The sequence below is a fragment of the Triticum aestivum genome, chromosome 5B (genome assembly GCF_018294505.1).
Source record: "Triticum aestivum cultivar Chinese Spring chromosome 5B, IWGSC CS RefSeq v2.1, whole genome shotgun sequence".
NCBI classification, from domain to species: Eukaryota; Viridiplantae; Streptophyta; class Magnoliopsida; order Poales; family Poaceae; genus Triticum; species Triticum aestivum.
In genome coordinates this window covers 585,159,053-585,231,141 of record NC_057807.1, presented here as the reverse complement: position 1 = coordinate 585,231,141, position 72,089 = coordinate 585,159,053, and the positions used below count along the sequence as shown (strand labels likewise).

General features: G+C 45.0%; 1 long non-coding RNA gene across 1 annotated transcript; it reads right to left on the bottom strand.

Moving 5' to 3' along the window:
- Nucleotides 1–32,064: 32,064 nt before the first annotated feature.
- Nucleotides 32,065–37,036, bottom strand: LOC123117026 (uncharacterized). The gene is made up of 11 exons (XR_006457259.1): nt 36,479–37,036; nt 36,323–36,341; nt 35,104–36,217; nt 34,911–35,023; nt 34,764–34,822; nt 34,547–34,639; nt 34,229–34,351; nt 34,037–34,127; nt 33,644–33,936; nt 32,746–32,959; nt 32,065–32,549 (listed from the first exon to the last, which is right to left on the bottom strand). It is a non-coding gene; the product is annotated as an uncharacterized lncRNA (long non-coding RNA).
- Between the last annotated feature and the right edge of the window lie 35,053 nt (nt 37,037–72,089).

Sequence of the window (72,089 nt, the reverse complement as noted above, 5' to 3'; positions counted from 1 at the left end):
GCGCGCCCCTTGAGCTTGTGGGCCCCTCAAGCATCATCTCACGTTGATTCCGCTTCCCAAAAATCACATATATTCCAAAATAATTCTACGTAAAAATTTATCGCGTTTGGACTTTGTTTGATATGGATTTTCTGCGAAAGAAAAAATATGCAACAAACAGGAACTGGCACTGGGCACTGGATCAATATGTTAGTCCCAAAAATAATATAAAACATTGCTAGAAGTATATGAAAGTTGTAGAATATTGGCATGAAACAATCAAAAATTATAGATACGACGGAGATGTATCAACATCCCGAAGCATAATTCCTGCTCGCCCTCGAGTAGGTAAAGGATAAAAACGATAATTTTTTATGCGGAATGCTACCTAGCATAATCTTCATTACATAATCTAATCATGGCATCAATATTAAGACATGAGTGATTCAAAGAAATAGTCTATAATTTGACATAAAGACATCAATACTCAGGCATCCCAACAAACAATCACGCCTTTCAAAATACCAATGCTAAAGAACGTTATCCCTACAAAATCATATATCCTTGTCATGCTCCATCTTCTTAATACAAAGTATTTATCATGCACAACCCCAATGACAGGCCGAGCAATTCGTTCATACTTTTAACGCGCTCTAGCTCTTTCAACCCCCACGCAATACATGAGTGCAAGCAATGTATATAGCACTATGAGTGGAATAGAATATGATGTTGGAGGTTGTGTGGAGAAGAAAAAAAGGAGAAAGGCTTACATCAATGCGGCTAATCAACGGGCTATGGAGATGCCCATCAATTGATGTCAATGCAAGGAGTAGGGTGTCGTGGTGATCTCATGACAGATGCCATTGGATGGCTAAAAGTGGGGGGTACGTGAGGACGCCAGTGATTTCAGAGGCAAGGTTGGTACACGCTGGTGTGTGACACAAGATGTACCCAGGTTCAGGGCCCTCCGTGGGAGGTAACACCCCTAGTCCTGCCGAATGGATGATATGCGATAGGTTAAAAAGTTACTCCTGGAGCTACATGGGTGGAGGAGGGAGAGGGAACTGGTCCTCTGCCCTACCTCGTATATCTGGGTGTGTGTTCTACTGATAGGGCGACCAAGGGAATATGAACCCCTTGCATGGAGGGGCACCGGGGGGATCATATAGGCCGCCCCCGGGGTTACAATGGTAAACTTACATGGGCGCGGGACACTGGTGTCATTCTCTGGGAGCCAGCAGTGGGGTCGCCGGGCCTATCGGGTCTGCCGGACGCGGGTCTCGCTGGGTGTGCCGGGTGCGGGCCATACCAGGGCCGCTGGGCGTGGGTAAGGCCTGTTGCTTGATACTATGGCATGCTCCACCAGGTGTCATGGGTCGGTCAGCGCCGCCCTGCTATAGGGTTGCGTCGCCTGGACACTGACCGCCCCGGGTGGGGGCATGGGGTGCACTGTTGTCGCGCCCGCTAGGGCCGGTGTAAAGGAAGGCGCACTATAGCCAGACCCGCTTGTCGTTGAGGGTTCTCTTATTGTGGCCAGCCGGCATGTTGTTGGGGAACGTTGCATGTGAAACAAAAAGTTTCCTACGCTCACCAAGATACATCTATGAGAGGAGAGATTGCATCTACATACCCTTTTAGATCGCTAAGAGGAAGCATTAAGAAACACGGTTGATGTAGTCGAACTTCTTCGTGGTCCAATCACGATCCGCCCCTCGAACTACCGATCCAAGTGCCGAACGGATGGCACCTCCACGTTCAACACACATATGGCTTGATAATGCCTTCACCTCCTCGATCAAGTGAGCGATGGTTAAGTAGTAGCTCGAGTCCTCCGGTAGCATGACAATGTGATGGCGGTGGTGGTGGAGAAATCTCAGCATGGCTTCGCCAAGCCTCACGGAAAAGAAGAAGGACTATGAGGGAGAGGGAGGGCAGCACCGTGGCATAGGTGGGTGCGGCTGCCCTTCCTCTACCCCTCTATATATAGGGGGAAGGGAGGAGGAGGGGCACCCTAGGGTTCCCTGGGGGGGCATCCACCAGGGGGAAACCGTAGATGGGTATTGGTGCGCCTCCCAACCGGAAGCCTTGACCCCCAAGGCAAAGGGGGTGGCTGCCCTAGGGGGGGGAGGTCCTAGTCAGCGCCTTAAGCGGGGAGGTCCTAGTCGGCGCCTTAAGCGCCCCCGAAGCTAACCGACGCTCACAAGAGAACCTTAGTGGGCCGGTCCATGAACACGTCGCTTACTATAAAACTGTAGCGCAAAAATCCCACCGAAAAAATCATGCATCGTGGGGAATCCAACTCCCCACGCAACTTTTCTACAATAGACCTGCTACCAATATGCTATCCGGTTGCAAGTGATTGAATACAACACGCAATTTGTAAGAACTATTCTGGCCACGCTATTTGAACTAAAATGAATTCACTAACTTGAGGAAAAAAGTTCACCAATTGACCGGTCTGACCAGTTGACTGTTCAAAAAAATATGTGTATGTCTTCTAAAAAATTAGGAATTAAAAATCGTTCACAAAAAAATGTTCACTCGTTAAAAAAAGGTTGACAAATTTAAAACAAAAATTCACAATAAACGATTTTGGAAAATGTTCATTCGATTTGAAAAAAGTTCACTGATTTTGGAAAAAGTTCATTCGATTTGAAAAAGTTCATCGATTTTGGAAACAAGTTCATCAATTTTGAAAAAAGTTCATCGATTTGAAAAAAGTTCATCAATTTTGCAAAAGGGTTCATCGATTTTGAGAAAAAGTTCATTGACTTTGGGAAAAGTTCATCGAATTTGAAAACAAATCACTGAATTTGGAAAAAGTTCATCAAATTTGGGAAAAAAGTTCGTGAGTTAAGAAAAAAGATTCACGGATTTTTATAAAAAACGCGCATTAGAATGAAACAAAAAAGGATGAGAAAAAGGAAAAGAAAAAATAAACCGAACTGGAAAAAGTATTAAAACAGAGAAAATGAAGAATTTGTTATCCAGCTGGGTGATGGTCTAGTGGTTAGAGCTGTGCGCTAGCAACGAAGAAGTCGCATGTTCGAAACCCGGCCTCGCGTATCTTTTTTGGTGTTCCTAAAAGCAGGGGAAAAAGAGGATCGGCCGACCCAGTTTGGACTGCTACAGGCGCCCGTTTGCAAATTCCACTGTAACAGGTGCCTGCAGCGCCAAATAGGAAATGCCCCTTAAGCGCCCCCGAAGCTAACCGACGCTCACAAGAGAACCTTAGTGGGCCGATCCATGAACACTACCATAAAATTGTAGGGCAAAAATCCCACCAAAAAATGGTGCGTCGTGGGGAATCGAACTCACGCCGAAACTATACTTTAATAGGCTTGCTGCCACTATGCCATCAGACTGCCAGTGATTGAACACAGTGTGCACCTTTTAAGATCTATGATAGCCACGCTATTTGAACTAAAACGAATTCACTAATTTGAGGAAAAAAGTTCACCAATTGACCGGTCTGGCCAGCTGACCGTTGACTGTTCAAAAAAATATGTGTATGTTTTATGAAAAATCAGGAATTAGAAAATCATTCACGGGTTAAAAAAAGGTTGATGAACTAAAAATACTCACAAAAATGGGAAAAGTTCATCGATCTTAAAAGATAGTTCATCAATTTTGGAAAAAGTTCATTTGATTTGAATAAAGTTCATCCATTTTGGAAAAAGTTCGTTCGATTTGAAAAAAGTTCATAGATTTTGGAAACAAGTTCATAAATTTTGGAAAAAAACATTGATTTTGAAAAAAGTTCATTCGATTAAAAATTCATCGATTTTGGAAAAGAGTTCATTGAGTTAGAGAAAAAGTTCATCGATTTTGGGAAAAGTTCATTGAATTTGGAAAAGGTCCATCAAATTTGGGAAAACAAAGTTCGTCAAATAAGATAAAATGTTCACGAATTTAATAAAAAAAAGTGCATTAGAATGAAGCAAAAAAGATAAGAAAAAGGAAAAGAAAAAAATAAAATGAACTGAAGAAAGAAATAAAAGAGAGAAAATGAAGTATTTATGCACCAGCGAGGTGATGGTTTCATGGTTAGAGTTGTGCGCTAGAAACAAAGAAGTCGCAGGTTCGAAACCCCGAGCGTGCATCTTTTCTGTTTTTTTTCTAAAAACAAAAAAGAAAGGAGGATGGGTCGGCCCAGTTTGGACTGCTGCAGGCGCGGTTAGCAAAATACCCAATAGCTGGCGCCTATAACTTGCCCGAGATTCGATCGTCGGTATCTCCATACCTAGTTCAATCTCGTTACCAGCAAGTCTCTTTACTCGTTCTGTAATACAAGATCCCGCGACTAACTCCTTAGTCACATTGCTTACAAGTTTCTTGTGATGTTGTATTACCGAGAGGGCCCTGAGATACCTCTCCGTCATACAGAGTGACAAATCCCAGCCTTGATCCATACCAACTCAACAGACACCCTCGGAGATACCTGTAGAGCACCTTGGTAGTCACCCAATTACGTTGCGACGTTTGGTACACACAAGGTATTCATCCGGTGTCAGTGGGTTGCATGATCTCATGGTCATAGGAACATACACTTGACATGTAGAAAACGATAGCGATAAACTTGACACGATCATATGCTACATTTGTAGTTTGGGTCTTGTCCATCACATCATTCTCCTAATGATGTGATCCCGTTATCAAATGACAACTCATGTCTATGGCTAGGAAACCATAGCCATCTTTGATCAACGAGCTAGTATGGTAGAGGCTCACTAGGGACATGTTGTTGTCTATGTATCCATACATGCATTTGAGTTTTCGATCAATACAATTATAGTATGGATAATAAACGATTGTCATGAACAAGGGAATATAATAATAATCACTTTATTATTGCCTCTAGGGCATATTTCCAACACATGCGCTAGCCGGCTGGGCCGGGTGCCCACACCCGTCCGACTCGCACTAGGGAGCCGGCAGATGGGCCAACCGGATTGAGGGGCCTGGCTTGCCCCGATGTTTGAAAAGGGATCCGGGTTCCGTTGCCTGCCCGAGGGTCATCCCGCCGACAATACTCCCCGAAGCTATGAAGGTTCACCGGCTTCAAGCACGGGAGCGTTCGCAGCTTAACCCCCCCCCCCCCCCCCCCCCGAGGAGATGGTTTTGTTGGTGAAGAAGGGCGGCGCGGTCGGGTGGCGACCATTACCCAGGTACTAGTTTCGAGGTTGCAGGCTCCGGCAGCACCCACTGGATGTCGGCTTCTAGAATGTGCACGCACGGTGCCGGGGAGTGGGGATCATGGGCATAATCGATCCCACTTCCCCATGTTTTTACTACGGTTATAAATCTGGGAGGGGGCGCGACGGAGATGCTCTCGCATGCCCCCAGTTCTCCCTTCATCATCCCCTTCTTCTTCTCCTCCAAGCGCCGACGAAACCCTGCCACAGCACCGTGCCGCCACCTGAGCCACCTTAGCACCAAAGAGGAAACCTGCCGCTCTGCGCCCACTGGTGCGCGCCTGGCCTTGGTCGTCATGGCAGGCGTCACCTCAACCTCATGAGGTGAGCGCTTGCATAGGAATCTCATCTCCTCGGGAGGCCACCTGGGGAGGCCACTCCTTCCGGAGGTCTTGGTGTCGTCCGCCTCGCGAGGTTTGGCCCCTCGCGAGGGTCTTGTCTTGTCAATGCCAAAGATGGGTCATACCAGGCTGTTGATGGAGCCACGCCGTGGGCCGTGGGCAAGCAAGTCTGGGTACCCTGGTTCCCAGAACACCGACAGTAGCCCCTGGGCCCAAGGCACGCTCGCACTTGGCTTCAAGGCGAAGCCAAAGGGCAAGTGCGAAGCACCGCAGGCTCCAATCGCCTGCAGACCAAGTCTACACGTGGCGCTTGATGGGACGTGGGCGTCTCCACTTCCCCATGCTGCCTCGGCAACCGTCTGATTCGATGTCAGCCTGCTGCAAAAGCAGTCCTGCCATCATTGCCCGCCGCGCTTGCCCTCTGCTCCCTCTCTCCCCTGTGAGCTTGTGTGCCCTTTTCCAGACGTCGCACCCCTGCCAATCTTCCTCCGCAGCCATGGCTCCAAGGTCGAAGAAGAAGGGGGGAGCCCACGCGCCCGAAGAGCCCTCCCGAGGGTTGCAGCCCGCGCTCGCCCGGTCGATGGTGGTCAACCAGGAAGGGTTGGACAAGGTCCGCCTGGCCCTCGCAGCCGATTCCAATGAGTGGAGGGCGACGAAGATCTGGCCTAGCTCTCGGGCCTTGATCAATATGGGGGCGACCGAAGTTCCTCTTCATCTTTATGCCTTCCTGGCCGACCTGGTCCCTCCTTTCATTGATTTCTTCAATGTTGTGCTTTCGCATTACCAGATCCAAGTGTTGCACTTGGATCCCACCTCCACCGTCCTCCTTTCCACCTTTGCCTTCCTGTGCGAGGCTTTCATGGGTATTACCCCATCCGTGGCCTTGCTCCGCCATTTCTTCTCGCTCCGTCTGGTTGATGGCCGACAATGCTCGAGGTGCGTGTCGTTCCAGGCAGTGGCTGCGATGGATGGCTCTGGCATTGACTTCACGCTCCGCACAGATGCAAGGGGATTCCGGAAGCAGTGGGTGTATGTGGATGCCACCGTGATGAGCCCCCTCCTCCTCCTTCCACGTGCGCCGGCGGTTCCAAGCTCCGGCTGGGGGCATGTGGAGCTAGCTGACCGGTGACTTGTGCGTGTCTGGTCCAGGCTAACCAAGCTGAGGGAGGCAGGGGTGATAGCATCGATGGTGGCGAGAGAGTTCGTACGGTGGCGCATCGCCCTGCTCTAGCACCATTCGCGCCCAATGTGGGCCTTCATGGGCCCCAACGATCCCATGAGGATTTAGGTGCCTTTGCTCCCCCAAGATGCTGAGCACCATGCTCGAGCTCCTGACAAGTGACCCAGCTCCTGCCGCGCTCCCTGCTGAGGAGGGCCTCTTGTATAACTTCTCGAACGGAGAGGCCTTCGCCAGGCAGATGCCGCGCTTTGATGAGTGGGGGCTGCTCCCTGCGGGCCACAGGGGGCCTCACGAGAACCCCGTCGTGGTGGCTCCCATGCTTGCCCTTCCGATGGTAGCGGGAGGGCATGAACCGTCGACTGCTCCTGGGGCGGCCCCTGGAGGATAGGTGCCGCCAGATGCTCCTGAGGCAGCCCCTGGAGGCCAGGTGCCACAAGACGCTCCTCAGCCCCCCCTCCCCCCCTGTGGTCCCGATGGTGGCCTCAGGGGAGCCCCGGCTGCGGCCACGACCGCCGCCCCCGCCACCAAGGCCGGCATGCCCTTCTCCAGCGCGTCTTCTCTAACGCCGGTGTATCCCGCAAGAGGAGGTTCGGGAGTTGCCGCGGTGTCGCCCCGCAGACCCTGAAAGAGAGGAAATGGATAGTCGTTGATGAGTAAATACCTTGCCCCTTTGGACTCTTGTGTGATGTGTTCCCTTCTGGCATTTACCCTTCAGGTCCCTTCTGCCTCGACGATGAGCCCGTCCGTAGCGCATCCTCCTGGGGCTCCAGAGTCGGTCGCGGCCTTAGACTTGCATGTGTAGGGTGTTGCTTGACTTGGTAGAATTGCTAAAGCATGCCTAGAACTAAAATTGGAAAAAAGATAAGATTTTATTTGGTCAAGTAGTCTAATCACATCCCCCTAGACATACTTTCGATCATACAGAAAGCTACAGAGGAATATAAGAGGAAGAACAAGGATAACACAAAGGAACTCCAAGATCTAGATCCACAAGGTTCCCCTCACTAAGAGGAGAGATGGATTGGTGGAGATAGATCTAGATCTCCTCTCTATTTTCCCTCAAAAAGATGCAATAATCATGGGAGGAATAGAGAGAAACCAAGCTCCAAGAGGTCAACAATGGTGGGGGAAAATGTCCTCAAGATTGTTGGCGTCAATGGGGAAGAAGAACCCCTCAAATAGTGCATAGGTGGATCCAACCATTTTGTTCTAGAATTTCTCAAGTGATACTACTGATTAAGGGAGCGGTACTACCTCTAAATATTGGTGGCTAGAAGGAATTCCCATGGTAGTACGAGTGGCTCAACAATAGAAGTACTGCATAAGTAGTACTACCTCTTAAGGGAGTGGTACTACCTCTAATTACTAGAGGGTAATAGAAAACCCCATGGTAGTATGCGCGACACAATAGCGAAAGTACCGCACGAGTGGTACTACCTCTTAATGGAGCGGTAGTACCTCTAAATATTGGTGAGTAGAACAAAACCCCATGCTAGTACATGCGTCACAACAATGGAAGTACCGCACAAGCGGTACTACCTCTTAAGGAAGCGGTACTACCTCTAATTAGATAGCAAAAAGAGCCAAAACAACCATTACTTCTGCAAACAAACTCCGAAATCAGCAAACTTAAGCTTGTTGGTTAGATGACGACAAGTACTATCCAACAACGTCTGGATAGATTAAGAACTAGCAATGGAGAAGAAATGCCAATAGGATAAAGAAGAGAACCTCCCCAAATATGAACCGACAAAATCTCCAACACCAAAAATGCAAAGATGATGCTTACGAACTCCGTTTTCGATGAACTTGAGTTTGACAAGAAGATGAACACAAACTTGAAAACCTCACATAGAGAAAAGCCAAATAAGAACCAAGAACGATGATGCCAAGGATGCAATGGTTTGAGATCTCTACGAACGATATGATCAAGCTACTCACTCGTGAGCCCCCTTGACAATACGACAATCAATCATATAACCCGATCTCCCAACTAACACCATGAGATCGGTAAAATAGAAAAGCTATCAAGGTCAAACCTTTTCTTTGCACATAATCCACTTGAGCGAGATGATGATGATCATGCCTGCCTCAAGTTGGAACACCTTTCTTGTTAGTGCACGCTTGGTGAAGACTCGCAATTTGCTTCCCCGTACTCCATTATGAGAGACCCACTCTTAGGCACATCTTCACGAGACCATTATCACCAAATGCTCAACAAGCTTTAAGAATATGATCTCTTTGTGATGCTCCTCTTGAACTTGCACACAATAACATTGATTACTATCACCATTTGATGCCATCCTCTCTTGGGCTATATGAAATCTTTCTTTTTATGCAAGCCCATGGAAAGATACCTAACCCCGCATGGAAACACCAAACACATAGATCATAGGTTAGTTCACAAAGTGCAATGGACACTACTTACCATATCGTGAGATCACATGATACCACTTGGTACATATGTACTATGATTTGTGTTTTGATCAACTTGAATCCACTCTTAGCACTTTGTATTGAACAACCTTGTGTCTTTCCTACTCTCTTTATAAAGGTGATGTCTTGAAGGTAAACATGAATGTTCATACAATCTTCTTCTTCAAGACATGCTTGCAATAAGCGCAACTCTCACATGACCAATCTTTGGTTAACACCTTGAATAGCACCTTGGTCAACACATAATCTCCTTCTTATAACCTTGAAACCAACATATAGTCTTCAAGCAATGCCCATGGATAACCCTTCAAGTATAACTCAAAGCAAACATTCGTCCATAAGGATTGTCATTAATTACCAAATCCAAACATGGGGACACGGGAAATGGCGACTCCCACCCTCCCACCCTCCCAAGGCGATTCCCATGGCGATGGCGACTCCCTACCCTAGTCACCCGCCCTGGTGTCAATAATGGACGACCTCCTCCATTGGGATTTCTCCCCCAGCCTCAAGGTCGAGGGCCAGGTGCGTGCTCGCTTTGGATCTACGGTTCACTTCGTCCCCAACCCCCACTCCAAGGAGTTATTCCTTGAAGTTTCTTTCTCCTCGACCTCTTTTCCTCTCTCAGTGGAATCTGTGGGATTGGCTCTTCAGTCTTGCATCGGTGGCATCAGTGATGGTTTCAATGTGTTGCGTCTGCGGGATCGTCGTTTCCGGTTTTCGGTGGCATCTAATCGGGTTGGGCATTTTATTTATGGCCTCCATGACCGCATTTGGCCGGACTTCATATGCCATTTCCATCTACATCGAGGTGCTCGGGCTCATGTTCAATCATGTGGATGGAATGCCGATTCTGAGTTAAATGATCTAGCCTCTTCACCTGGCCTGACTATCAAGTCTAAATGGCTAGCGTCAAAATCTGTGGCAATTTCTGATCCGGTCTCTCTGGCAGTGTTTGATAAGTTTGGGCTCACCATCACGCTGACGGCGAGACATTCCGGCGACGGTGACGCAACGGATCTCAATATTGGCAGGTTATCTTTTTCGATTTTTCGGGATTCTGATCAATGTTTTTGTCTCGGATCTGTTAACTTGCCTATCCGGCCGGCTTCCTCTGATCAGTTACCATCCTTTCAGGGCAATCGGTATACGCAGGATTTATGGGATTCCATTCCAACTGATAAGCTATTTCATATCTTAGATGGATGGCAGGCTGGCTACGACAATGATAGTGTACGTATAATGGTTGATATTCGTTCTGTGACAACTAAGGATTATATTTATAATCGGCTTCAACATTGCCCATAGTGTGATCGTTTTGGTCACTTGGAGTCGTTGTGCACGGTTTTTTTTTGCCAGCGTTGCGGTGACACTACTGGAAACTGTCCTTGCTTAACACCAAGGATTGGTAGTGCGGTGCAAGAGTCCCCACGTCATGTGCCATGCACTCTGGGCTGGTCTAACAAGTTCAATTGCTCTGCTTGCCTGGCCTTGGGCCACCGTTCAGTGAACTATCCTGGGCTTACTAGATGTCCGTTTTGTATGCATATAGGCCACAGGACCCACAAGCCTACTATGTGTTCTAAGCTTCCCAAACTTTTCTGGGCACCGACCATACCCCACGAGTCCATATCTAATGGCATCTTACCCAACAGTGCTTCAGGATTTTCTATGGTAGGTAATCATATGGTGGTTCATGCTACACGCAGAAAACGGGACCCGAAGGCACACCTTGTTTGGATACGGAAGCAAAAGATCCCGCTCCCTTCGGACGTGGCACCTCCTCATTGCTCGATGATACGCCTCCCTTATGCAGGTGTAGTCACGTCCGCCTGCCAAAACCCCCAATCAGGTGTTGAGTCGTCCACCTCGAGTTTGACAACCCCACAACACTTGCCCATGCACAAAACCACCGTTTGCTCCTCCTCACCGGCCGCCCCAATTCCAATCTACAGTTCCTCCCGAGCAGCGGCCATGGCGAACTTTGCGGTGCACCCCTTCGCTTTTGCTCCTGATGGATCGACGTTTGACCGAGGTCCTGCTCATCGCATCCAGCGCCAGGTTATGGTGGTCGACGATCCTCCGCGCAACCATGATAGGTATGCCATCGTCACCATTGACCCCCCAGTTCCTGATCATTTGAAGGAGTATTGGCTTGCTGAGGTCTGTCGCATCATCACTGTCGATCTGGAATATGAGCTGCTAGATGATTTTATTTATCCTCTGGGCATTGGATGCATAGTCTTCTCCGACATGGAAAGCAGGGATAATGCGATTAGAGAGGGTCCCCATGCTCTGACTGATGATTCTCACTTCTCTCTGATTCCGCATGACGAAGGCCCAAACATGCGCATGCCTGCTTTTGAGTATGAAGTTTGGATTATGATGCTTGCCTTTCCTATGGATTATCAGACTGAACATTATGTCCACAAGGCAGTTTCCAACTTTGGGAAGCTTCTGGTGTGGCCCCGCCCGAATCAGAACAAGGCTAGAGTTCTTGTCAAATGTCATATTAAGGATGTTGCCGAGGTTCCGCACAATCTGCTCGTTACCAGGGTAGGTTTACTGCCTGGGTTAGGTCGTTCATGGTCCATACCTGTGTATGTTCTTAATGGTCGGAACACTATTCCTGGTCTGATGGGCACTGAGGACCCACCACCGCTTCTGAATGCTTCGCCTCACCCTTATCAGCTACCATTCTACACTATCATGCAGCAGGCTCACTTGGATGATCTGGCTGCCCAACAGGCTCAGAACGAAGAGGCTTGGAATGCCCCTGCACCTACACAAGAGCAAATTCAGGAAAATGGTTGGAGGGCTTGGCCTGTGGTGCCCCCACCATACACTGGTTTCAGCTTCAGGTCCTTCTTTCAGTATGATGGCCCATCTTTGGTGGATGGAGTGGTCCTGAGCAAAATGTGCATGACAATCTATCTGACGTTTGGGCATCTGAAGATGAAGTTGCTGTAGTGGAGAGCCTGGTGGATGGCTTTATAAATGGAAATTTGGTTGCAAGGGAGGCTTTTACTCATGCTGGGGGTGACTCTGTTTATGTCACCATTACGCTGGATCATGAGCTGCTGCTGTAGATGGGCTCGATGCTTAAACGCATCTACACGCGAGCCATCACCAATGGACACACCGGGTATGTTATGCTTCCTCTTAACCCTTTCCATCTGATTCAGAAACACTTGGAGGCAGCCTGTGCTCTTTGGTTGCAGAATCTGAAGCCTGAACCTGACCACATAGCCACCATTTTCAGTGCTCGCTCTCTGTTGGGTGTCTGCATTGGACCGCTGCAATTATCTGCTTCTTCTGGTGTCATAACAGAGGTGACCCAGGTTTCTGATGGTACCTTGTGTCTGTCACAGGAGATCCCAATTCCTAATGTGCCATCTCATACTGCAATCCAGGTTGATATGAATGCCCCAACTACTGGCATTGCTCTGCAAGTGTTGGCGTCCTCCTCTTCGTTTAATTCTGCTGCAGGTCATAATGCCAAGGTACCTCTCGACACTACTGCTGTTCGGAGGAGTTCTCGATCCAACAAATATGATGGCTTCAAGATCTCCAATGCTTCTGAGGTGAAACCCAGCCGCTCGAGGGTGAGGGCCAGGATCGTCCCCACCGTCTCTGCTGTCTCCACGACAGCTACTCCAACTGCGTCGTGCCCTCCACCAACAACCATCCTGGAGCTCCAGCAGGTGGGCGATTGTTGCGGCATTGCGCCTGAAGACATCTCTGAAGACAAGCTGCTGGCTACCCAGCAGATTGCCTCTGATGAGGCGGCCTGATTTTCTTTCTGTTAATGAATAAATCGTGGAACATCTTGTCATGGAACATCAGAGGGATTAACTCTGATAGCAAACTTTTGGCTCTTAGGAATGCTATCGACTCTAGTGGTTGTTCTGTTATATGCATTTAGGAAACCAAGCGGGAATATTTTGATTTAGCATTTATTAAATCTTTCTGCCCCAAGCGGTTTGATAAATTTGTTTTCGCGCCATCGATTGGGGCCCCGGGTGGAATTATCACTATCTAGAACAGTTCTGTTTTTGTGGGCACACCTTGGCACGTGGAATCTTTTGCGGTGAGCATTTCTTTTGTGGATAATCAGTCAAATGAGTCTTGGAATTTGGTCAATGTTTATGGCCCATGTACGGGTCAGAGACGGGTTGATTTCACCTCCTGGCTATTTGACCTCACCATACCCGATGATGAAAATTGGTTAATTTTGGGTGACTTCAACTACATAAGATCCACTGAAAACAGAAATAAGCCAGGGGGAGATGCATCTGATATGCTGTTGTTCAATGAACTTATACGTGCACAATCTTTAATGGAAATCCCAGTTAAGGGTAGAGCCTTCACGTGGAGTAATATGCAGGATGACCCGCTCCTAGAACAGCTTGATTGGTTCTTCTCATCATCAAATTGGACCACATATTTCCCTAATACGATGGTTCTACCTCTGGGAAAACCAGTCTCTGACCATATTCCGTGCGTGATTTCAATCGAATCCAAAATCCCAAAATCAAACCTTTTTTGGTTTGAGAACTTTTGGATCAATCACCCTGGTTTCTCTGATGTTGTGGCCAATTCTTGGAGTAAACCATGCCATGCCTCCAATTCTGCTGCTGTCGTTTGTAAGAAGCTCAAACGCTTCGTTATGATCTCAAACGTTGGAGTAGAGGTATCTCCAAACTGAAGATCATGATTCAAAATAGCAACAATGCTCTAGCCAATCTTGATGCTTTAGAAGACAAGAGGGTTTTGTTTGTCCAGGAAGCAAACTTTAGATGTATCCTGAAAAGACACCTCAACTGGCTCCTAAAGTATCAGAATGAATATTGGAGGAAAAGATGCACCGTTAGATATTCCAGATTTGCTGACGAGAACACTAAGCTGTTCCAATCTCTTGCTACTGAACGCTTTAGGCATAACTCAATTGCCAGCTTGCAAGATAGAGATGTTGAGGTCACTGATCATGCTGGCAAGGAAGGGGTGTTGTTCAACACATTCAAGGAACGTTTGGGGGCCTCTAAACCCACTAACATGCATTTTGATCTTAACCGCATCATCAAAAAGGTGGATGGCCTGGATGTGCTTTCAGCCCCTTTTCTAATAATGAGATCGATGCGGTGATCAAAGAGATGCCTACTGACAGGGCTCCAGGTCCCGATGGTTTTAATGGTTGCTTCCTCAAAACTTGCTGGCACATTATAAAGGAAGATATCTACAAAATGTGTCATGATTTTCACGAAGGCAACCTTGACATATCCAGCATCAGTGAGGGTTATATCACTCTCATTCCAAAGATCTCCTCTCCGCTTACGGCTAATGATTTCAGGCCCATAACATTACTTAAACTGTTGCCTGAAAATTATCACGAAAATCCTAGCCAACCGCCTGCAGAAAGTCATTCTGAAAATCATCCATAGGAATCAGTATGGGTTCCTCAAGGGCCGTACCATCCAGGACTGTTTGGCATGGTCGTTCGAATACATCCACCAATGTCAAACATCTGCGAGAGAGAGAGTGTTACTGAAGCTTGACTTTGCCAAAGCATTTGATACAATTGAACATGAACCGATGTTGCAGATCATGAAACACATGGGCTTTGATGGCAGGTGGCTTGGCTGGATGAGGTCCATTTTTGCCTTCCGGGGTTTCTTCGGTTCTTTTGAATGGGGTGCCTGGAAGAAAATTTCTGTGTAAATGTGGAGTGAGACAGGGCGACCCGCTGTCACCACTCATCTTTGTTTTGGCGGCTGACCTACTTCAAGCGGCTATTAATGATGCTTACACCCAAGGTTTAATTGATCTACCTTTCCATCCAACCGGAGAGGGGATTACCCAGTGATTCAATACGCCGACGACACGATCCTGGTCATGCCTGCTTGCCCGGACCAAGCTACCCGTATGAAGTCCATTCTGGTTGATTATGCTGAGTCAGTTGGCCTGAAAATAAATTTCCACAAATCAACATTGATTCCAATCAATCTTGACCTGCAACAGGCTTCTGTTTTGGCTTCAATTTTTGGATGCAACGTGGGGTCGCTCCCTTTTACCTACATGGGGCTTCCCATGGGAAACACCAAACCAACGCTGCTTGAGCTAATGCCTTTGGTGTGTGGGGTTGAGAGGAAGGTGTCCACGGCCCTGTCCCTGCTCTCAGCTGGCGCCAAACTCACATTGGTCAACTCCATCATCACTTCCATGATGATATATGCTATGTGCACGCTAAAACTACATCCAAAGGTGATTGAGCACATCGACAAGTTGCGTAGGTACTGTCTGTGGGCCAAAAACACTGAGGCAGGTGTCAAAAATAATTCTTTGGCCGCATGGGATCTGGTTTGCAGGCCAAAGCACAAAGGTGGTCTGGGGGTGATCGACATCAAAACCCAAAACGTGGCATTGCTCCTAAAACATCTTTATAAATTCTACAACCGCCTAGATGTACCGTGGGTGACATTGATCTGGGACACATATTATGTGAACATGGTACCACATGCTGCTGACCCAATCGGGTCTTTCTGGTGGCGCGATATCATGCAACTCAGCCACATTTTTTGAGGGATCTCAAAAGCTACTATAGGTGATGGGGCCTCTGTGCTATTCTGGAAGGACGTATGGCTTGCACACGACCAGGAATCACCACTCTCCGAGATCTACCCTAGAGCTTTCTCTTTTGCCACAAATGAGGATGAATCCGTCTGCAATGCTTTGCAAGCGACAAACCCTGCCACGCTTTTTCATCTGCCACTCTCCGCGCAAGCGAGAGAGGAAGTAAGGGAGATTCAGAGAGGCTCCTTGCATGTTATTCCTGTGAGGGGTGATGCAGATATTTGGGTTAGTACCATCAATGCAAAATTCTCAGCCAAAAGCTACTACAACCACTGCTTCAGGGAGGTGAACGCCGATGAGGCCTTCATATGGCTTTGGAAAGCCAAGAGCCCCATGAAATTCAAAATGTTTGGCTGGTTGCTGCTGGTTGACCGCCTAAACACGCGAAATATGTTGAAGCGGAGGCACTATGCTGTGGCAAACAACAACTATGCCTGTATGCTCTGCCAGAATCCTCCTGAGGAAACAGTTGAGCACTTATTTTTCTCCTGCCCCTTTAGCAAACGTTGTTGGGACAAGGTTGGTCTGACATGGCCGCATGATGGCAACAGGATCTCCATCTTGCATGAAGGTAAAAATCGCTGGAGGCAACCGTTGTTCATGGACATTTTTTTGATGGCAGCCTGGAGCATATGGAAGGAGAGGAACAATGAGTTCTTCAGGGGGGGGGGGTGCCACACTCTTTCGCTGCATGGCTTGATAGATTCAAACATCTGTTGGGCCTCCTTGCTCATAATTGTAAAGAAGAGCTTCGTCCCTTCTTAAGCACTTTCACACATAACTTGTAGGAGGCACAAATTTTCTTTTTCTTTGTACATATAGGGTGCAGGGGGGACCCTGCAAACCCCCCATGTAAACATGTAACACCCATCTATGAGTAATACAAAGTCAGTGGGAGCCTCTCCCACTGTCATTCATTGTCAAAAAACATGGGGACACCATGCTCTTTTAACAGTAATGATAGAAGCGTGCAAAAGGGTGGCCAGAATTAACAAAAGATGCAAAAGAAAAAAATGAGAGAGCACACCATGAGAAGGAACAGTATGGTCCTTTCCTTTCATTCCCTCTGGCCCTCGAGAGGGATGCACCTGTGGAGGAATAGTATGTTGCCACTCCCCTTTATTTATACCTGGCCTTCTCTCATTCTCTTTAGTGGAAAGAAGAAAAGGAAGGATCGAGCGACCAGACCGACCCAAAAAAATCGGCTGCAAAACAGGGCAATAACCGGGGACACGTGTCACTCATGTAGGAGCCATCACCCAACACTGGGATTGCACAGGAAGACGAGAGCTTAGCCATCTTGAATCTTGTCTATATATGGTGTGTCCTTATTTGCTACGGTATAACACTAGCTATGAAAGTGCTCTCTTAAAAACAATCACACGGTACAAGTTCCCCGAGTACTTGTGAGTACCGAAAAAGTTATGCGCAGTGCGGTAAAAACGTGGGCCTCTTCTCTCGTTGTTCACCATGCCAGTTCATGGAGAGCAACTAGTTAGAGGGTAACCCTTGGAACCACCCCCACAAAGGTCACTATCGTCAAGCGCAGGGACGAACAAGAGCACGCCATGTGTCATCCCTAGTGTAGTCCAACGACGCAACATAGGTGCCCTCTGACGATGCAACACAAGTGCGCGCCATGTGCGGTTCCCTAGTGTGCTCAGACGACGCGGCACATGCGGTACTCCATGCAAAGTGCAGGCACACGAGGTGGAGCACATGGGGTACTCCAAAAGTTTCTTTTTTGTTTTTCTTACCTATTTTTTCCTTGTTTTTTAAATATTTTAAACTTTTTCTTCTCCAATTTTAATTTCCGCTTTTCCTATTTTTAATTCCTAAACCTATTTAAAATTCATAAACATTTTTCAAATTTGCGTGTATTTCTCCAATTTATGAATATTTTTTAAATTTGCGAATTTTGGAATTCATATTATTAAGACATATCAAATATTCATTGAAACCAGAAACACTTTTCGAATTTACAAAAAAAATCAAACAAATTATTTTTGGGGGAAGTATGAAAATTTAGAATTTGTGAAATTTATCAAATTTACAATGATTTCTTGAATTTGTGAACGTTTTTAAAATTTCAAGATGCTTTCAGCTTGATGAGCATTATTTTCACTTTTATTTTTTTCAAAATTCTCACACATTTTTGAAATCCGTGAATTGTCTTGAATTTCTGAACATTTTTAGTTTATGACCTTTTTCCAAATTCAACAACAATTTTATAAATTCATAAATATTTTTTATATGCACGAATATTTTTCGAAATTTTCAAAAACAAATGAATATTTTTTAAACAGTAGGAAAAAAGAAGAGAAAAAACAAAACAGAAAACCAAAATAAATCCAAAAATGTACGGACGCTACTACAGTACGGTAGGAGGTAAACGGCCAGTCCCATCCAAAATAGTATACAGTTGACCTAACTTGGGCTCACACGCAAAAGATAATGGGCCGATGTGGTTGAATTTATTAACTGGTAGACCAGCAACCCTTGACGGTTGACTATTCAAAAAAGAGAAAATCCTAACGGACGGTCGTTGCGTCAAGTTGCCGCTGCTTCGCACAGAGGCGAGCGAGGTAGGGATCAAGATGGGCTGGCCCAATTACGAGATTTCGCAGGTGCGACAGTGTCCGGTTTTGGGAACATTCTGAAAGGTTCCTGACCGGTTTTGAAAACCTTCTAAAAGCTTCTTGAACCAATTTTCACTAGTTTTTTTTTCTGTTTTCTTCTTTTTTCTGTTTCTTTCTTTGTTTTTCAGTTTTTTATTTCATTTTTCAATACCTTTTTCTTCTTTTTTAATTTCTTTTTGTTCTTCAGAATTTCAAATTCTTTTCTAAAATTCTAAAAACGCTTAAAAGTTCAATAAATGTTCTTGTTATTAATATTTGTTCACAAATACATAGAAATGTTCATCATTATCAAAAAATGTTTGCATATTATAAAAAAAGTGTTCACTTTTCAAAAAAAAATCCATAAGTTCAAAAAAATCAACTATTCAAATTGTATTTAGGAGTTTCAAAAAATGTTCCCATTTTCAAAATTTGTTCGTCAATTTCCAAAAAATGGTCATGCTTTCAGTTTTTTGGGAGCTTTACAAAATGTTTCCATTTAAAGAATATTTTGGCAAATTCCAAAAATATGTTCGTGTTTCAATTTTTTTACTGGACTTTCAAAAATTGTTCGCTTTTTAATAAAAAATTGTATTTAAAAAATGTTTATAGGTCTAAAAAATGTACCCAATTTAAAAAATGTACGGAATTTTAGAAAATGTTTAGAACTTTCGAAAATTGTTTGCGTTCTAATAAAATCATCGTTTTATAAAAAAATCTTGAAATTTTTAAACCACTAAAACTCGGTTGCTACAGGACACTGAACATATAAAGCCCGTCTGCTATAGTAACTAGTAGTATGCCCGTGCGTTGCCACGGGCTTCTGAAATATATTGCTAAAGATTTATAAAATAATCGATGTAAAATATCACAGGAAGAAACAATATAGCATGGACACAATTGCATAATAATTGAAGTCTACTCCACTTGTAATGTAAACTGATAACAAAAAGGCAAATTGACGATGTATACACATAAATCGATGATCCAACTAAAAATATATTACAAATTATTCAAATCTACTTGATGCGCTTCAGAAATTCTCGCACAATATCAAGAAAGTTTTTTTTCTTCATTCGCATGATGCTTGAGCAAGTATAATAAAAACTGTTTTCTAAACACATATCCATCATGCAAAAACAATAGTAAAACGCTCATGCGTTGCTACGGGCTGCTAAGGACAACAATGCATATAAATGAATGAGAGAAACAATTAAAGTCGTATTCAACGTCTAAGGTTATTTTTTTCCTCGTACGTCTGAATGTGTTCGGACATCAAACGGGCAACTACAACCGTCTTGATAGTCCGGGTGCCCCAAATCCGGCCCATATGTAAGAAAGAAATGTTGTTATCCAGACCATGACACCCTCTCTCCTTCACACCATACTTCTGAAGGAAATATGCCCTAGAGGCAATAATAAAGTTATTATTTATTTCCTCATATCATGATAAATGTTTATTATTCATGCTAGAATTGTATTAACCGGAAAACATGATACATGTGTAAATACATAGACAAACATATAGTCACTAGTATGCCTCTACTTGACTAGCTCATTAATCAAAGATGGTTATGTTTCCTAACCATAGACATGTGTTGTCATTTGATTAATGGGATCACATCATTAGAAGAATGATGTGATTGACATGACCCATTCCGTTAGCCTTGCACTTGATCGTTTAGTATACTGCTATTGCTTTCTTCATGACTTATACATGTTCCTGTAACTATGAGAATTATGCAACTCCCGTTTACCGAAGGAACACTTTGTGTACTACCAAATGTCACAGTGTAACTGGGTGATTATAAAGGAGTACTACAGGTGTCTTCGAAGGTACATGTTGAGTTGGCATATTTCGAGATTAGGTTTTGTCACTCCGATTGTCGGAGAGGTATCTCTGGGCCCTCTCGATAATGCACATCACTATAAGCCTTGCAAGCAATGTAGCTAATGAGTTAGTTACGGAATGATGCATTACGTAATGATTAAAGAGACTTGCCAGTAACGAGATTGAACTAGGTATTGGATATCGACGATCAAATCTCGGGCAAGTAACATACCGATGATAAAGGGAACAACGTATGTTGTTATGCGATTTGACCGATAAAGATCTTCGTAGAATATGTAGGAATCAATATGGGCATCCAGGTTCCGCTGTTGGTTATTGACCGAGAATAGTTCTAGGTCATGTCTACATAGTTCTCGAACCCGTAGGGTCCGCACGCTTAACGTTTCGATGACAGTTTTATTATGAGTTTATAAGTTTTGATGTACCGAAGTTTGTTCGGAGTCCCGGATGTGATCATGGACATGACGAGGAGTCTCGAAATGGTCGAGACATAAAGATTGATATATTGGACGACTATATTCGGACACTGGAAGTGTTCCGGGTGATTTCGGAGAAAACCGGTGTGCCGGAGGGGTTACCGGAACCCCCCGGGGAAGTATTGGGCCTTAGTGGGCCTGAGGGGAGAGAGAGGGTAGCAGCCCAGGAGGTGGCGCGCCCCCTCCCATGGGGAGTCTGAATTGGACTAGGGGAGGGGGGCGCGGCCCCTCTTTCCCTCTCCCTCTCCCTCTCTTTCCTTCCCCCTTCCTCCTTCCTAGTTGGACTAGGAAAGGGGAGTCCTACTCCCACTAGGAGGAGGACTTCCCCCTCCTTGGCGCGCCCCAAGGGCCAGCCGGCCTCCCCCCTTGCTCCTTTATGTACGGGGGCGGGGGGGGGGGGCACCCCATCGACACACAAGTTGATCTACGGATCGTTCCTTAGCCATGTGTGGTGCCCCCCTCCACCATATTCCACCTCGGTCATATCGTCGTGGGGTTTAGGCGAAGCCCTGTGCCGGTAGAGCATCATCATCGTCACCACGCCGTTGTGCTGACAGAACTCATCCCCGAAGCTTTGCTGGATCGGAGCCCGGGGATCGTCATCGAGCTGAACGTGTGCTGAACTCGGAGGTGCCTTACGTTCGGTGCTTGGATCGGTCGGATCGTGAAGACGTACGACTACATCAACCGCATTGTGCTAACGCTTCCGCTTACGGTCTACGAGGGTACGTGGACAACACTCTCCCCTCTCGTTGCTATGCCATCACCATGATCTTGCGTGTATGTAGGAACTTTTTTGAAATTACTACGTTCCCCAACAGTGGCATCCGAGCCTAGGTTTTATGTGTTGATGTTATATGCACGAGTAGAACACAAGTGAGTTGTGGGCGATACAAGTCATACTGCTTACCAACATGTCATACTTTGGTTCGGCGGTATTGTGAGATGAAGCGGCCCGGACCGACATTACGCGTACGTTTACGCGAGACTGGTTTCACCGTTACGAGCACTCGTGCTTAAAGGTGGCTGGCGGGTGTCTGTCTCTCTCACTTTAGCTGAATCGAGTGTGGCTACGCCCGGTCCTTGCGAAGGTTAAAACAGCACCAACTTGACGAACTATCGTTGTGGTTTTTATGCGTAGGTAAGAACGGTTCTTGCTAAAGCCCGTAGCAGCCACGTAAAATTTACAACAACAAAGTAGAGGACGTCTAACTTGTTTTTGCAGGGCATGTTGTGATGTGATATGGTCAAGACGTGATGCTATATTTTATTGTATGAGATGATCATGTTTTGTAACCGAAGTTATCGGCAACTGGCAGGAGCCATATGGTTGTCGCTTTATTGTATGAAATGCAAACGCCCTGTAATTGCTTTACTTTATCTCTAAGCGGTAGCGATAGTCGTAGAAGCAATAGATGGCGTAATGACAACGATGCTACGATGGAGATCAAGGTGTCGCGCCGGTGACGATGGTGATCACGACGGTGCTTCGAAGATGGAGATCACAAGCACAAGATGATGATGGCCATATCATATCACTTATATTGATTGCATGTGATGTTTATCCTTTATGCATCTTATCTTGCTTTGATTGACGGTAGCATTTTAAGATGATCTCTCACTAATAATCAAGAAGTGTTCTCCCTGAGTATGCACCGTTGCGAAAGTTCTTCGTGCTGAGACACCACGTGATGATCGGGTGTGATAGGCTCTACGTTCAAATACAACGGGTGCAAAACAGTTGCACACGCGGAATACTCAGGTCATACTTGACGAGCCTAGCATATACAGATATGGCCTCGGAACACGGAGACCGAAAGGTCGAACGTGAATCATATAGTAGATATGATCAACATAGTGATGTTCACCATTGAAACTACTCCATCTCACGTGATGATCGGACATGGTTTAGTTGATTTGGATCACGTGATCACTTAGATGACTAGAGAGATGTCTGTCTAAGTGGGAGTTCTTAAGTAATATGATTAATTGAACTTAAATTTATCATGAACTTAGTACCTGATAGTATTTTGCTTGTCTATGTTTGTTTGTAGATAGATGGCTCGTGCTGTTGTTCCGTTGAATTTTAATGCGTTCCTTGAGAAAGCAAAGTTGAAAGATGATGGTAGCAATTACACGGACTGGGTCCGTAACCTGAGGATTATCCTCATTGCTGCACAGAAAAGTTACGTCCTGGAAGCACCGCTGGGTGCCAGGCCTGCTGCTGATGCAACTGACGACGTTAAGAACGTCTGGCAGAGCAAAGCTGATGACTACTCGATAGTTCAGTGTGCCATGCTTTACGGCTTAGAACCGGGTCTTCAACGACGTTTTGAACGTCATGGAGCATATGAGATGTTCCAGGAGTTGAAGTTAATATTTCAAGCAAATGCCCGGATTGAGAGATATGAAGTCTCCAATAAGTTCTATAGCTGCAAGGAGGAGAATAGTTCTGTCAGTGAACATATACTCAAAATGTTTGGGTATAATAATCACTTGATTGAACTGGGAGTTAATCTTCCTGATGATAGTGTCATTGACAGAATTCTTCAATCACTGCCACCAAGCTACAAGAGCTTCGTGATGAACTATAATATGCAAGGGATGAACAAGGCTATTCCCGAGCTCTTCGCGATGCTAAAAGCCACGGAGGTAGAAATCAAGAAGGAGCATCAAGTGTTGATGGTTAACAAGACCACCAGTTTCAAGAAAAAGGGCAAAGGGAAGAAGAAGGGGAACTTCAAAAAGAACAGCAAGCAAGTTGCTGCTCAAGAGAAGAAACCCAAGTCTGGACCTAAGCCTGAAACTGAGTGCTTCTACTGCAAGCAGACTGGACACTGGAAGCGGAATTGCCCCAAGTATTTGGCGGATAAGAAGGATGGCAAAGTGAACAAAGGTATATGTGATATACATGTTATTGATGTGTACCTTACTAATGCTCGCAGTAGCACCTGGGTATTTGATACTGGTTCTGTTGCTAATATTTGCAACTCGAAACAGGGACTACGGATTAAGCGAAGATTGGCTAAGGACGAGGTGACGATGCGCGTGGGAAATGGTTCCAAAGTCGATGTGATCGCGGTCGGCACGCTACCTCTACATCTACCATCGGGATTAGTTTTAGACCTAAATAATTGTTATTTGGTGCCAGCGTTGAGCATGAACATTATATCTGGATCTTGTTTGATGCGAGACGGTTATTCATTTAAATCAGAGAATAATGGTTGTTCTATTTATATGAGTAATATCTTTTATGGTCATGCACCCTTGAAGAGTGGTCTATTTTTATTGAATCTCGATAGTAGTGATACACATATTCATAGTGTTGAAACCAAAAGATGCAGAGTTGATAACGATAGTGCAACTTATTTGTGGCACTGCCGTTTAGGTCATATCGGTGTAAAGCGCATGAAGAAACTCCATACTGATGGGCTTTTGGAATCACTTGATTATGAATCACTTGGTACTTGCGAACCGTGCCTCATGGGCAAGATGACTAAAACGCCGTTCTCCGGAACTATGGAGCGAGCAACTGATTTGTTGGAGATCATACATACTGATGTTTGTGGTCCAATGAATGTTGAGGCTCGCGGCGGGTATCGTTATTTTCTCACCTTCACAGATGATTTGAGCAGATATGGGTATATCTACTTAATGAAACACAAGTCTGAAACATTTGAAAAGTTCAAAGAATTTCAGAGTGAAGTGGAAAATCATCGTAACAAGAAAATAAAGTTTCTACGATCTGATCGTGGAGGAGAATATTTGAGTTACGAGTTTGGTCTACACTTGAAACAATGCGGAATAGTTTCGCAACTCACGCCACCCGGAACACCACAACGAAATGGTGTGTCCGAACGTCGTAATCGTACTTTACTAGATATGGTGCGATCTATGATGTCTCTTACTGATTTACCGCTATCGTTTTGGGGTTATGCTTTAGAGACGGCCGCATTCACGTTAAATAGGGCACCATCAAAATCCGTTGAGACGACGCCTTATGAACTGTGGTTTGGCAAGAAACCAAAGTTGTCGTTTCTTAAAGTTTGGGGCTGCGATGCTTATGTGAAGAAACTTCAACCAGATAAGCTCGAACCCAAATCGGAGAAATGTGTCTTCATAGGATACCCAAAAGAGACTATTGGGTACACCTTCTATCACAGATCTGAGGGCAAGATTTTCGTTGCTAAAATCGGATCCTTTCTAGAGAAGGAGTTTCTCTCGAAAGAAGTGAGTGGGAGGAAAGTAGAACTTGATGAGATAACTGTATCTACTCCCTTGTTGGAAAGTAGTTCATCACAAGAACCGGTTCCTGTGACAACTACACCAACTAGTGAGGAAGCTAATGATATTGATCATGAAACTTCAGATCAAGTTTCTACTGAACCTCGTAGGTCTACCAGAGTAAGATCCGCACCAGAGTGGTACGGTAATCCTATTCTGGAAGTCATGTTACTTGACCATGATGAACCTACGAACTATGAGGAAGCGATGATGAGCCCAGATTCCGCAAAATGGCTAGAGGCCATGAAATCTGAGATGGGATCCATGTATGAAAACAAAGTATGGACTTTGGTTGACTTGCCCGATGATCGGCAAGCCATTGAGAATAAATGGATCTTTAAGAAGAAGACTGACGCTGATGGTAATGTAACTGTCTATAAAGCTCGACTTGTTGCGAAAGGTTTTCGACAAGTTCAAGGGGTTGACTACGATGAGACTTTCTCACCCGTAGCGATGCTTAAGTCTGTCCGAATCATGTTAGCTATTGCTGCATTTCATGATTATGAAATTTGGCAAATGGATGTCAAAACTGCATTCTTGAATGGATTTCTGGAAGAAGAGTTGTATATGATGCAACCAGAAGGTTTTGTTGATCCAAAAGGTGCTAACAAAGTGTGCAAGCTCCAGCGATCCATTTATGGACTGGTGCAAGCATCTCGGAGTTGGAATAAACGTTTTGATAGTGTGATCAAAGCATATGGTTTTATACAGACTTTTGGAGAAGCCTGTATTTACAAGAAAGTGAGTGGGAGCTCTGTAGCATTTCTGATTTTATATGTAGATGACATATTATTAATTGGAAATGATATAGAATTTCTGGATAGCATAAAGGGATACTTGAATAAAAGTTTTTCAATGAAAGACCTCGGTGAAGCTGCTTACATATTGGGCATCAAGATCTATAGAGATAGATCAAGACGCTTAATAGGACTTTCACAAAGCACATACCTTGACAAAATTTTGAAAAAGTTCAAAATGGATCAGGCAAAGAAAGGTTTCTTGCCTGTGCTACAAGGTGTGAAGTTGAGTCAAACTCAATGCCCGACCACAGCAGAAGATAGAGAGAAAATGAAAGATGTTCCCTATGCTTCAGCCATAGGCTCTATCATGTATGCAATGCTGTGTACCAGACCTGACGTATGCTTAGCAATAAGCTTGGCAGGAAGGTACCAAAGTAATCCAGGAGTGGATCACTGGACAGCGGTCAAGAACATCCTGAAATACCTGAAAAGGACTAAGGATATGTTTCTCGTATATGGAGGTGACAAAGAGCTAGTCGTAAATGGTTACGTTGATGCAAGCTTTGACACTGATCTGGACGATTCTAAATCGCAAACCGGATACGTGTTTTTATTAAATGGTGGAGCTGTAAGTTGGTGCAGTTCTAAACAAAGCGTCGTGGCAGGATCTACATGTGAAGCGGAGTACATAGCTGCTTCTGAAGCAGCAAATGAAGGAGTCTGGATGAAGGAGTTCATTTCCGATCTAGGTGTCATACCTAGTGCATCGGGACCAATGAAGATCTTCTGTGACAATACTGGTGCAATTGCTTTGGCAAAGGAATCCAGATTTCACAAGAGGACCAAGCACATCAAGAGACGCTTCAATTCCATTCGGGACCAAGTCCAAGTGGGAGACATAGAGATTTGCAAAATACATACGGATCTGAATGTTGCAGACCCGTTGACTAAGCCTCTCTCACGAGCAAAACATGATCAACACCAAGACTCCATGGGTGTTAGAATCATTACTATGTAATCTAGATTATTGACTCTAGTGCAAGTGGGAGACTGAAGGAAATATGCCCTAGAGGCAATAATAAAGTTATTATTTATTTCCTCATATCATGATAAATGTTTATTATTCATGCTAGAATTGTATTAACCGGAAACATGATACATGTGTGAATACATAGACAAACATATAGTCACTAGTATGCCTCTACTTGACTAGCTCATTAATCAAAGATGGTTATGTTTCCTAACCATAGACATGTGTTGTCATTTGATTAATGGGATCACATCATTAGAAGAATGATGTGATTGACATGACCCATTCCGTTAGCCTAGCACTTGATCGTTTAGTATACTGCTATTGCTTTCTTCATGACTTATACATGTTCCTGTAACTATGAGAATTATGCAACTCCCGTTTACCGGAGGAACACTTTGGGTACTACCAAACGTCACAACGTAACTGGGTGATTATAAAGGAGTACTACAGGTGTCTCCGAAGGTACATGTTGAGTTGGCGTATTTCGAGATTAGGTTTTGTCACTCCGATTGTCGGAGAGGTATCTCTGGGCCCTCTCGGTAATGCACATCACTATAAGCCTTGCAAGCAATGTAGCTAATGAGTTGGTTACGGAATGATGCATTACGTAACGAGTAAAGAGACTTGCCGGTAACGAGATTGAACTAGGTATTGGATACCGACGATCAAATCTCGGGCAAGTAACATACCGATGACAAAGGGAACAACGTATGTTGTTATGCGGTTTGACCGATAAAGATCTTCGTAGAATATGTAGGAACCAATATGGGCATCCAGGTTCCGCTATTGGTTATTGACCGAGAATAGTTCTAGGTCACGTCTACATAGTTCTCGAACCCGTAGGGTCCGCACGCTTAACGTTTCGATGACAGTTTTATTATGAGTTTATAAGTTTTGATGTACCGAAGTTTGTTCGGAGTCCCGGATGTGATCACGGACATGACGAGGAGTCTCGAAATGGTCGAGACATAAAGATTGATATATTGGACGACTATATTCGGACACCGGAAGTGTTCCGGGTGATTTCGGAGAAAACCGGAGTGCCGGAGGGGTTACCGGAACCCCCCGGGGAAGTATTGGGCCTTAGTGGGCCTGAGGGGAGAGAGAGGGCAGCAGCCCAGGAGGTGGTGCGCCCCCTCCCATGGGGAGTCCGAATTGGACTAGGGGAGGGGGGCGCAGCCCCTCTTTCCCTCTCCCTCTCCCTCTCTTTCCTTCCCCCTTCCTCCTTCCTAGTTGGACTAGGAAAGGGGAGTCCTACTCCCACTAGGAGGAGGACTTCCCCCTCCTTGGCGCGCCCCAAGGGCCGGCCGGCCTCCCCCCTTGCTCCTTTATATACGGGGGCGGGGGGGGGGGCACCCCATGGACACACAAGTTGATCTACGGATCGTTCCTTAGCCGTGTGCGGTGCCCCCCTCCACCATATTCCACCTCGGTCATATCGTCGCGGGGTTTAGGCGAAGCCCTACGCCGGTAGAGCATCATCATCACCACCACGCCGTCGTGCTGACGGAACTCATCCCCGAAGCTTTGCTGGATCGGAGCCCGGGGATCGTCATCGAGCTGAACGTGTGCTGAACTCGGAGGTGCCGTACGTTCGGTGCTTGGATCGGTCGGATCGTGAAGACGTACGACTACATCAACCGCGTTGTGCTAACGCTTCCGCTTACGGTCTACGAGGGTACGTGGACAACATTCTCCCCTCTCGTTGCTATGCCATCACCATGATCTTGCGTGTACGTAGGAATTTTTTTGAAATTACTACGTTCCCCAACAACTTCCTCATAGACCGTTAAGGAGGAGTCCCCCGTAATGCCTGCCCCGCTCTCCGCCATGATCCCCTCCCCCGTGTCCATGTGTTTTCACCACTGCCATCAAGAGGGGGGAGGTATTGCGCCGCCTGTGGCGCCCCCAAAGCCAAGAATGCAAATTTGTAAGTAAACATACCAAACCCAACCTCCACCCCGCTCACTCTTATCACAAAATCCATCAACTTGTATTTTAAGTGAGCCGGTGATCAACATCGTCGTGGCCGGCCAGCAGCAAGGGATAAGGGCGGCAACCACATTTCCATCTTAGTGCTAGTACCTCCTGGTTCTATACTGTACCCACCCTTCATCCGGGGCTCTACAACGACAGCTCCACACTCATGTGTTCTCATGGAAAAGAAAGCTATGCATAAAAATGTTCGTCCAGAGCATGAAAAATGTCAATGGTTCTCTCCTCTTACCTCCTCGCGCGCACATGCTTGATTCAATTAGATATTAGTGAACAAACCCAATAGATAATTAAATGACATGTCTAAAGCACACACACACACAACACATAACACACACTATATATACATGGTAATACTATTCATCACCCAGGGTGGAGTATAAGTTATTCTTCACCCGAGGTAATATTACAATTGGTTCATAAATAAATTTCATTTTGTTTATAGAGGGAGTACATTAGTAGTCTTTTTAGAGATACATGAGTATTTATTCCTAGTAATAGCAATTAGCAATTTAGCATAGTACAACCATAATCTTGGAGTCGTCTATCATTTCGGTAATAGGTAGTTGCTATAAATGCAATTATGATGACTGTGTTAAGAATTTGCACAAAGAACCCTTTTACAAACTGAACAAAATAACAAGTCAATCCCATCCACACTGCAACTGATTCATGCATTAAGGAATGGCACACAAAGTAAATAGGAATCCAAACTAACAACAAGGGACGACAACATGGATGCTATCTTATTCCTTTCCAGGATAGCAACCATATCCGCCGGGATGCATGAAATAGTCCTATTCTTTACAACTTTATAAAAAGCTAAATTTAATCCAAAAATAATTATGAAGAGAGGCTAGTAAGTAAAACTAAGTCATGACTAAACTATTGAAGGGAGAAAATGATTGTTTTTTTCAAAGATGAATAACCTAGTATAATAAGCAGTGGCATTGTGCAAGCATCGACAGCAATACAAATAGCAGTAGCCTCTCAATCCTTTGCTATCTCTCTAAAGCTCTCTACTACTCTCTTTTATTCCTCTCCCAAGACCACACACGGCAGCAACAGCACGCTCAATCTCTCTTCTTCCTCCCAAAATCAGCAGTCAATCTCTCTTCTTCCTCTCAAATCGAACATCAATAGCCCAGGCACCGCCGACCACCACACCTATCACCTTTCGCAACCACCTGGTCGTAACTGCTGCTGTCAGCGGGCGTGTGTAGGAGGAAATTAGGCTGCCCCAGCTATAAGTTGAATTGCCCGTTTATTACTGAACCAGAAAATTACATATTTTATATTTGATCAGCAACCTACTTGGATCATCAAGAAAATAGCTTAGCTTGCCCAAAAGACATGTAAATTGCTAGACGTGTTCAAACTATTATCTACATGAATCTAGATGTGTTGTTGAGGAATATATGAAAATGATACATGGTAGAAGTCATAATTCTGTCCCAATTATCAACTTTTTGTACTTCACATACAAATTTAATTGATAAGAAATAAACTAATCAATGTAGGCAAAAAAAATTTACCGAAAAGTCTATCGGTTAATGTTCTCTTCATCCACCATGACCTACTCTGTTTTCCTGCAAAATCCACAACAACAAAACTAATCTTTGTTTCTATGATGCATGACATTGAATAGATAGCACAAGTGGTCAACCGAATAGTCATCTCACGATCCAAGTGGCCAAGCCCTTCTTCCATCTCCTCCCGCCCGGTTAATCACATGCAAGATCTTTATATATAGTTAGAAGCAGATGCATTTCTAGAACTCTTTAATCAATATAATGTTACTATGTATTTCTTTTCTCTTTATCCCTTCTTCCCTCTCCTCCCGCCCGGTTAATCTTCTCTAATGATTTGTTTTCAGTTTTCTTGTCAAGCTTCTAGAAAGAAAAAAATCAAAATGCTCACATGAAAGAGAAAACCGATTATTTTAGAGTGGCAAAGAAAATTGAAAGATGAGACGATATCTTGATAATAATATGTGCAGATCCACTTGTGCGACTGCTTGGGTCATTGTTCAAATACATTCCCCAAATGGGCTTGCTATTCATGGATCACAATTCAACACTCGCATTACACTTGAAATGGATTTAATCAGTCAAGAATTGTTTAATCACAAAGCATGGCCGACAGTTCGAGTAGTCAAAGGTGATGATATACGAAATTAATAATAATATAGAGCAATTATAATGCCTTGGATATAACTTCCAAACTATCCCGCAGATCTAGGTTGATCCTTAATGGCACTTATACACAATAGTAAGTGATTTTACTATAGAAATTATAAAAAAGTGATTTGACTATAGTGATTTATTAAATATGCTATTATGAGGATCAGATGTGCTCAACAAAGTTTTCAACCTTATCAAATTCTGAACCAGCAACAGATTGACACTTACCTACTATTTTTTTATATTATTGAAACACGAAGATAGTCTTGCCCACACACATTTGGGATTTTATCGGTGGATGCAATCAATGTACAAGTCTTCTCTTTCTTGGATCAGGCAGTCTACATTTTTATCGGTGAAGCTTGTATTTGTTTCTTTTTTGAGAAATGTATGTGCATAAATTGATATCAGAATTATCAAAGTTCAAGATGTGGGAATTATATATATTTCCGGCTATGTTCAACTTTTTTGAAAAAAATATTTTTTATCGGTGAAGCTTGTATTTGTTTCTTTTTCGAGAAATGTACGTGCATAAATTGATATCAGAATTACCAAAGTTTAAGATGTGGGAATTATATATATTTCCGGCTATGTTCAACTTTTTTGAAAAAAATATTTTGTCCCGTGGCAACGCACGGGCATTGAGCTAGTGAAAAACAAAATAGCCATACACATTCCTGCAATTTTTTAAATTAATAATATAAAGAATATAGTGATAACAAAAATAAATGTTTCTATTATGAATTCATTACCCGTTTATACTCGTTGGAATACCAAACGGAAGTAAACTTTGTCATTTAGATATAGCGGAACTCCAACCAGTCAGCTTTATTTCAAGTGCTTCTTTGAAATCCCTTGGAAAACTTTGCATGTCTTCCAACATTCATCATCTACTCCCTCCTAAAAGTTATAGGGAGATAAGTTTTAGGGTTAGGGCTGGTTGCAATAACCTTTAACTCCTCAAAATTTGAGTTGAACTTGGAGTGTCTTTTGAGGACTTAAAATTTAGGGAAGCGCTATATATGCCCTTACTTCTTAGATTACATTTCCAAATTTTAATCAATAAACATTATGTACAATCTCAGCAGATAGCGAATGAGTAATCTATTGTCATGTCTCCTGTAATCTGCCTCACACTATCTGCATCAAAGAAAGGATGAACACAAAAGAAATTGAACTAAGCACAAATGGTAATGCAACAAAACAACTATATCCTATTATTTGAGGGAGATTTTTCCTTGGTATTTCCAAAATCAAACGCCACCTATGCTACTAAAAAACTAAAGAATGTAAAATTATGTCCTCCAGCAGCAGAAGAGGGTTTTGTAGGGAAGAAACATAAGATAGATATCTTAAGCTTGTACCCTAGATATGAGGTTATTCCATGTCCTTCTTCCTTAGCCTATCGGAAATGGTGAAAGTCAGCTCGAGCGACTGTGACGCATTCAGCCTGGGGTCGCAATGTGTGTGGTAGCGGGAAATGAGATCATTTCAGGTCATTGTGTTGGATTCACCAATGCACTCTGTAATGTTCTGCCATGTCATTTCTAGGTGAACCCTTCCAGGGTAGCTCCCTCTCACTCATGGACATCAAACAAAGCCTCAGCCTGCACAACCAGTGAAAATTCAGAACCATGCAATGCCAAAGTTGACAAGTCCAAACAATGCTATTGGATGTCTAAATGGCATGTGGTTCCGTAACAACTGACGTGAAAAATCAGATATAGGTAGGTTGTTCTATGTCGAATTATGCAAAAAGTTATCATGCTTATCCGGATTGCATCGAATGGTCCTGTCCTGAACCTGCAAGATGCGCTGATGGTGTTCCGGTGCATGGGATCGCTGACCCAAGTGACAATCAGCACTGGTTAACGCACGGCTCTGATCATATGGGGGAGCTTGTCATGCATCTTCTTAGCCCCCATACTCATGATTAGTGCCAGCCTCTCGGGCTTGTTGTGGGGATTCAAAATCTCACACGGTTTCACAAGCTCCGATGATCAAGCTTATCACTCACCTGTATAGCATAAACGAAGTCATTAGATTTTTCAATTGATTTTTTTCCGTCTAAAACAATCATAAGATTGTGACTAACAAGATTTTTAAAACACCCAAACTAATGCTCTTCATGGTTGTTGAAACACATCATTTTTCATGTCCTTCACAATATATGACAAAGATGATTATCAACAGATAAATATTATACATAAGCGTGTAGGCCACAAAACTAAAAGATCTATATATGACTTGTGAAACCCTGACTAATGGCCGCCATATTTTTCTTGGTTTCATTATCACCCAAACAGGTAGGTTGTAAGAACAGGTGACAATATAAGTCGTATTTACTGCACTTCTGTAGTTGTGTCATCTATCAACCATAAAGAAAAAAAGCAACAGGAGAGGGAGTCGACCACTCCTTAGTGAACCCCTCCCGCCCATGCATGTTGTCACAAAATGAAAAGCATTTTCCCCTTCGCTAGTTACAAGACCGTGTGATTTCTTCCAACAACTGCTAGAATTATGTTGTATCTGCAGAACTGACAACTTCTAATTAGCATTTGGAAACATGTCGAGAAAACATGTAATGTTGTTGGACTATTAAGTTCAAGTATGTTGGATGCTATATGTTCATGGATTTAGCAATACCATACACACATGTTTACACAATTAAAATGAAGGGCAGTGCATACGATTCTCTTACTTTCATAGTTTAGAAACAACAGCTGGAGGTTACGCAAGAGTGTCCCCATGCCCCAGCTGCCCCTTCTGCTAGAAATAACAGTGGTAAGTAAGAAACGAAACAAAAATTAAGCATGGACTCGTATGTATACCTGCAAGTCTGCAGCCAAAAGCCTTGACACACAAGAACAACAATAATAGCGAACCTGCTCGAGTCTGGGCATATACACTTGACTTCACATGCAAATCTATTCACTATATTTTTTTACCCATAAATCGCTCTTCATCATCTTCTTATTTCTCCATGAGCTATGTCTGCATGACCAATCCAAGTTCACCACCTCTGTTAATGACAGATCCAACTCACAATCCCCCTTCCAGTTCCACCAACACACTTAAAATTTCGAACACTTACCGGTGCACTTGTCTTCCACAGCTCATTAAAGTGGAACCTTAATATTTACATGGTGTAATGCAACTTCTCGAACTTCATCCTGGCTCATTAACTCCACCACAGAAGCGCAAACACAAAATAATGATTATACTATGTAGAACAAAGAACAAAAATGACTTCACATGCTAAATAATGATTCTGACAAGGACATACTGTTGTCAGAAGCTGATCAATACTCGTAAGATCTGCAGTAGGTACAGATGTTGCAGAAGTTGATGTACTTTCTGAAGCTTCCCCAAAGATATCACTGTCACTCACCAGGGCAATCAACATAGCCTATTGAACACATTCAAATGTCACGTTCAGTATTGATAAATTGAGAATTATTTATTTACAACTCGTGCAAGGTACTTTGTTCAGTTTTCCTCATATTGATAAGGAGAGGAGCATATAGTGTTACTTAAATATTTCAGTCTTAGAGCTAGTCTCACAAAAGTTATGGACTTTTTACACCATGAGACAGATACTTACTTAGAAGCTATGCGACACGATGATTGGATATGCGCCATAACTCACCTCACCACAAAGTTCTTCAAAGAAACTCTTTACATCTAATTGAGTAACCTGCAGAGAAAACATGTAAATTGTAATTAAACATCTGATTTGATTGCGGTGTCTTGAAATAAAAAAAATGTAAGATGAGAAAATGAAAGACAATACGATGTCAAAGTAGAACATGAGTGTGTACCTTTTTATCCATATTTTACAATAAACCGTTTATAGGACCATTTCTTTCTAATCCTCCATCTACGGGCCAGGAAGAATAGGATATTGTTGCTAGTATTGTGGATAAGTAGAATAGAGCTGGCAGAAGGTGAAACATCAAACAACCTACCACCGGAAGAATTTCTGGATTCACAGGTAAGATAGTTGTCTTTGAAGGCAAGACTCTAACAGGGTAGAACCCAAGCATTGTGCTACCAAGGTTAAGTGCAGCTCTAGCACCTGCTATATTAAATGTGCCATGTATCAAACCATCAATTAACTGCTGAAAACTGTAAATGTAGCATCTGAAGATATAATAATACCTTCTGCACCGAACTCGATAAATGCAAACGTATCAGCAAATCTTTCGTCGGTCACCTAACATATTGTCAAAATTATTAGATCTAACATGCACCCAAGAATATAGCTATGCACACTAAGACAATCGTCAATCACCCACGGTATGGTCCGGTTCAGAGACATAAACGGTTCATAAAATGCTGTCTGGCCTCCTCATTCACATAAAAAATGGATCTTAGTGCACAGGAAATAAATCTTCACCTGAGATTGAAGAAAGAAAATATGACGAGCTCATCTTAGACCTGACCTTGCCTTGAAGAGAGACGTGTCGATGGCCGAACCAATAGAATTCCAACAAAGAAATGAGGCCTTTTTTTGATTACTAATTGAGCATCTCTGCGGTTAAAAGGTCCCAGGCTCCTACTGTATTCATCGGCCACGGAAAACTGAATTCGCTAACTGAATCACATAAATAGAAAGCGCTTGCTCAAGGGTGGTACTTAGTACTAACTTTCCCATAATACCTAATAATAAAATCAAATAGGCATTGCACCAATGGGAATAAACTGAGAAGATATGCGCATATTAATAGGATATGGAACAAAGATGTTTACTAAATAATATTTAGGCCAAGAAAGCGGTATAACAGTATCATTTAGCCTCAATAATTAGTGTTACCATCTATTCAGAACAGTACCCAGACAAACAAGACACTCAACACCAGAATCTCCATGCCACTACGCCACCTCCTTTGTGTCTTCCAGTTGAAAATATGCCCAATAAATTATCAAACAAACAACAGATGCATAGGAAGAAGCTAATCTTATTTAGTAACAAAAGAATCACACACCCAGTTAAAAGCATTGAAGGTATAAAGCTAAGTACTGTGAGTTCGATCTTGAGTGACAATTTTTTTTGCCAAGGTGTATTAGGATAACAAAAATTGCGCAGGGAATTAACATGCGATTTTGGCTTAGGCCTTTAAAAACAGTGTATAAACGTAGCTAATAAACTGAAGTAGCACATAGGATGAATGAAATTGGTGGAGGTGAATATCCACACCCGGTGGGTAGCATGATGTATAGAAGTGGAAGAAGAATGTCCATCTCCCGTATAGGTTTTAATTATCCGTGTATTCTGCAGAAAACAGTGAACATGCATGAGCTTCAAGACCATGGTTCGTACCTACTAAAGATTGATTCGAAGCAGAGGAAGATGAAGCAGGTGCAGTATTGAAAGAACCTGAACGAACAACAAATGTCTTGGCAGCCATCGTTAGGATAGTAGGAATGCGCAGTGAAGGAGCAAATCATACACAACAACAATTTAGACAGGCACGCACACACAATATCAAATAAGACAGGCACGCGCCTTGGAATAGAGCAATGCGCTGCATACCTGGGTGGCCGCACGGAGGTGGAGGGGGCTGTCGGCTTCGTACCGCTGACGGACAGATTTGCTCCCGGTTGCGCTTCTCCATGGGCTCGCTGTCTCACTCTCCCTCCTCTCTTCATCTCGTCCTCCCCTCCCCTTCTCAGCCCAAGGACGACGACGGGGACGGCTCTTGGTTGCGCTTCTCCATGGGCTCGCTGTCTCCCTCTCCCTCCTCTCTTCATCTCGACCTCCCCTCCCCATCTCAGCCCAAGGACAACGACGCAGACGCCATCTCCGTGGCCGACCCGCTCCGGCCGGCGCTCAACCTAGCACGACAGAACGAGAAATCGGTGGCGGCGATGAGAACCTGCGGAGGGGGCGGTGGTGCGGGGTGCGGGCGTGGGCGGCAGCTGCAGGTGGAGGGTTGCCACGGGCCAACAAATAGATCTATCACGCAGGAGATCGGGCCCCGCATGAGATCCCACGGCGGATTGTCAGTGAGGTCGTCGGCGGCGGCGGCGGCGAGGAACCTGAAAGAGGGCGGACGCACAAGTTCCGACTGCGGTTTGTCCGTCAGGTCGTCCGCGGCGGCGGTGGCTACGAAGCTGACAGGGCGCAACGGATCAGGATCGCGCGAGGGGTTTGGGAGTACGTGATCGCACGAGTGGTTTTTTTTCTGCGTGCGGGTTTTTTTTGTTGCGTGCGGGTGAGGTGGGGGTGTGGCAGATTGCTGGGAGGTGGGAGGGAGGACGAAAAAACCGGACGAAAATGGTGAGACTAAAATAAAATCCGGAACACGACCTACCAACTGAGACATTAAAAATAGAGACTCTCTGCAGTTACCCAGCTTGCTACAGTGCATTGCTTGCTACATGGGCCGGCCTAATAGGGGAGCGCGCCAGTGTGATTGCTCAACTGTTTGACGCAGCAAGCGTTGAACAAGAGCTCCCTCAAAAAACAAGAAGTCGCTGTGGCAAGGTCGCTCTGGCACACCTTACAGACCGGAGTTCGACTCGAGTGGGCTGCTTTTATTAAAAAAATACGTTTCTTTATTTCACAGATTTACTTGAGAGGCACAAATTTACTTTGCATGTTGGCATAGTTTTGCTTCCGCGAGAGTCACAGCTACTGCTCTAGAAAAGGAAAAAAAAATGCATTCTTTGTTTCACAAGAGACACAGATTTGCTTTTCGTGGTGGCTCATGTTTACTTCCCGCCAGAGGAACAACTATGTCTCGCAGAGTTTCATGCTTTCTTAGATAGTGCAAGTTTCCTTCCTTGAGGGGCACATCTCTGCCTCTAAAAAAATGTTTTTTCTTTCGAGAAAGGCACAGATTTGCGTGGTTTGCAGGTGTGCCTCTCGGAAAATGGAAAAAAGTGGGCAAAATCGTGCTTCAGGCTTGTTTTCTTAATGAAAAAAACTCATTAAAACCTATTAACATAGGATCTAGTTTTAAAGATATCAACCCAAGAAATCCAAAAGTGAAAACGGTTCATGATTTAGATTCGCGGTCTAAACATGAAAATATTTTAAACGAACGAATATACGAAAAATAGAAAACTCTCAGATTGTAACGAGTGGCGCAGATGCAATACGTCGCTCGTCGCAACCTGAGAAGATGTAATTGACCTTTACAATGGGCACCCTTAATTAATGATTTCGCAGTTTGCGCTGAATAGGACTTAGGCCTGACGGCTTCGGATATGTCTGGCCCAAGTGAGTGTACTATTGTGGTTGTGGGCTGGCCGGTTAGTTGCTAAAATGTTCGTTCATTTGTTTGACTGGTCATTTTGTTGTTTTTTCGGCTTGTACTTGAAAACAAATAATTACACAAATTCTCAAATATATTTTACTGTATTTTTAAAATCATTCGTGACATATGTTTAAATACTATAAGAGTGCGAAATTTTGTTAGTGTACTTTATAAAGAAATTGACATCATTCAAAAAATTAGTCGTGGCAGTTAAATATGTCCACGTGATCCAGAAAAATGTACATAAACTTTTCAAGAATATTAAAAAAATAGAAAATTTTCATGTACCCAAAAACATTGTTTCGCACCATTCATAAAATAATGTTCATGCTTTTAATATATGTTTCTGACCTTTTTTAGAAAAAATTAACAACGTACAAAAAATCTGCAGTGTTAAATTTTTTCTTTATTATTCAAGTAAAATATTCAGCATGTAATTGTAAAAAATTTAACAAGCTTCAAAAAAATTGCGAAAACATATATTTGGAAACTATTTAACATTTATTTAAAATGCTAAACATGTCTAAATCATATTTTATATGTATACCAGAAATGTAAGATGTATATAAAAAAATTATATTTGAAAAAAAACATTATTATGTATTTGAAAAATGTTCCCGATGTAGAAACAAATGTACAATGTGTACCAAAAATGTAGACGGGTGTTCTAAAAAAATCAAAGAAATCCTGATGAAAACCAGAGAAAGAAACAAAGAAAAACGGAAAAAGAAATAAAACCAGAAGAGAATGGGTGCAACAATGAAAATTCGATAAGAAACAACACAGAATGGAAAAAAAAATAGTGTTCGCATCTACAGTATTGGCCGACGATCATTTGTTTTGTTGCTTTTGGATTCACCTATTTAGCGCATTTTCAACGCAGACCCTTAAATCGCCCCTATGTCCTTTTTGAGAGTCCGTATATTTTTTGTCATCCAAGGATATACTTCAAACGTCTGCAGACTGGTCCAGATATTCTAATTCTGGTAACCTGGAAGCAAACTTTTGTGTGTGTGTGTGTGGGGGGGGGGGGGGGGGGGGGGGGGGGGGGGGTCTTGGGAGTCCAGACATCCATTTAGCCAGCCAAAAACCACCACATCGAACATCCGAACATCCCCTCTCTCTCATCAACTACGATATGCACATGCATAGATGGACATTTAGGAGATATGGTTGGATAGTCGGCTGCCGCATTAGTGTTTGCGGACTGGTCTAGACCAGTTCATGGACAAATAGTGTGTTTGTTTTAGGAGTTAGCATTGGAGATGCCAGTAGGTATCCAATTTTTTTTGGGAACGTTTTATAACCTTCCTGAACAGTTTTTTGTATTTCTTTTACACCCTTTTTTATTTTGTCTGTTTTCTTTTTAATTAATTTTTTCATATTTAAATGTAGGCATATATTTTGAAATTTTATTTTTAATTCTCAAAAGTTTTTGAAATTTGTAACAATTTTTAAAATTACTAAATACTTTTTGAATTTGCAAATATTTCTTGAAATTTGGAACTTCTTTAAAAAATGACGATTTTACAATTCAGAATTATTATTATATACTTTCATTTGTAGATGCTATAATATATATTTATATTATGATGATTTTAAATTTGTGAACATTTTTAAAATACATGAAGATTAATAAACTTTGTGAACATTTTTTTGTGTTAGTGGACATTTTTCGAGTCAGTGAACTTTTGAAATCCGATTTTTTTTTATTTGTGAATTTTTTCCAAATTCGTGAACATGTTTCAAATTTGTAACATTTTTTAATTCATGAACATTTTTCAATACATGGAGGTACCTGTAGACTGCAAGAGTTGAATGCCTTGCAACACTTATAGAACTTCACTTCTCTCCCAACAGTTCTAATACGGATGTCAAGCCATGCTAGCCATGCTAGTTACACAAGGCTATTTCAAAATGAAGTTTACTATTTTCATGTTCCTCCTTCCATAGTTCTGTTCAGTTTTTTCCCACACCTGAGAAATCACTTCCGTGCAACAATTCATTAGTACCATAGTAATATGATAGCAGCGATAGCCAAGTAACAGTAGCAGTAGCAGCAATAGTAGCAAATTTGTAACCATCAGAGTAGTAGTACTTGAGCAAAGGCAATAGTATTGAAGCATAGGCACAGAGTAGCGATGGATATTCAGATGAGATTCAATATATATCTGTCACAACCTAGAGCAATACACAATAGCTCCAACTCATCAATCATATATAGGCATGTATTTAAATACATTAAAACTAAGCACTTTTCCAGCCCTCTCAGGGCATCAGCGCTGTCAGCCATTTGATCGTTAGTTTGAAGCATTTTTGGTCGCTAGATGAGGTGTGAACCGCTCCTAATCCGGTTTAGTTTGCTAATAATGATTGCTAACCATCTTGGGCCACTACTCCGGTCGCTTTTTTGAGCGCTCAGGATAAATTGGGACTAATGGGCCTCTAGCAATCTCCATACAGACACGATGTTATGGAACCCCTAAAACTATACCTACAGAGTACGAGCGAAGGAGGCATGTCTCCTATTCCCTAGGTATGCCGCCGCCGCCGCCTCTGTCGATCTCCTCTTCCCTCTAGGCTGCTGCTACTCTTGCATTTCCACTCATCCCCAAACCCCGTCCCTCGCGATCCCTCCCCTCTTACGACCGAGGATGAACCATTGGTGTGCTGCCACCTTAAGTGAGATGCCGCTGTTGCACATGGAAGATGCGAAGGGGCATAACTATACACGCAACCGGCAACCCCTATTGAGGCCACAACGGCGGACGCCCCTTGACGGGCAGGCGACGAGAACGGCAGGGCGAAGAACTCTCGCGTCCTGATTCCAGTTTAATGTCGCATTTGACAGCTGACGGCAGGGAGAAGGTCAAGGCTAAGGTATATCACGAAACTCTGCCCTACACACCTGATTCCATTTCACTTCATGATGATGTCGCTAACTATACCTGGCCAAACCTCAGGCCGGGCCGGGCCTAGCCAAGCCCGATACAAAAAACCCAGGCCCGGGCCCGGCCCAGCCCGGCCATCAGGCTTGTTTTCTGGGCCCGAGCCCGGCCCGAAGACGTAAAAGCCCGTCGGGCTCCGGGCCGGCCCGGCCCGACCTTTAGAAAAATGCAAAAACGACGGGCCCGGGCCTGGCCCGGCCCGGCCTTCGGGCTCAAAATCTAGGCCCGAGCCTGACCCCGGGGCAGCGTCGGGCTTTTTTGGGCCGGGTCGGGCTTCCCATGGCCCGGACTACCGCTAACACCCATCCCGAATTTAACAGCAACCAAGAAGTAGGATTATCCCTCCGGTTCTATCAATTTTGCAATCGCTGTGTCCGTGTTGTGTTTGTTGGCCGGTGAGCATCCACGTTTCCCTTCTCCTTTCATTTCAGATGTATGTTTTTTGGGTACAAGGTATTGTGCTTGAGCTCCTACTTCATAGTACTAATTTACACATCAGTCAAGTAACTATTTGTATATATTGTGCAGATTCAGGTTTGCATATGGTGATTCTAATGTGGATTTTTGGTTTTCAGTTCAAGTAATTGGGTTCCTGGTTGTATTGCCATTTCTATCTGTACAAGTGTACATACATCCAATTTCTAAGTATGAGAGGTACACAGTCCAGTCAACCAGAAGGCTTTTGATTCTCTGCCCTTCGGCATTAGTCTGTACTGTACTCTTGTGCCTGAGATATTATAACTACGCACTAATCGAGCTCTCTCAGACCATTAACGTCTTAACCCGTTGGATCTGCTACTTGGCCATTTCTGACCGTTGGATGCTATTCTGGTCCCCCGTGGGCTCTGTACGCTATCACCTTAGTCCCAACTGAATTGGGCCGCTGCTCCAGGAACTATTTCGGGAGTTTCCTGTTACTTTGAGCCAAATGGGCTGGATATCAAAACTCGAAAATTTCTGTCGTGGCGAAGACGAGACACAACCACACCTGTGCCGATCACTGCGTGTGTCGATGCAATTCCTGGGTGATGCGGGCATCAGTTGACGAGTGGTCTGCTCGGTCGGCGTCTCCACTGAGGGGACTAGACCGGTCGATGTCAGAGGGGAGGTTGTGGGTGATGCATGTGGAGGGGAAGCGGCAACGGACTGTTCGAGTGAAACTGAACCACAAGGATTGAAGGAGGCAATCAATCTTCAGTTTTCGGGAGCATTCATCCTGATTGATGTGTGACACTCGCCCATGGCCATTAAATAAGTGCAGGTGTGCGTTCCTTTTTCCCTGGCCTCTTCCAAGAGCACCCTACCCCCATGTTATATGTAGCTCCATCCCCAGGATTTCTTCCTTGCTGCCAATACTCTGGATCTCTGCTACTTGCCGTCAATACTACTGCTGACTGTGTTGCTGGTGTCCCTAGGCGCTCTGACGTCCAAGACGGCCGCTACGCTGGTCTACCGCTCACTTGAGAGGATTTGGGAGGATCGTGGGCTGCAGATCCAAATTATTATTTTACCGGTCACATCGACACATCTTAGAAAACCTTCGCTGCATTTCTTCAGTTTTCAGATTCTTCAATCCGCACATGGTTTGATCTGGAACACCTGCTATACTTTCTTTCTCCATGTCTTTTTTGGTTCTGTATATTGTTTGCAGATGACAAGAAATATCTTATTAGGATAACGCGTGCAACACACTAATATCTTTGAGAGCTCAGCAAAGGCAATATCATGTTGCTGTCCGATGGTGTCTCCAGACCAGTTCAGTGATGTGAATTTCAGAGAATGAATGATGTGAGTTTCAGAGAATGTAATTGTTGTTTTGAGCTCAAAATGACCACTTTTGATTTATATTTTCTGATTATATTTTCTTTTTCTCAATTGTAACTTGAACCTGTGTGGTTTCATTAAATTAAATCAGGGAGGAATCTCTTCTTGAAAAGAGCACTGAAACTAAAGTACAGGTGACCACATCATATTTATCTGAACTATATCTATATCGATTATCATGGGATGCATGCGTACATGTTATGTTACTTCTGCTCGAATTCACAACATTATGCTTTCTACATGGGAACAATTAGAGAGTGAACCGCTCGAGACCAATACATTTTAAGCAATGGAAACACACTGATCATGTTGTAATGATTTTCCTTGTTCTCTGTAGATTATTCGTTGTATTTTTGCTGTATTTGGCATTGCTACTAGCGTGCTACAGCTCGGTGGCGCACAAAGTTTTCCCTGCTGGTTTCTAACTAAGGTTAGTAATTTTGTCCCCGCAAAAAAAGGTTAGTAATTTTGTGTTTTTCCAATAGGCCGCATTGTCTTGATATACATCACTATGAAAGTTTTACTCGATTTCCAACAAACTATAGTAGAGTGAAATTTTGGAAGTTGATTTTGTTATCACTGAATGTGGATATGAACTAGAGTTGCAAACGAGGACAACGTACTCATAATTTCTCATTGCATGCATGTCTCATTTACATTATATCCTTGGTAATCCTGTATTGACATTTCTGTTTATTCTTTGTTAGTCTTTAACTCCAATGTATCTCAACATTCATGGTAAGGTATGGTGCCCATTGGTTCTTGGTATGTCTTTGGATCCACTGTTTTCGCTTCATCCATTCAGGCAAATTTGAATACTATGTATAGGTAATGTTAGTCCACTTGACCATTCCATAACATGTTACATTTCTGTTTCTGTTAATGGTTCTTGCCCACTTTTCAGGAAACACAAGTACCAACTGTCAAGACCACCTGCCATATAGTTGTTATTCAGGTTTTGGTTTTCCAAGTTTCTGCTAGCATTATTAGCTCTTAAAATTTATGATGCACTGGATAAATGTTACATGTGCTACTTGTGTTGATAGACCTACAAGGAAATGTGCTTTCATTAATATCGTCTTTACATCTTCCTCAAAAAACACTTTGATTCGAAGTGACATGCTTGGAGGTAGACATTGTCCTACCTAGATGAAAATAGTTTGCATATGCTCTGCAGGGAATATCTTTCTTGCCGCTCTTATTAAACAATAGAAGATCAACTAATGGTATGGTTCCATGGTTACGTACAACTTTGTATTCTTTAGTTACCTAGCCTTAGTCTGCTTACTTTATGAAGAGTTGATCTTATGGCATCTATTTTGGGTTACCCTATTTGGCCTGTTTGCACATGTTGCTACTCTGATATGTGGCATGTCATATTAGGGTATTACTAGATTGTACTATCCTAATTTTGGTGGTCACTCTGGTTCTATGTGTTGCTTACCTAGGGAACATTCGCCGGCAAGATCCAAATTTTGTTGGTTCAAAGTAGTAATTTTTGTAAGCTATTAATACCACCAACATTTTTACATAATATTATTACCCACCTTTTGGTCCTTTTTTTAATTTCTATCATCCAATTGCAAAAATATATGGGCGCAGCAACGCGCGCCAATCATGATCTAGTTCCATATATAATCATACGTGCTTGTGATAAGAACTTGCATAACATCTTTTGTCCTACCCTCTCATGTCAGCGGGGTCCTAATGGAAACTAAGAGTAATTAAAACGCTTCTTTTAATAGAGAACTGGAATAAAGCATTAACACATGGCGAATATATGAACTCTTCAAGTTAAAGTCATCCCCGTCAATATCCCAATTCGAGGTCACCTTGGGAGGTCTAAGGTTCAGAACGATAACAGGCGCATACAACTTGCAGGTAAGATCAAGAACACAAATATATTTATGAAAGCATAATATGTCCAGATCTGAAATCACGACACTTGGGCCCAAGTGACAAGCATCAAGCATAGCAAAGTCATAGCAACATCAACCTCAAAACATAGTGAATACTAGTGACCAAGCCCTAACAAATTGACATGATTACATATGAAATCTAATCCAGCTCTAGTATGCCTATAAGGGGATTTCAAACATAGGGTGGCCAACAAGGCAAAAGCCGATCATCTCGCCAAGCATGCACTGCCTAGCGCCTGGCCAGTCTCTCCTACTCATCCAATGATGGCACCACCACTGATGACGCCTATTCCCCTCCGGTTGCCAACACCTACCAAAGGAGTAGTTGATCATATTAGTTGATCGAGGAACTTGGTTTATTTTGTGAACTTTCTATGTTCAACTGCAATGTAAGCTTCTTATGTCCAATCTATGCTATGTTCAATTTATCTACTTAATGTTGACCACGTTATATGGGGTTGCATGGATTTGGGGGTACGGATAAGAGTGAAATAGCTACGGACTGATACGTCTCCAACATATCTATATTTTTCGATTGTTCCATGCTGTTATGTTATCAATCTTAGATGTTTTATATTCATTTACTAGCAAATGAATATCATTTTTGGGACTAACCTATTGACATAGTGCCCAGTGCCAGTTGCTATTTTTTGCTTGTTTTTTACTTCGCAGAAAATCAATACCAAACGAAGTCCAAATGTAACAAAACTTTTTGGAGACTTCTTCTACCCAGAAGACACCCAGGAGGCCCAATAAATGCACTAGTGGGGCACACTAGGAACCAGGGCATGCCAGGGCCCCCAGGCGCATCCTGGTGGGTAGTGGGTCCCACAGGCACCCCTTCCACCGACCTCTGCATCCATAAATACTCTAAAATCCCAAAAACCCTAAGGGAGTCGATGAAACACAATTCCAGCCGCTGCAAGTTCCAGAACCATGAGATCCAATTTAGCGGCCCTTTCTGGCACTCTGCTGGAGGGGTTAACGATCATGAAGGGGTTCTTCATCATCACCCTTGCCCCTCCGATGATGCGTGACTAGTTTACAAAAGACCTACGTGTCCATAGGTAGTAGCTAGATGGCTTCTCCTCTCTTTTTCATCTCCTCGATGTTCTTGGAGATCTATTTGATGTAATGAATTTTTGCGGTGTGTTTGTTGGGATTCGATGAATCGTGAGTTTATGATCAGATCTATCCATGAATGTTATTTGAGTCTTTGATGATCTCTTTTATGCATGATTGTTATAGACTCGTATTTCTTCTCCAAAACTTTGGTTTGGTTGGGCCAACTAGATTGATTTTTCATGCAATGGGAAGAGGTGCTTTGAAATGTGTTTGATCTTGCGGTGCTCAATCTCAATGACAGAAAGAGACATGACACGCATGTATCATTGCCATTAAGGATAAAAAGATGGGGTCTATTACTACATGAATAGATCTTGTCTACATCATGTCGTCGTTCTTATTGCATTACTCCATTTTTCCATGAACTTAATACACTAGATGCATGTTGGATCATGGTCGATGTGTGGAGTAATAGTAGTAGATGCAGGCAGGAGACGGTCTACCAATCTTGGACTGATGCCTATATACATAATCATTTCCTTGGATATCGTCGTAGTTATTTGCTCTTCTGTCAATTGCTCAACAGTAATTTGTTTACCCACCGTATGCTATTTTCTCGAGAGAAGCCTCTAGTGAAATATACGGTCCCTGGGTCTATTTCATATCATATTAAAACCCAAAAATACCTTGCTGCAGTTTTTCTTTCTTTATTTTATTTTGTGTTTTTGAAAGATCTATTTATCAAATCTCATACAATTTAATCTATCTCAATACCGAGGTGGGATTGCAACCCCTCTTATGCATTGGGTTGCAAGTTCTTGTTATTTGTGTGCAGGTGTTGTTTACAAGTGTTGCTTAGTTCTCCTACTGGATTGATAACCTTGGTTTCATAACTGAGGGAAATACTTACCGTTGTTGTGCTGCATCATCCTCTCCTCTTCGGGGAATTACCAACGCAAATACAAGCAATCAGTCTCCAACGTATCTATAATTTCTGATTGTTTCATGCTATTATATTATCAAGCATATTAGCACGCATAGCAGTCCGGAGACAGTTCTCCTCAAGTAGCAAAATGTCGTCCCACCGGTGCTATCCTTGCGCTACTTCATCGTAGGCAAGTACTCAAGGTGACCCGTATATGAGTTCCGTGGGGATCACTGCTTCTACACCATACATTAGGTTGAAGGGAGTTTGGCTGGTAGCTCAATTTGGTGTCGTACGGAGGGACCAAAGAACCACCGGCAGCTTGTCGATCCATCGTCTGCCATATTTCCACATCTTACCAAATCTTCTTGTCTTGAGTCCTCGCAGCACCTCAGTGTTCGCCCTATCAGCTTGTCCGTTGCTTCTGGGATGGGCAACAGAGGCAAATGAGACCTTGCTTCCAAGGGCATGAACGTATTGCATGAAGGCGTGGCTCGTGAATTGGGTGCTATTGTTAGTGATGACTCTGGTGGGTACTCCGAAGGGGAACACCAATCCTTTCAAGAACTTGATAGCTGACTGTGCGGTCACCTTCCTCATGGGCTCCACTTCTGACCATTTGTAAACTTGTCGATTGCAACGTACAAGAATTCAAAGCCCCCGCTAGAATGGCGGAAGGGGCCCAAGATGCAGAGTCCCCAGACCAAAAAGGGCCATGGCAAGGGGATCGTCTGAAGAGCTTGAGCAGGCTGATGGACTTTCTTGGAATGGTTGCTTGTTGATATGCTGGAGTATTGATGTCCTCATGTCAATTATAGACTATTTCTTTGAATCATCTAAAATTCCAAATGTCAATGCTACAAACAAAAGAATATGTGATGAATATGTTAGGCAACATTCCACATCAAAATTCTGTTTTTATCACTTACCTACTCGAGGATGAGCAGGAATTAAGCTTGGGGCTGCTGATACGTGTCCAATGTATCAATAATTTTTTATTGTTCCATGCTGTTATATTATCAATCTTGGATGTTTTATATTCATTTGCTAGCAACCTTATATCATTTTTTTGGACTAACCTATTGACATAATGCCCAGTGCGAGTTGCTGTTTTTTGCTTGTTTTTTACTTCATTGAAAATCAATACGAAACAAAGTCCAAATGCAGCGGCAGTTTTTGGAGAAGTTTTTATGCCCAGAGACACCCAAGAGGCCCAAGAAGTGCACCAGAGGGGCCCTATGGGGCCCACTAGGCACCAGGGAACGCCAGTGCCCCGAGGCGCGCCCTGGTTTGTAGTGGGGCCCACAGCACCCCCTCTACCGACCTCTGCCGCTATAAATACTCTAAAATCCCAAAAACCCTAGGGGAGTCGACGAAACACAATTCCAGCCACCGCAAGTTCCAAAACCACGAGATCCAATCTAGAGGCCTTTTCCGGCACTCTGCCGGAAGGGCCAACAATCACAGAGGGGTTCATCATCACACTTGCCCTTTTGATGATGCGTGAGAAGTTTACCACAGACCTAAGGGTCCGTAGGTAGTAGCTAGATGGCTTCTTCTCTCTTTTTGATCTTCAATACAATGTTCTCCTCGATGTTCTTGGAGATCTATTTGGTGTAATGACTTTTTGCGGTGTGTTTGTTGGGATCCGAATAATCGTTAATTTATGATCAGATCTATCCATGAATATTATTTGAGTCTTTGCTGAAATCTTTTATGCATGATTGTTATAGCCTCGTATTTCTTCTCGGAAACTTTGGTTTGGTTTGGCCAACTAGATTGATTTTTCTTGCAATGGGAAGAGGTGCTTTGTAATGGGTTCGATCTTGCGGTGCTCAATCTCATTGACAGAAAGAGACATGACACGCATGTATCATTCTATTAAGGATAAAAATATGGGGTCTATTCCTACTTGAATAGATCTTGTGTATATCATGTCATCGTTCTTATTGTATTACTCCCTTTTCCTATGAACTTAATACACTAGATGCATGCTGGATAGCGGTCGATCTGTGGAGTAATAGTAGTAGATGCAAGTAGGAGTCGGTCTACTAATCTTGGACGTCTATATACATGATCATTGCCTTGGATAGCATCGTAATTATTTGCTCTTCTGTCAATTGCCCAATAGTAGTTTGTTTACCCACCATATGCTATTTTCTCTAGAGAAGCCTCTAGTGAAATCTACGGTCCCCGGGTCTATTTCCTATGATATTAAAACCCAAAAATACCTTGCTGCACTTTTTATTTATTTATTTTATTTTGTGTTTTTGCAAAATCTATTTATCAAATCTCATACGATTTAATCTATCTCAATACCGAGGAGGGATTGACAACCCCTCTTACGCCTCGTGTTGCAACTTCTTGTTATTTGTGTGCAGGTGTTGTTTACATAGTGTTTCTTAGTTCTCATAATGGATTGGTAACCTTGGTTTCATAACTGAGGGAAATACTTACCATTGTTGTGCTGCATCATCATCTCCTCTTTGGGGAAATACCAATGCAGATACAAGCAATCAGTCTCCAAAGTATCTATAATTTCTAATTGTTTCATGTTATTATATTATCAACCTTGTATTCTTGTTATACCATTTTAAACCATTTTTGGGAACTAACTGATTAACTCAGTGCCAAGTGCGAGTTGTCATTTTTCTGTTTGTTTTTTGGTTTTATGGAAAATCCATATCAAACGGAGTCCAAACACGATGAAACTTTTTTGATGATTTTTTCTGGACCAAAAAAGACTTATGAAGCTTTAGGAGGTGTCCAGATGACAAACGAGGAGGCAGCAAGGCAGGGGGTGCGCCGCATGGGGTAGGCATGCCCTGCCCCCTTGTGGATCCCCTGTTGCTCCGATGAACCTAATTCTCGCGCTATAAATTCACATTAATCCCAAAACCCTCAGGAGAGGCCCCGAAAACTTTTCTTCCGGCGCCGCAAGCCTCTGTTCTTCCGCAATCCCATCTGGAGGCCTTTTCTGGTACTCTGCCGAAGGGAGAATCGATCACAGAGGACTTCTACATCAAGCTTGCTACCTCTCCAATGATGCATGAGTAGTTCCCCATAGGACCTACGGGTCCATAGCAGTAGCTAGATGGCTCTCTCTCTTTGTGATTTTCAATACAATATTCTCTTCGGAGATCGATTTGATGTAATCTTTTCTGGCACGTTTGTTCGGATCCGATAAATTGTGGGTTTATGATTAGATTATTCATTGAAAGTGATTGAGTCCTTTCTGGACTTTATTATGTGTGATTGTTATAGCTATGTGAACCTTTCTCATCTATGAGTTTTCTTTGGCCAAGTTAATGAGTAGATCTTTAGTGGAAGAGGTGCATACACTACTGCAGGATGCTGCTAACGCGACACTACAATCAGAGACCCTTTGATGAAACTGTGTATGATGCATTAATCGCAAATGGGGATGTAAAAAAACCGTCGAAAAATATGAAAAACGTTTGTGATGGTGGAGACATAAAACACGGTTCATATTTTAGTTACGTGTGCGATGCGGGGCATACGGTTGATCCATACGAATTGTTTGCGATTAGACAGAACAGCAAAAACAAGGAGCCATATCAATGTGTGTGTGATATATGGCATAGAGTTCGCTCCGATGAACTGTTTGTTATTAGGGAATGTAACAGAAAAGGTCAGCCGGATCAAGGTGTGTGTGATATACGACATACGGTTCACTCAGACAAATTGTTTTCGATTAGGGAACACAACAGAAATGGTTCAACTTAACAAGATTTGTGTGATATGCAGAAAACAGTTCACATAGATGAACTATTTGCGACGAGCCAAAAAAACACAAATGATTCGTGTAAACAAGATGTGTGTGATACGCGGCAATCAGCCCACTCGGATGAACTGTTTGCGATGAGAAAATATAACACACACGGTTAAGAGAGTTAATTCGTGCTCGATTCTGTGTGTACTAAAAACTTTGAAAATGCATACTAGTTGCTTGCGATGGCTAGGAATATCGCACACGATGCGTGTGCGAGTACTCGTGTGCGAGTACTCGTGTGCGATGATTAGTAAGTTACACATATGTTTCCTTATGTTAACACGTGTGTGATAAATAACACGTGGCACCGCATACGGTATTTGGGTTGTGTGTGTGCTCCAGTTAGTCTTCCCATGCTCCAGCGAATGCTTCCCGTGCTCCACATGGGTGAATTGTAAAGTCCACGCCTCTTCCCAAATCGGTTTCCCGCCACCAGCTAATGGCTTGCTGCATATAACCCAGGCGGCAACGCACCGTCATGACACTCTACGCAAATCTAGTCCTTACCCATCTACCATTAGTTATTCCAAGCATGCCAGACAACGATCAAAGCTTTGACGTCAACCCCTACCCGCGTTACATCTTCGGCGAGCAGAACGAGCCAGAGCAGGCCAGGGAGCAAGAGCTTCATCAGCCAGTGCAGTCACCATGGCCTATCGGCAGCGATATCGGCCTGACAGTCCTTGGGCGCACAATCGACATATTGCGGAGGAGGTGTGATGAGCAGTTTGCTATCCACCGTGCAAAAGATCTAGAGCTACTCGGTGGCATGATCGACGACCCACCCAAAGAGCCGTAGTCACCAGTGCTCATTGAGAGCCTATGCCCCACAAGGAATGGGCAGAGACCTCCGCGATTCAGTCAAGACACAGCTAGCCTGCGACTTCATCATTGCCCGCGGTGGCCGTGTCAACCTTGATCCCGACGATGTGGTGGCAAGGCTCGAGCACATCCTTGGTGGAGTTAACGTCCTCGACGAAGTAGAACATCGCCATTGTGAAATCCTAAGGATGTAGGTGATGGAAATGGAGTAGTTCCGCGGAGATATCACTCACGCAATTGTACGCCGTCAAGCTCTTCTAGAAGAGGCCCAACAGCCCCAAGAGCCTCCCAGCACGAGCAACTCTGTAGGCGGAGGTGGGTCGGGACACTTGGAATGAACGGCCGCAAGGGTGCTATGCTAATCATGGAGTCCGAGAAGACCGTCGTTAGAAGGCTGCCAACTCAGCCTTTTAGCCTATATTTTATTATAATTGTATGCATATGTAGGTCGTGAGTGTTTTGGGCATTGCGGCATGTGGCATTTTAAATTATCCTGAATATGTAAGACAATTATTAACCGTTGCCATTGTAAATTTGGCTCAACGGTGAGCAGAGCACGCGCAGGGATGCCAGAGCTAAGCTCGCTGCAGCCGCCTCAATGGCGAGCAAAATGCACAGATGGATGCAAGCAGAGCGCGCTGCGTCTGCCTCAACAGCGAGCAACCACATGGTCAACCTTCTGGCACCCCGTGGGAGGCATGTCGGCGCATCCATTTGACACGATGGTGATATCTTGACCATGTGTGATAGTGGGCAGACACGTACACGTACATCCAAGAATGCGGGACCATATTTCAGGCTTCCGATGCGTGGCATACAGTTGATCCATAAGAATTGTTTGCGATGAGCCAGAACAAAAGAAACGGGCTTTCTAGGCTCAGAATCATCAATAAAGTTTGACCTTGTTTCTCGTCACGTTGCAGATTACAACGCAATAAGTAATTGCAAATCTGTTCACACCCATAAAACTAATATGTGTTCACACTTAGCATCGGGCTATAAAAACTACCCAGTCAAAAATTACTTCATAGTTCCTCTCCTCATCACCCACAAACCTGGTCTTTCCTATCAAGTCGTTGCGCCATGAACGGTAGGAGCAGTTTCGGGTGGACATATAACCAAGCCGCAAAGAACAAGGCCGCGGAAGCACTAGAGAGGTCCCGCCGCCAAGCGGCAGCTGCAGCAGAGATGCCCCGGTGTGCCGCCCTCGAATGAGCTCTCATGGGCACGCGAGGCTCTCATAAGCGCACTCGCCACGTCGGTGATTGTGACGAGCTGGCGTTGCTGAAGTCCTTGGATGGCGACGACGACATTGTTGCTGGCCTCATTAAGTACTAGGAGTTGGTTGATGGCTTGATGAAGCTGCTTGAGATCAACAATGCCTCGATTGAGAAGGCGATCGGCCTCGTCGAGAAACTCATGGGTGACAATGCGAAGCTCCTCAAGGCAGTCGCCGAGAAGGAGGAGGAGGTCGCTGGCTGGATGATGCTGCATGAGCAGAGCAGTGCCTCAGGGATGACGCTGACAGCGGTCATCGAGGAACTGATGGGTGATTTGAGGAAGCTCCGAATCGAGCGCGAGCAGGAGGTGGAGGAATATGTGGCTGCTTTCAAGCAAAGTCGTGAGGAATTGAAGAAGGAGCTGGAGGATGTCGTCGTCCGACGATCCATTGAGGAGTAGAGACAGTAGTGACCCAAATCGTTGTATGCGATTTCCTTCTTCTCTTGCCCCCATGTTTTCCAGGCTTTGCCGCATGTGGCATTTTAAATTATCCGGAATATGTAAGACAATTATTATCCACGGCATTGTAAATTTGTCGTCGTATTATTCGTTGCCATTTTATTTGTCATCGTATTATCCGTTGCCCTATGTGGCATTTTAAATTAGGCCAAAATACAAGTTGAAAACACGAACAAAGCAAATGCTAACGTTGAGCGGGTGAGGGAGTCTTGGATTAGGGGGTCCTCGGACAGCCGGACTATATGCTTACGCCGGACTATTGGACTATGAAGATACAACATTGAAGACTTCATCCCGTGTCCAGGTGGGACTCTCCTTTGCATGGAAGGCAAGCTTGGCAATTCGAACATGTAGATTTCCTTCTCTGTAACCGACTTTGTGTAACCCTAGCCCCCTTCGCTGTCTATATAAACCGGAGGGTTTAGTCCGTAGGACAACAACAATCATAATCATTGGCTAGCTTCTAGGGTTTAGCCTCTACGATCTCGTGGTAGATCAACTCTTGTAATACTCATATCATCAAGATCAATCAAGCAGGAAGTAGGTATTACCTCCATAGAGAGGGCCCGAACCTGGGTAAACATCGTGTCCCCCACCTCCTGTTACCATTAGCCTTAGACGCACAGTTCGGGACCCCCTACCCAAGATCCGCTGGTTTTGACACCGACATTGGTGCTTTCATTGAGAGTTCCACTGTGACGTCACCATAAGGCTTGATGAGTCCTTCAATCATCTGCAACGATGCGGTCCAGGGCGAGGTTTTCCTCCCCGGATAGATCTTCGTATTCGGCGGCTTCTCACTGCGTGCCAACTCGCTTGTCCATCTGGAGCAGATCGATAGCTACGCCCCTGGCCATCAGGCCAGGTTTGGAAGCCTGAACTACACTGCCGACATCCGCGGAGACTTGATCTTCGACGGATTCGAGCCCATGATTGGTCCGCCCTACAGCCGCGATGAGCATGACTTAGATCTGCCATCGGACGGCGATCAGGAGATCACACATGCAGCTGCCCCGGCTTTAAATCTGGAGCAGATCGTGCCATCCGAGGACGGGCGGATGGACCCCGCCACGGAGGCCACACACTCAGTGGCGATAGAGCCAAACAACGATCTCACTTCCAAGGAGGTCTGTGTGATCGGATCCTCGGACTCGTCTCCGGCCATAGGCTCCAAACCGTGTACATCCGCGCCCATCAAATCTAACTGGGCGCTGATCATGGAGTTTAGCTCCGCGGATATCTTTCAGCACTCGCCCTTGGGCGACATGCTAAATTCACTAAAGTCTCTCTCCCTGTCAGAGGACTCTCGGACGAACTATGTCCGGCTTGAGTGGGAAGCGGACGATGAAGGAATTTGTTGCCCACCCACCACCCACTTAATAGCCACTATCACGACTTAACCGACATGCTTGATTTCGACTCTGAAGACATCGACGGTATGGACGACGATGCCAGAGAAGAATAGGAACCACCGCCCACGGGGCGCTGGGACGGCAACCTCATCATATGACATATATATGGTGGATACGCCCAAAGAAAATAATGGTAAGGATCAAAAGGATGCAACGGAGGGTGACCCTCTGGAGAAGCAACCTAAGCACCGACATTAGCGGCACCGCTCTAAACCCCGCCATAGCAAAAATAGCGATACCGGCACCAGAGACAATAGCACTCCGGATGATGCCGAAGATGAAAACAATCCCATCGAGACAAGCTTCGAGCAGGCCATACGGGAGAGCGGGCAAGCTAGCCCCGATGAACAGGCAATGGATGAAGATTCGGAGGATGACAATTACATGCCCCTATTCAAAGATGAGGTGGGCCTCGGCAACGAAGAATTTATCGTGCCTAAGGATCCCGTCGAGCAGGAGCGCTTCAAGCGCCGGCTTATAGCCACTGCAAAGAGGCTGAAGAAAAAACAGCAGCAACTTCAAGCTGATCAAGATCTGCTCACTGGCAGATGGACTAAAGTCCTGGCAGCCGAGGAATACGGACTCGAGCGCCCCAACAAAAGATACCCAAGGCGCAGGTTGTTACCTCAATTCGAGGACGAGGCACTAGAGCCCACACTTCAAGCGCAGGATGCGGCGGACCGACCACCCCGTGGCCGTGACAAAGTGGCATATCAGCCTGAACACCAGCCAGCACCAACGTCGCCGAACAACTAAAAACACCAAGGCCCGGGGCTACATGCACGACCTGCGAGACGAACTGGAAAACAAAGCAGGATAATCCAGATCGATCTACGGATCGCGGGGCGCGCTCCAATGCTTGACGATGACCGCCACACCGGACATACTAAATACAAATCCGTCCGAGCCGAATACAGCAGACCAGATTCATCCGAGCTGCGTCGCGATGTAGCCCAGCACAGAGGCGTCGCACACCCCCTATGCTTCACTAACGAAGTAATGGGACATGAATTCCCAGAAGGGTTTAAACCCGTAAACATAGAACCATATGATGGGACAACAGACCCCGCGGTGTGGATCGAAGATTTCCTTCTCTAGATTCACATGGCCCGTGGCGATGATCTACACGCCATCAAGTACCTCCCACTAAAACTCAAAGGACCAGCTCGGCATTGGGTGAATAGCCTGCCGGCAAACTCCATTGGCAGTTGGGAGAACCTGGAAGATGCATTCCTTGACAACTTCCAGGGCACTTATGTGCGACCACCGGATGCTGACGACTTAAGTCACATAACCTAACAGCCCGGAGAGTCAGCCAGGAAATTCTGGACTCGGTTCTTAACTAAAAGGAATCAAATTGTCGACTGGCTGGACACCGAAGCCCTAGCGGCCTTTAAGCATAACATCCGTGACAAGTGGCTTTCCCGACACCTCGGCTAAGAGAAGCCGAAGTCCATGGCAGCCCTGACGACACTCATGACCTGTTTTTGTGCGGGCAAGGATAGCTGGTTGGCTCGTAGCAACAACACATTAAGAAATCCTGGCACCTCAGACGCCAGAGATAGCAACGGCAAGCCCCGACGCAACAGACATAAGCGTCGCAACAATGGCGATAACGCCGAAGACACGGCCGTCAATGCCGGATTCAGCGGCTCCAAACCTGGTCAACGGAAAAAGCCATTCAAAAGAAACAATCCGGGCCCGTCTAGTCTGGACCGCATACTCGATCGTTCATGCCAAATCCACGGCACCCCCGATAAACCAGCCAACCACACCAACAGAGAATGTTGGGTATTTAAACAGGCCGGCAAGCTGAATGCCGAAAACAAGGAAAAGGGGTCGAATAGTGATGACGACGAGGAGCCCCAGCCACCGAATACAGGGGGACAGAAGAAATTTCCTCCCCAAGTGAAAATGGTAAATATGATATATGCCACCCATATTCCCAAGCGGGAGCGGAAGCGTGCACTAAGGGACGTCTGTGATGGAGCCAGTTTCCCCAAAGTTCAACCCATGGTCTTCCTGTCTGATCACCTTTGATCGCTGGGACCATCCGACCAGTATCCGTCATGGTGGCTCAGCCGCACTGGTCCTTGACCCTATGATCGACGGATTCCACCTTACACGAGTCCTCATGGATGGTGGCAGCAGCCTGAACCTACTCTCTCAGGATATAGTGCGCAAAATGGGCATCGATCCCTCAAGGACCAAACCCACTACCACCTTTAAAGGTGTCATACCAGGTGTAGAAGCCTGTTGCACAGGCTCAATCACACTGGAAGTGGTCTTCAGATCCCCAGATAACTTCCGAAGCAAGGAGTTAATCTTCGATATCGTCCCCTTCCGCAGTGGTTATAATGGACCGCTAGGATGAACCGCATTCGCTCGATTCAATGCGGTGCCACACTATGCCTATCTCAAGCTCAAGATGCCCGGACCTCGCAGTGTTATAATAGTCAATGGAAATACAGAGCACTCTCTCTGTATGGAAGAGCACACTGCGGCCCTTGCAGTAGAAGTACAGAGCATCCTCCTTAGACAGACCTCCAATTCGGCGATAAAGCCCCCGGACACCGTCAAGCGAGTCCGGAGTACTCTGCAACAAGATCGACCGGCTCATCCATAGCTCGTCTAGCAATTCGGCCTCCGTCCTAGTCCCTGTCAAGCGGTGAAGTTTGTGCCGCGCATACATAATTACACACTCAAAATACCATGGGCACAGACGGAGGCACATCTATACAACGGTCCATAATGCGGCTCAACCACCCAGGGATCCGCATACCTTCACCTTTTTCTCTCTTTCAGGTTCTTCTCTTCGTGAGGCTCTTCTGGTAACCTGATCATCAGACCCATCACAGGACGGATATACCAAGGAATCAAGGAGCTTTGACATACAAGGGAATCCCCAGGTGATCTCTGCTAACGATCGTTATACCTGTTTTACATACCTGCATGCAACTCGCTCTTGGTAAAGGCATGTCAAGTAGCCCTACTTGCTTATCGCACTACTCGTACACATACGCCTTGACGTATCATTCAAATAACAATGGAAAACAATAACGTCAGCTTATTATTTCATTCATTTTCCTTGACTGTGTATTTGTTACAAATTGCACCCGTACATTCTGGTATGTTTAGTTCGCCAGGGGCTTCAGTGTACCCCATAACACGGTAGGAAAGTCCGAACACTCTTGACAGTGCGGCACCCCGAACTTATAGCATTATATGCATCATCTCCGAATCATGTCTTGGGTCAAATGTTGGGTTTGCCCAGCTCCCATGTTTAGCTACCTTACATTCCGCTATATTGGCTAAGGCAACACAGGGAGAACTACTGCGATTGTGTCCCGGTTCTTCCAAACGAGCACCTCAGTAGAGAAAGCCGAAAACTGACTGTCATGATATGGCGAGAGCTGGTCGCTGTTCGAGAGGTTACAAATCCTTAAAGATTTTTTCCGCTTTATGCGAGGAATCGGTTTTTGTCCGGTTTAGGCGTGTATAGCGCCCCAAGTTCAGCCTTCCGAATACCAGGGGCTACGCCAACATTTAAGATTATAGAACTTCTATGGACAAGTGAGGGTGATAAAGCTTTATAAGTCTGATTGCCTTGTTCGTTGCGCTAAACACCTCCTTAAAGGACCAAAAACATGGATAAAGAGTGCTTAGGTTTATCCTGAACACCCCTTTGCTAGTTACATGGGGGCAGAAGCCGACGACTTGCCAACTCTCAGATTTTTGTAAACGGACGCACAGGAGGTAAAATTTTAAATCAACAAGCATTATATTGCGCAAATGAACTTGTTTCATATTACAGGATAAAATGAATGTATTCATTCAAAGATTAGATCCTTTGTATATTGCTCCGCCACAACACGGGAGCCCTTCAGGATGCTGTCATAATATTTTTCGGGTCGGCGGTGCTCCTTGCCCTCTGGTGGCCCCTCGGTCATTAGCTTTTCGGCATCCATCTTCACCTAGTGCACTTTTGCGCGGGCGAAGGCCATCCGCGCACCTTGAATGCAAACCGACCGCTTTATGACCTCCAGTCGGGGGTAGGCACTCACGAGCCGCCTCACGAGACCGAAGTAGCTGCTGGGCATTGGCTCGGCAGGCCACAGATGGACTATGAGTTACTTCATGGCCAGTTCGGCTGCCTTGTGTAGCTCGACCAGTTGCTTCAACTGGTCGCTCAAGGGCATCGTATGTTCCGTCCCAATATATTGAGACCAAAACAACTTCTCCGTTGAGCTCCCTTCTTTGGCTCGGTAGAACTCCGCGGCATCAGATATGCTGCGCGGCAGATCCACTAATGCCCTGGAGAACTCCAAATTTGGGTAAGTAAAAAAGGAACGTCTCCCTCACATGCTTGCTTTGCATAATGAATGCCTTACCCGCTGCAATCTTCTTGGCCGCCTGGATCTCCTGGAGGGCCTTCTAGGCTTCGGCCTTGGCGCCTTGCACGCTTTGGAGGGCCTTGACAAGCTCGGACTCTTGAGTCTTAGAGTCATGCTCCAAGGACTTGTATTTCTGGATGTAATCCTAGAGCTCTTGCTGGACCTCGTTGACCCGGGCCTCTCGCTTCTCGTGCTCAGTGCGTTCCTTGGCCGCTTTGTCTTTGGCCTCGGCCAGCGCCTTCTTTAGGGCCGCCACTTCGGTCATGGCCCCTATAAAAGTTCAAGACGCTTCTATCAAGTAAAAACCATCTATCCTTTATAAATATATAGATAAGGTATTGTGTACATTGACTTTCCTCGAGCTGCCTCTTCACAAGGCTGAGCTCTCCCTCGGTCCGCTCCAGGTCCTGCTTTAGTCCAGAGACCTCCGCAGAACGGGCGTCAGCGGCCAGCAGCGACGCCTGCTTATTCACATAAAGACTTCTTCTATTAGACTCGTACGGACATTATTTGATCCTCTGTTCGGCTTTTCCTTCCAAACACCTAACAGAGCATTAGGGGCTACTGTCTACACTGTGATATTTTCTCACAATTCTATTACTTACCTCAAAGCCTATTAGCAGGCTAGCATAGGCTTCGGTCAATCTTCTTTTGGCGGACCGAACTTTCTCAATCACCGTACTCATAAGAGTACGATGTTCTTCATCTATGGAAGCGCCGTGAAGCGTTTCCAACAAACTGTCCGATGCCTCTGGATGGACAGAGGTCATCAGAACAGGCGGCTCGCCCCCTTTAGGGAGAGGTTGCTCGCCTGAATCCGGAACTACTCGGGTTTCCGAAGCCGTATTCGGCTTGGGGCCAAACTGGCTGCGGCCCCCATTATTGGAGTCTGTGGGGGTCTTTCTCCCCACGTGTCCGGCGACCGGGATTTTGCCCGAAGGTGTCTCCAGAACTGTCTCCCCTTGTCATAGTATCCTTCGGGACAACACCTCGGTGTTGTCCGCGGCCTTGGGGGAGGAGGCCGTTGGAAGTGAATCATTGTCCATCGCCGCCGGGTCTAGAGACCCCTCCGAAGAGGAGGATATCTCAGTGTTGGATTTGACCGAGCTGCAGATGTATGTTTTGCATGATGAGAAGTGATACAGCAAATGTACCGGAAATACTATCATGTTCGGATACTTACGACTTGGCCATGGGCTTGACCCTGGGTTCCCACTCCTCGCCGCTGTAGGTGGCTGCAGTGGAATAGTCCGAAGGAAGGTTTTCCACTTCTTGGACACCTTGGCCTTCCCCTGAGGGGTAGCCTTCCTCTTCTTGCTCCCCCAATAGGGGGGGAGGGGTGGATTTCTTCTTCCTCCTCCTCGTCTTCGGAGGAGGAGTGTGACTTGGTGTCTTCGGATGTCGTGTTCGATATCACCTTGCACCGGAGACCGTCTCTGGTCCTCGTGGCTTCTTCTTGGCCTTCTTCTTCGGCACATGATAGGGCGCCGGAAACAACATCTTTGTTAGAAGAGGTGATTCTGGATCTTCAGGAAGTTGAGCCGGATAGTTAATCCGCTCCGCTACCATTACCCAGGCCTGAAATATTGGCATGGAGGCTTAGGTTCCTCCCGCGGATGTGCTAATAAAAGACATATCTTGCAAATATGAAAATTTTCCGGATTGGCTTGGCGTCTTGTGCTGAGCCCGCGATCTTCGGTTGTGTGCGGTGGTACCTCGTTGGCCTTGAATAGCACCTTCCAGACATCTTCGTGCATTGTGTCGAAGAGATCTCGTAGTGTCCGATGTACGGCCGGGTCTAACTCCCACAGATTGCAAGCCCGTCTCTAGCACGGAAGAATCCGACGGAAGAGCATAACCTGGACCATGTTGACCAGCTTGATTTTCTTGCTGATCATATTTTTGACGCACGTCTGAAGTCCGGTTAGTTCTTCCGCTGAGCTCAGGCTGCGCCCTTCTCTTTCCAAGAGGTAAGCCGCATGGGGACGCCGGATCGGAATTCGGGGGTCACCGCCCAGTTGGCGTCGCGCGGCTCGGTGATGTAGAACCACCCGATTGCCACCCCTTCATTGTTTCCACAAAAGAGCCTTAGGGCCAGGTGACATCGGGCATCTTGCCCACCATGGTGCCTCCGCACTCCACTTGTTGGCCGCTCACCACCTTCGGCTTCACATTGAAGGTCTTCAGCCATAGGCCGAAGTGAGGTGGGATGCGGAGAAAGGCCTCGCACACGACGATAAACGCCGAGATGTTGAGAATGGAGTTGGGGGCCAAATCATGGAAGTCCAGCCCATAATAGAACATTAGTCCGCAGACTTACGGGTGGAGGGGGAATCCCAGCCCGCGAACAAAATGGGGTAGGAACACTACCCTCTCCTGGGGCTTCGGGGTAGGGATAATCTGCCCTTCGGCCGGAAGCTGATGCGCGATGTCTGCGGACAAAGTATCCGGCCTCCCAAAGCTTCTTGATGTCCTCCTTCTTGACGGAGGAGGCCATCCACTTGCCTCCCACTCCGGACATGTTCAGAATGATTTTGCGGGGAAGGTGAGGGCTTGAGCGCTGGAGCTCGAGAATGGATGAGCAGAGGAAGAAGAAGGCATGGGTGAAAAGGGGGAGTCCTTATCTCCTTATAAAGGCTACAGGGATCTTGCGCCTCCCCACTTGCCCTAAATACTCGCTTATTCCCCAAGCGTCGTGTTGATAGTGCAGTTGGGTTACCCACACCCATATTGATGAGAATCCCGTGGTAAGGGGACACGATCTCTGCTTTGACAAGACGTGCCAATAAAACCGCCTCACAATATGTGCAGTAGCAGGTTGAGAAAAACGGTTCGAATAATGACCGGGCCGCGACGTGATGTCACACTATGAAAAATTGTCAGCAGAATAGACTCGTGGAATATTGTACTCTCTACGGTGATCTGTGGAATTTGTTTTGTAGAGCCGGACACAATTCTTGTGTTCAAGATCTACTTTGGAGTATTCGGAGAAGGAACCCGCCTTGCAATGCCGAAGACAATCTGCGTGCCGGAGTCATCATCATTGAAGCCTGGTTTAGGGGCTACTGAGGGAGTCCTGGATTAGGGGTTCCTCGGACAGCCGGACTATATGCTTATGCCAGACTGTTGGACTATGAAGATACAAGATTGAAGACTTTGTCATGTGTCCGGGTGGGACTCTCCTTTGCGTGGAAGGCAAGCTTGGCGATTCGGATATGTAGATTTGCTTCTCTGTATCTGACTCTGTGTAACCCTAGCCCCCTCCGATGTCTATATAAACCAAAGGGTTTAGTCTGTAGGACAACAACAATCATAATCATAGGCTAGCTTCTAGGGTTTAGCCTGTACAATCTTGTGGTAGATCAACTCTTGTAATTCTCATATCATCAAGATCTATCAAGCAGGAAGTAGGGTATTACCTCCATAGAGAGGGCCTGAACCTGGGTAAACATCGTGTCCCCCGCCTCCTGTTACCATTAGCCTTAGACGCACAGTTCGGGACCCCCTACCCGATACCCGCCTGTCTGGACAACGACATCAGGGCCATGTGATCACAAGCAAACACCCTCCGTCTAGGTGCTTTAATTAACTACATATTAAATAGTGGCTCGGCCATCATTAATGGAGAAGTTGCGAGCGAGGCGGGCGGCTGGTGGATGGAGGTCAAATAGCTCGCTTCCTGGTGAGCATGGGCGGCCTTGCTGCTCGCACGTGTCCTGTCGAGCCTGCGAGGTGGACAGGATGCACACGTCTCGTCGAGCCTACATGGCGGCCTGCTCGCACGCGTCCCGTCGAGCCTGCATGATGGACTTCTCGCACTCGTCCCGTCTAATCAAATAGCTGCACGCACGCCACCGAGTATGGTTAAATTTTGGCACAAAATACAAAGATGACCGATGAACGAGGACGGAGGTAGTACTATCCCAGAAGAAAAGAGGGACGCGTGGCCGCACTAAAATGGTTATGGGAACACACAGTTCATATAATACAACTGTTTACGATATTAAAGTGTCAGTTATTTGTTTCAAAAGGACTTCGTTGGCTATTAATGTATGCGCCTTGTATCAAACTGGACGATTATTTTACCACGACATATATGTGCCATGTCATGAAACCATGCCAAGTTTCATTTTTTTGGGGTGAGTTTTCGATTTACTGGGATTTAAAAACTAAGATTCTCAATGTTTCAGGATGACAAGAAGTTTGTAATTCATTCCCATTCCTTCAATGAGACCTAAACAAGCACCCAATGACACATGTACAATTTTCCACCCATTTTGCTTCACTAGAGCATGTGCTTGTAGTACAAATTTGAATTATGGACTACATTAAATGCCTAGAAAACTCAATTAACATATAAAATGGCCAAACAAACCCTAAACAGTTTCAAATTTCAGCATGACACTCCTGTTATTCTATGTTTTCTGTAGAAAACAAAGTTCAAGGCGAGAAGAGGCAGGGATTATCATTCCGCCCACAAGAGGGGCATGTTTCCCTAATGTAACCACGAGGGTTGTGAGAAGCTTCATTTGCAAGAGGCTTGTGATATAGCTTGGCCCAAATTGGACAATTATTTGACCATGACATATATGTGCCATGTAGTGATGCCATGCCAAGTTTCATGATTTCCTGATGAGGTTTGGATTTACAGAGAGTTAAAAACTGAGATTCGCAATGTTTGTGGCCAAGCCAGGACATCGAGACGGTTGAATTCATTCTCATTCCTTCCATGGGACCTAAACATCCACCCCAAGGACACATGTACGTTTTTTCTAGCCATTTTGGTGCACTAGAGCATGTGTTTGTAGTTCGGATTTCAGTATGGACATCAAAGGCCTAGAAAACTCAATTAATGAATAAAAAGGTCAAATGAACCCTGAATAATTCCGAAGTTCAGCACGAATCTTCAGTTGTTCCATGTTGCATGTAGAAGAAAATACAAGGCTAGAAGAGGGAGCGATTATCGTTTTGCCCACAAGCTGACACGTTTCCCTATCAAAACCACAAGGGTTCTTGCGACAGGCTCCGGTTTGTAAGAGGTTTGTAATAAAGCTTGGCCCAAAATGGACAGTGTTTTTACCACGACATATATGTGCCATGACATGACACCATGCCACCTTTCATGACTTTCTGGTGAGTTTTTGATTTATGGGGATTTAAAAACCGAGATTCCAAATGTTTGAAGATGAGTCAGGATGCCAGTACGGTTGTAATTCATTCCCATTCCTGGCATGGGACCTAAATATGCACCCAAGGACACGTGTATAATTTTTCTAGCCATTTTGGTGAACTGGAGCATGTATTTGTAGTTCAAATTTGAATTATGGACATTAATTGCCTAGGAAACTCAATTAGTGTATAAAAATGCCAAACGAACCCCGGATAAGTTTAAATTTCAGCACATATATCATGTCGTTCCATGTTGTCTGTAGAAGAAAATATAAGGCGATATGTGGTAGTTATTATCGTTTCGCCCACAAGGGGGACACGTTTCCATATTGGAACCACGAGACTTCTTTGAGAGAAGCTCCAGTTTGTAAGAGGCTTGTAATAAAGCTTGGCCCAAATTGGACAATGTTTGTACCACTACATATATGTGCCATGACATGACACCATGCCAACTTTCATGACTTTATGGTGAGTTTTGGATTTATGGTAACTTAAAAACCAAGATTCCAAATGTTTGAGGACATGCCAGGATGCTGGTACGGTTGTAATTCATTCTGATTCCTCGCATGGGACCTATACATGCACCCAAGGACACACGTATAATTTTGCTAGCCATTTTGGTGAAGTGGAGCATCTATTTGTAGTTCATATTTGAACTATGGATTAAATGCCTAGGGAGTTCAATTAGTGTATAAAAAGGCCAAACGAACCCTCAATAAGTTTAAATTTTAGCACTGATATCCTGTCGTTCCATGTCGCCCTTAGAAGAAAATACAAGGCGAAAAGAGGCGGTGATTATTGTTTCGCCCACAAGGAGGACACATTTCCCTATCGGAACTACGAGGCTTCTTTGAGAGAAGATCCGATTTGTAAGAGTTTGTAATAAATCTTTGCCCGAATTGGACAGTATTTTTACCACGACATATATGTGCCATGACGTGACACCATGCCAACTTTCATGACTTTCTTGTGAGTTTTGGATTTATGGGGATTTAAAAACCGAGATTCCAAATGTTTGAGGACGAGCCAGGACGCCAGTACAGTTGTAATTCATTCCGATTCTTGGCATGGGACCTAAACATGCACCCAAGGACACATGTATAATTTTTCTAGCCATTTTGGTGAACTGGAGCATGTATTTGTAGTTTAGATTTGAATTATGGACATTAAATGCCTAGGAAACTCAATTAGCGTATAAAAAGGCCAAACAAACCCTAAACAAAGTTTAAAGTTGAGCACGGATATCCTGTCGTTCCATGTTGCCCATAGAAGAAAATACAAGGCGAAAAGAGGCAGTGATTATCATTTCACCCACAAGGGGGACACGTTTCCCTATCGGAACCACGAGGCTTCTTTGAGAGAAGCTTCGGTTTGTAAGAGGTTTGTAATAAAGCTTGGCCTAAATTTGACAATAACTTTACCACGACATATATGTGCCATGACGTGACACCATGCCAACTTTCATGACTTCCTGGTGAGTTTTGGATTTATGGGGATTTAAAAACCGAGATTCCAAATGTTTGAGGACGAGCCAGGACATCTGTACAGTTGTAATTCATTTCGATTCTTGGCATGGGACCTAAACATGCACCCAAGGACACATGTATAATTTTTCTAGCCATTTTGGTGAACTGAAGCATGTATTTGTAGTTCAGATTTGAATTATGGACATTACATGCCTAGGAAACTCAATTAGTGTATAAAAAGGCCAAATGAACCCTGAATAAATGTAAATTTTAGCATGGATATCCTGTGGTTCCATGTTGCCCGTAGAAGAAAATACAAGGTGTCATGGACTTAACACGACAGATGCCCTTGTGAAAGGACTTAGATGTGGAGCCATCGCAACGTAGGTTAGCTTAAACGGGTTGAACGGGACAAAGGACACGAGGTTTACCTAGGCTCGGCCCCTCTCAACGAGGTAAAAGCCTACTCCTGCTCTTGTTTCATATTGCCTGGGTATCGATTACAATGGAGCGATCACACTTGACCTAGCTATCGATCAGTTGTTTTCTTGAGTAAACCCGCTGTCGGGTCTCACCTTTATATACACAGGTTGAGGCCCCAAGGCTTACAAGAGTCCAAGCCAGATCACACAACGTGACCAGCTCGGTTTCTAAATCATCCTACCTTACCAGGCAAGCCATCATCGGACGGCTCACACTTCTAGGTCTTGGGCAGTCTCTAAGCCCACCTCTTAAGCCGCCGTCTTCTTGCTTCGTCTTCTTGGGCTTTCTTCATATTAAATCGCCAATGGTGTAACCCAGCCCCTCCTGGGCAGGTCACCCCTCGGGGTTATATCCCCAACATTAGGCCCCAGATTGATTTGAATCTCTTCATGTCAATCTTCACTACTTTAGTTGGCAAATTGTCTTCCAAAGCTTAACCTCGAATAAACCACTGTAACCCGCCATGACGTCATGTAAACTGAATTATTGTAACCCGCCATGACATCACGCGTATCAATCTACAAAAAAACTTGTGACATCACAATAGATCTTTTATATTAATTGGTAGTGTGAGAATCGAGGCGCCTCCAGCGTTTAGATAATCATGACATCTCCTCGATTCCCACACTTGCCATTTCATTGTTTCACCTTTTCCTTATAAATAGGCCCAAGGGGGTTCCATTTCACTTTTACTCCCCTTTCGCTTCCACTTCTTCTTCCTCCTCACGACCTCCGCTGAGGGAGTCCTGGACTAAGGGGTCCTTGGGCGTCCGGGCTATGTGATATGGGACGGACTTATGGGCCATGAAGATATGAGATTAAAGACCTTTCCCCATGTCCGGACGGGACTCTCCTTTGCGAGGATGGCAAGCTTGGCGTTCGAATCATGCATCTTCCTTTCTCTGTAAACCGATTCTATACAACCCTAGATCCCTCCGGTGTCTATATAAACCGGAGGGTTTAGTCCGTAGGGCAAGAACAATCATATAGGCTAGACATCTAGGGTTTAGCCATTACGATCTTGAGGTAGATCAACTCTCGTAACCCCTATACTCCTCAAGTCAATCAAGCAGGAAGTAGGGTATTACCTCCATTAAGAGGTCCCGAACCTGGGTAAACATCATGTCCCCTGCCTCCTGTTACCTTTGGTCCTTAGACGCACTGTTCGGGACCCCCTACCCAAGATCTACCGGTTTTGACACCGACATCCGCCGTCAGAGCTCTGCCACTCCGACCGTCCTTCACCTATGACTTCAACAAGGGCCGTTGCATCAACCTGAACAAACCAGAAACCTACAGCGCATGCCCGCTCATCATCTCTGCCATCAGGTACCACTTCCTAGTATTTTCATATCTGCATTAGGGCACCGAGGTTTCATGAGTTTGTCGGTGTTCATCGTTGTTCTTCATAGCCTTCAATAGAACCCGTCTCTCTATCCAAGAATACTATAAAAATAGTGCGGTAGCCAGCTTAGCACCCATATTAATCTTAAAATAGATCTCTCCTTCTCTAGAATCGATAAATAGCCCGCCAGTTCTTCCACTATCACTTTTAGGTTTTACCATTATTTTCTTTTCTGAACTGTCCGTAGATCCGTGAATATAGATGCAACTTGTGAAACTTGTTTGTCCATACTTAGTAATATCCTCAGCACATCCTTACTTATGTGACCTGTCAGTACACATATTGAGCAGCTTAAGTAATCAATTTTGTAGCCCATTAATTTCCAAAGACTTAGTAATGGTCCCACATCCTATCATCATTTGGCGGCTCAATGTTGAAACTTATAACCCGCCAACCTCTGGCAACTTAGTAATTGTCAGGACCCCGACTCAATGCCACATCGATCTAGCATGTAACACCTCATATCACTTTGCGGCCTCACGCACGGTATTCCCACGGGTGTCGCCTTACCTTAGCCCGGGACCGTTTGCGCCTTTTGGCACACGTATATGACGGTGTCGCTAGCATCCATATGATAAGGAGCCCGGGCTGACATGGCTAGTCGTAAACCCAAAGTGGCACAGACTTACAGGGACAGGCATCCATGACCCAACATCGAACGTGTCGGTCATCAGCGAGTGAATCCAGGCTGTAGCACTGGGCTAGCAGGACTCCGGTGAACCGGGCTGTAGCGGGCTAACAGGACTCCAGTATTCATCGCGTGACATTTCCCCGAAGGGACAGACACAGGAACGAAGAAGGACACATGCCGGCCAGCCTAAGTGTTCCGGAGCAGTAGCAAGCTACCATGGCTCAGTGGAAACACTAGGAGACATTTCCCGGTAAGAGAGGCTACTAAAGATAAACAACTAGATGGTCAGATCCCACACATACCAAGCATTTCAATAACACACACACAATATGCTCGATATGTGCAAATACAACATGGCATCACAACATGACTCTACGACTCAAGTAATTTATTCAATAGGCTCCGAGGAGCGAGGTATTACAAACAGGGGTCTCACGACCCAACATTCAGAGCATACAAGTCAAAGCACAAGCGGAAGCTATCATGTCTGAGTACAGACATCTAGAAATGAAAAAGGCTGAGAAGCCTGACTATCTACCAGATCCTGCCGAGGGCACAAGATCGTAGCTGAGGTAACAAGCTAAACGTCGAAGTCCAAGCGGAACTACTAGTGAGACTGAAGTCTCTCTGCAAAAACATAAAATAGGCAAACGTGAGTACAAATGTACCCAGCAAGACTTACATCAGACCTATCTACATATGCATCATTATCAACAAAGGGGTGGTGGGGTTTAACTGCAGCAAGCCAGCTTTGACTCGGTGGCTATCCTAACTACGACTGCAAGCGACTCTTTTGAGGTGGCGCACACGAGTCCACATATTCACCATATCAATACACCACTATGGATCCGCTCCCGTCTCCCTACGAGAACGCCATCCATAGCACTCACGCTTATCTTGCGTATTTTAGAGTATCCACTTTCACTTGTCTATGAACTGATATAAGCAACCCAGAGGTCCTTTTCCGTGGACACGGCTATTCGAATAGATGATGTTAACCCTGCAGGGGTGTACTTCTTCACACACGCTCTCACCACTTACCGCCGTTTACACGACATGTACTCGGCAACCTTCAAGCGGAAGCCCAACGTGGGTGTCGGCCACGGCCTACCTAAACACTCAAGTCTCTAGTCCAGGTTTATCGCCTATACGGGTTCCATCCATGAGGAGATCCGGCCGGAGTTTCGCTCACAGCCCCAAACGATGTGTACAGGGTTCCGTGACACCAAACGGGCGCCCGGTTTACCCGGCCACGTGCCTACCGCATCACAGCCCACCCCTACGGTCAGCGCTGTCCACGGCCTCCAGCATACTACAAACACCAGAAACTACTTGCAACTCCTGGACAGAGGACAAGGGTGATTAAGAAGCCGAGAGGGTCCATTGGTTTCGGGCCCAATGCGTGGTAGTAGCTGAATCATGGATCACAAACACAGAACTCAGTTCCTGAGGACGGCTGCAATGAGACAACCCACCATGTACTCCTACATGGCCTCTCACCGCTACCTTTACCAAAACGTGTTCACACACTTAGCTCACACACAGTAGGACATGTTCACACACCTCTGATTCATCCCCGATGAATCAGACCTGACTCAACTCTAAGCAGTAGCAGGCATGACAAACAAACATGAATGAGTAGGCACAACAGGGCTCAAACAACTCCTACTCATGCTAGTGGGTTTCATCTATTTACTGTGGCAATGACAGGTCATGCAAAGGACAAAGGGGTTCAGCTACCGCAGCAAGTAACAGATGAATCGGTGTTGTCCTAATGCAGTAAAAGAGAGCAGGAGCGAGAGAGTAGGATTGTATCGGAATGAACAAGGGGGTTTTGCTTGCCTGGCACTTCTGAAGATAACATTGAGTCTTCATCAGTGTCAACGATCACATCATCGGTATCACGTCTATCGAGAGGGGACAAATACCGGCAACACAGAAGGGAACACAATCAATGCAATGCACAATATGATGCATGATCATGACATGGCAAAATGAATGTGTTTTGGGCTAATGCAACTAGCACCAGATTAAATGAAGTTGGTTTGAATCCAAGATTCAAATTCAAACTCCATATGTGGATATTTAAATGCCCTTTATTTGATTTGTGCTAAACAGCAGCTATAAGTTGTTCTAACATGCATGAAAATGGTACAGATGGATTCCTTGAATTTTTCTGATAATTTTTCATATATAACTTATTTCATTTGGAGTTACGGTTAATTTTCTATGATTTATTGAAGTTTTAGCTATTTTCTGAAATTTATAAATCATTTAGGATTTATTTAAATTCCAGAACAAATACTGCGTCAGCATAACGTAATAGTGACATCAGCAGGGTCAACCGAGCGCCCCAGGTCAAACCTGACGTGTGGGACCCACACGTCAGTGACAGGGGGGGTTAACAGGGGTTTATTTAGTTTAATTAAAAGGTTAGGGGGGGTCGGGCCCACTGGTCAGCGGGGCCTAACCCGCCGGCGGCTTGACGCCGGCGAGGCCGAGACGGCGGAGAGGGTCGGAATTCCTCCTCCGGCGACCAAATGGCCGGCGGAGGGCAGCTACGTGACGCTGAAGATCCCGCGCGTCGAGTGGTGCGGTCAGTTAGGCCGGGGGCGACCTATATCGACGGCGGCGAGCTCAAAGGCGGCGGCCGGAGTTCGGTGGTTGCGGCTGGAAGGGCTAGAGGGCACGGCAGGTTGCACGGGTGGGCGCGCTCGGCTCCTGGAAGGGTGCTGAGCACATTGCCGTGCTCGGGAGTTGGCTACGGTGACTCTAGCACCGTCTGCGTCATCGCCGGCGGCGAGGAACGGTCGGCTCCGACAGTCGGGGTGGTTAGAAGGCACGGACGGGCACGGGGAGAGAGGGGAAATGGACAGGGGCTCACGAGGGGTCGGGAGAGAAGCTCGGTGGGCTCGGGGAGGCCTCTGCAACGGCGAATTGACGACGGCGATCTCCGGGCACCGGAGATGAAGACGACGATGCTCCGGTCGACTGCGGCCTCCTCTGGTCGCGTGCGTCGCGTGTGTAGCTCCACGGGGTCAGGGCGGAGCTCAGGGATGCATAGTGGGAGCGAGGGGGTGGCTGGCCGCGGTGTTTCTCAGCGGAGTGGCCATGGCGGCTTCGGCCATGAGGGGAAAGAGCAGGGGAGTGAGAGGGAGAGAGCAGGGAGAAGTGAGAGGGGTCGGGGCTGCGTGGCGTCGCGGGAGGAACCAGGGGAGGAGGAGGCAGCAGGAGGTGGAAGCAGGAGGTGGCGCTCGGGCGCGGGCGCGTCGACACGCCTCTGCCTACTGGCAGAGGTTGAAGACGGTGGGGAGCTGGGCTGGGCCTCAGCCGCATTGCTGGGCCAGGTGGGGCGCCAGATGGGCTGCAGGTGAGTAGGTAGGCTTCTGCTCTTTTATTTCTGTTTTGTTTTATTTTTTTCTATTTCTGCAATTTGTTTTTGATTTGTTTTAAATATCAAATCATTTTATAAAATCCTGGAAATAAATAAGGGTGCTTTCTGAATTATTCCAGTGACCCTTATCAATTTCCAACATTTATTTGAGCATTTAAATTATTTATAGTATTTAAATGCCCAAAGTCAAATACAATATGATTTAATTCAAAAATCCAAAAATGACTTAAGGATATATTCATCATTTTTGGCAGAGGTTTCCACCTTAACCAGAAATCATGAACTTTTCTTAGGGGCCTTTTGGGTTTATTGAAAAGATTTTAACTTACCCTAGTTGAGTTGATTTAATGCTAGGGTTTGAACATCCCCATTTCAATTTTAGGCAAAAATTTAAACATGATGCATCACCAAAGGCTAGTACTAGTGCAATGCCAGAAGCTAGGGATGTGACAACTCACCCCCACTAAACAAGAATCTCGTCTCGAGATTCAA